Source organism: Chlorocebus sabaeus, chromosome 26 (genome assembly GCF_047675955.1).
Source record: "Chlorocebus sabaeus isolate Y175 chromosome 26, mChlSab1.0.hap1, whole genome shotgun sequence".
NCBI lineage: Eukaryota > Metazoa > Chordata > Mammalia > Primates > Cercopithecidae > Chlorocebus > Chlorocebus sabaeus.
The window spans coordinates 28,500,744-28,572,832 of NC_132929.1; the positions used below are offsets into that span (position 1 = coordinate 28,500,744).

The following is a 72,089-nucleotide window of genomic DNA, read 5'->3' on the forward strand; positions in this document are numbered from 1 at the left end:
TTGGCTTGGAAAGTGCTCAGGATGCGTGCCCTATGGACTCTGCTAGGTGTCCAGGTGCTGCTCTACTTCTGATGCTGTTGCTTTGCTGGGACTGCAGGGCCAGTGTGGAGAGACAGGCCTGCCTCCCATTCCATAGCTCACACCCCACATGTGGTGCCTGTTCTTCATGGGATGGATGGGATTGGGAAGAGGCTCACTCAGTGGCAAAGGGAAAACGACTCTTTCCTCGCCAAATAAACTAGAGACATGGTTCATTAAGTTTTCATGGTAACAGATATTGAGATTCTGATTCACAGAATAACCCTGCAAGGCTGCATGCAGAGAGTGAAAGGGGTAGATTCTGGGGATGGACAATCTTAAATGTGGATCCTGACTTGGCCATTTCCTAGTAAGCTGTATGACTGTGGATACATTATTTAATGTCTTGAAGCCTCCTTGTCATCATCAGTAAACTGAAGGCTAATACTGTCTCCTGGGGCTGATGTGAAGATGAGATGAAATGATGTATGGGAAATTGCTCAGCCCAGACCTTGGTGCATAGTCAGCACTCAGCGAACATTTCTTCCTTCTCCTTCCCACTTCACAGGTGAGGAAATGAAGGAAATGGCCAGATTGGGATTTGATCCAAGCTTTTCTTTTCTTTTCTTTTTTTTCACACTTCAAGTTCATGGTCTCACAGATTCTCCCTGTGTAAATGGGGATCCAATGATGTTAGTTACTCCTTATGAAATTTTCATCAAGACTTTAGTTTCAAATAAATGTCTTCTGATTTGTTACTGACTGAAATTGCACAAATAATGATTACAAACATGTAGACAAAAGGAAAAAGTGAAAAAACTCCATTTGATCACATGCTTCTTGTGGGAACCATTTCTCTACCCTACTGGGTTCACACCCTATCAAAAATAAATTTAAAAACCCTGGAACAAATTAAAGAACACTGAAAAATATTCCTTCTTCCATACTAATCCTTAAACCTATCACTTTAATCCAACACTTGATCATTTACAAATAGCAATATGCTAGTTCGATATCTAGTCTTATTGAATTCAAACCTGTTTTCTTGAGTCACAATCAAAGCATATGTGATCATTTAATTTTTTTACTAATAACATATCATAAGCGTTTTTTTTCATTGCTGTCTAGGCCTCATAATTTTAATTTTCATGGCTATAAAATGTCACATTCATTTTATATTATCAAACTTACCCATTTTGGCCTTAAATTTGTGTAGACAATGCAAGCCTAAGGAGAAGGTTGAGAACACTTGTGTGGTGTGAACACTCCAATTTGCCTTTAGTCATAACTTAAATGAGAGTATATAAATAATCCAGTGTCCCATGTAGGGGGCTGAAGAAACAAAGAATATGAAGTCTGTGCAAAACACAAACTAGAGCAGCAAGTTTAAGCTTTGGGAAGCCCCAGTTAATCTTTTCCTTTGCTCTTATTTTTTATTCAGTTTCTTTTTTTAGCTAACTCCAGGCAGGATAGCAATAAAGACTCCTTGCCTACTGTGGTTCATCAGAAGTATCTCGTGTCACAAGTTCTGTTTTCATCCTGATAGCCAGATATCAAAGGGGCTCAAATACATTGGGCTGTTCCTGATAGAGATCTGAACTTCTAGAGGCCTCTCTGAACTAAATCTATGACCCTCGTGTGCCAGGGCCATTGTTACTTGTGGAACACAATCTTTCTGATCCTATGTGAGGGAGCATGTTCCTTGCAGAAAGCAGGTAGGAGTCAAACCTTTTGTGTGCTCTTGCCCTCCATGAAAATCAAATCCTTGTGGCTACTTGAGCTCTAAACCTCAGGCTTCATGAAGACAAATCCCTTGATGAAAGTGAATTCTTATGCAGATCTTTGAAAAGTATCTTTAGAAAGTTGGAAAAAGTTTTCGAATTCCTACAAATATGATTTAATTTTCAAAACTTTATATTTCACTTGCACAGTCAAGTCCTTTGTCCAGTCCTTGGACTAACTAAGGTATGAATTTTTACCAACTTTCTCTTTGGCCTTATGCCTGACAGTAGGTACTGTGTGTTTGTTGAATGAGTGTATGTTTGTTGAACGAATAAATGAAACCCGAAGTCTGAACACAGGTTAAACTCATGGGTGTGCTAATAACTCTTCCATTTACTCTCCATGAATGATTGTCGATTTAAATAATTTTGAAAAATGTAAATGCTAAAAAGTTTTGAGAGTATATAGATTTAGGTCCCTGTCTTGCAACTAACTCCCATTGTAAACTTGGACAAGTCATTTCACTTCTAAGGGCCTCAACTTTTGCATCAGTAAAAGGAGGCCAGCAAAGTGTTAGTGGGCAGGATGATTATCTAGGTGTCCTTTCTCTGAGGCTAGCACCTTGTCTTTCTAGCTTGCTGCATCCCAGTATATCTTCACACGGCCAGAGAGCAGCATTCTCTTACACCTAGCCTTCTATGATTCTAGGACCAATTACTTTGCATCCAGACTCTGTGCAAAAACAGCAAGAACAAGTGTTCTCAGTGTAGGCATTTGGGTAGAGGTCAGTACTGCTGTAGGTTTTATGTGTTCAAACTGGGCTCAAAAGATCTGCTGGAATTATCTTCTCTTGGTGATCTCAGGGAGGGGGCCTTTTGGGAGTATACGTCAGTTCAAGCATTGGTTAAATATGCCAGCATGACTGATTTTGGACTTCATTATTTCATCCTTAGTTTGCGTTCTTGCTATTGTATGTTTAGCTGACTATTTAACACTTTTACTTGGATTTACAGATTTCCCCCCACAGAAAAACAAAACAAAACAAAACAATACAAAACAAAACAAAAAGTATGTGGTCTTCTTTGGTATTTATTGTCTTAGCGAATGCTACCACTATTCACCCAGAAGGCTAAGCCAAAACTCCAGGAGTCATCCTTGACCTTACCCTGAATTCATCACCAGGTCCTCCTCAGTGTAGCCTTTTATATATTTCTGATTTCCCTCTGCTTCTCTCAGGCTCCAAAGCTGCCTCACTAGTCTGAGACACCATGACTTTTTCCCTGAGCACTATAGTAGCTTCCCAACTGGTCCTCTCATCTCCACCCTTGTCCTCACTGGTCACTGATACATTTTTGCCATAGGAGATTCAGTGGATGTGTCTTCCAGATTGGAAATTAATCACGTCTCCCATCCTGCTTGATCCTTTGTGTGGTCAACCATGGCATTTTGGACAATGACCATAATTCTTAACATCTTCTAAAAGCCTTAAGTGGTGTGGCCCTTGCCTGTCAACCCTTTGAGCTCCATGCTTAATCCTCATGGATCTTCTCTGATGCGGCATCTTTTCTCCTTGAGGAGAGAGAGCACTCCCATCTTTGCCCATGTTTCAGCCCAAGTTGTCTCTCTTCAGTGAAGCCTTGCCTGATTCCCCTCAATCTAAATATGTCCCCACGACCTAAACTTTCTGGTACATGGGCTCTTCTGAAGAACAGAAGAAGAAGAAACTGAGGCTTAGAGGATTTAGTTAACGTGTCCAAAGTTAAACAGCTAATAAACAGTGAAACTGAGATCCAAGGTCCCAAGACCAATAATGATAAATTCAGGATTCAGAACTGTATTTGATTCTAAACTCTCTGCTGATGACTACTATGCCAGAGATGGGAAATAGGTTTTTACCTCACATAGTAATTTTGATGAGCAGTGCTGCCTATAGTGACATGATGAAAAGGATTTCTGAGGTTGCATCCTTGCTCAGTGGAAAAGCATACCATGTTTAATTAGTGATGCCTGTCACAGGTGAGGAATAGAAGAAGGAAGGTAGACCAGGCAGGTAATTGCCCCATGCAAATGCTATAATGCACAATGTTATAGTCCTCATTTGATTTAAGAAAAAAATCAAGAACAGAACCTCCTTATAGGTCAGAAGGGTGAGGAGCAGAACCCAGGACCCCTTAAGAAGGGATAGAGAGCATGATCATTGAGCTCTTGAAGGATGCCATGTCAAGCAGTTGTGAAAATCACTCCCCATCGTTTTGTTTGTTTGTTTGTTTGTTTGTTTTTTTGAGACGGAGTCTTGCTCTATCCCCCAGGCTGGAGTGCAATGGCTCAATCTAGGCTCACTGCAACTTCTGACTCCTGGGTTCAAGCAACTCTCCTGCATCAGCCTCCTGAGTAGCTGGGATTATAGGTGCCCACCACCACGCCCAGCTAATTTTTGCATTTTTTTTAGTAGAAACGGGGTTTCACCATGTTGGCCAGGGCGGTCTCAAACTCCTGACCTCAGGTGATCCACAAGCCTTGGCCTCCCAAAGTGCTGGGATTACAGGCATGAGCCACTGCACCTGGCCTCCCCATCTCTTTATAGGCCTCTTTACCTCCCTGCTATGAAGAAAGCTTTGATTGACATGTCACTGTGTGCTCTTGTGGCAAGAAGCCAGGACTGGCAGAAGCAGATGGTAGAGATAGGAGTTCACTCCAAACTTTCTCAAGTTCACACCCTCATGATGCCTTTCAACATAGCGTATTGGAAAACTCAACTTACTTTCTGCCAAAAGATTCCAGGAAGGTGTGAAGGTGGAGGGTGGTATGGGGTGAGGATTTTTCTCTCATATGTCAGGATCAGATGTCCGGCTTCTAGCCATTTTCTGAAGTACGCTTGGCTAACATCTCTTTGAAGATCTGGGGTTTGTCTTATACACTGCTGAAGCTGCCCTGTAGTACCCAATAGAGGGCTTCACCCATTAGTTCATGATGGTTGAATCCATTTTACTGTGGAAGGTCCCAACTTTCCCAAGGCAAAAGGCAATGCCTTATTCTTCATCTAATGAGTTCTTTTCTGTGTCCTTGTCTGGGCACATGGTCTGGAACTGGGTTATTGTGCTGAAGGTTTAAGCAGCTTTCTTGCTACAGCAGTGTAGAATTTACTTTCATCTTGGGCAGGAGACTGCACCAGGCTTATACAAGCATACCAGCTTACCTCAGCTCTCAGAAGGTGCATGCAATTGGATCTATGTCCCTTCCTGTGGTCCTTGTCTCCTGATTTTCACAAGAAAGGGATAGAGGCTGTAGCATTTCAGTATTCTGTGACTCTTTAAATCCCTTCTGCTTCCACAATGGCATGCTTACTTCTAGTCAATATCCAGGGCAGAGATTTTGATTCCACTCCAAATCTGTTTCTCCCTTAGTTTTCCTTTCTTAGTATTATCAGGTCAAAAATCTGTTTTTCCTTCAAATTTCCATCAACGTCGAGTCCATCAACAATCCTGTCAGTTCTACCTTCAAAACATTCTCCAATTGTGCTCCTGTCTCCCCTACCCCAACCACTACCATCTCAATGCTGACTTCCTTTATTTCCTAACTAGACTAACGTAGCTTCCTCACTTATTTCTCTACTTCTACCTTCAACTGTCTCTATTTCACTTTCATACAGCTTCCAGAATGATCTTTATTAAAAAATACTTAATTTTGCGTTTCTGCGCTACCCACAGAGGGGTCCATTCGGCGTTGTTCTGGATTCCTGTCGTAACTTAAAGGGAAACTTTCATAATGTCTGGAGCCCTTGATGCCCTGCAAATGAAGGAGGAGGATGTCCTTAAGTTCCTTGCAGCTGGAACTTACTTAGGTGGAACCAATCTTGACTTCCAGATGGAACAGTACATCTATAAAAGGAAAAGTGATGGCATCCACACCATAAATCTGAAGAGAACCTGGGAGAAGCTTCTGCTGGCAGCTCGTGCCATTGTTGCCATTGAAAACCCTGCTGATGTCAGTGTCATATCCTCTAGGAATACCGGCCAGAGGGCCATGATGAAGTTTGTTGCTGCCACAGGAGCCACTCCAATTGCTGGCTGCTTCATTCCTGGAACCTTCACTAACCAGATCCAGGCAGCCTTCTGGGAGCCATGGGTTCACCAGCCTGTCATGGAGGCATCTTAAGTTAACCTACCTATCATTGCTCTGTGTAACACAGATTCTCCTCCGTGCTATGTGGACATTGCTATCCCGTGCAACAAGGGAGCTCACTCAGTGGGTTTGATGTGGTGGATGCTGGCTTGGGAAGTTCTGCGCATGCGTGGCACCATTTCCTGTGAACACCTGTGGGAGGTCATGCCTGATCTCTACTTCTACAGAGATCCTAAAGAGATTGAAAAAGAAGAGCAGGCTGCTGCTGAAAAGGCTGTGACCAAGGAGGAATTTCAGGGTGAATGAACTGCTCTAGCTCCTGAGTTCACTGCTACTCAGCCTAAGGTTGCAGGCTGGTCTGAAGGAGTGCAGGCACCCTCTTGCCTATTCAGCAGTTCCCTACTAAAGACTGGTGCACTCAGTCTGCCACGGAAGACTGGTCTGCAGCTTCCACTGCTTAGGCCACTGAGTGGGTAGGAGCAACCTCTGAATGGTCTTAAGCTGTTTTTGCACGGGCTCTTAAGCAACATGGAAATAAGGTCGATGGAAAATAAATATCAGTTTCCAAACAAAAATACTTAATTTTTAGAGAAGTTTTAGGCTCACAGCAAAATTGAGTTAAAGATACTGAAATTTTCCCTTTTACACCCCTCTCACTTCCCATGCACAGCCTCTACCATTACAAACCTCTTTCACCAGAGCGGTACATTTGTTACAATTGCTTAACCTACACTGATGCATTATAATTACCCAAAGTCTGTAGTTTAAATTAGAGCTCACTCTTGGTGTTGAATGTTCTCTGGGTTTTGGCAAATGCATAATGTCATGTGTCCACCATTATAGTATCATACAGAATTGTTTCACTGCCCTACAAATCTTTTGTGCCCTGCCTACTCATCTCTCCCTCCCCACAATCCCTGGCAACCACTGATCTTATTACCGTTATCATAGTTTTGTCTTTTACAGAGTGTCATGTGGTTGGAATCATACAACATGTAGCCTTTTCAGGTGGGCTTCTTTCTTTTAGTAATATGCAATTAAGTTTCTTCCATGTCTTTTTTCTGGCTTGAGAGCTCATTTCTTTTTAGTGCTGAGTAATATTCCATCTATTGTCTAAATGTACCACAGTTTATTTATTCATTTACCTACTGAAAGACATCTTGGTTGCTTCTACATTTTGGCAATTATGAATAAAGCTGCTATAAACATATGTGTGCAGGTTTTTGTGTGAAGATAGTTTTTCAACTCCTTTGAGTAAATCCTAAGGAATATTATTGCTGGATCACATAAGAAGAATGTGTTTAGTTTTCTAAAAAACTGCAAAACTGTCTTCCAAAGTGGTCATACCATTTTGCATTCCCACTAGCAATGAATGAGAGTTTCTGATAGTTAAAAAATACAGAATGATCTTTTAAAAATGTAATACTAATGACTCAGAAATAAAGAGATCATAAAATACTATTATAAACAATAATACACCAACAAATTAGATAAGTAGGAGAAATAGATACGTTCCTAGAAACATACAACTGATCACAACTGAATCAAGAAGAAACAGAAAATCTAATCAGACCAGTGACAAATAAGGAGATTTACTCAGCAATGAGAAACTTTTTAACAAAGAAAAACCAGATAGCCTTACAGGTCAATTCTACCAAACATTTAAAGAAGAATTAATGCCAATTCTTTTTATTTTTATTTATTTATTTAAGACTGGGTTTCACTCAGTCACCCAGGTTGAACTGCAGTGGCATGATCATAGCTCACTGTAACCTCAAACTCCTGGGCTCAAATGATCCTTTTGCTTCAGCCTCTCTAGTAGCTGGGATTACAGGTGTGAGCCACCACATTCAGCCACTAATACCAATCATTTGAAAACTCTCCCAAATAATAAAAGAGAAGAAAACATTCCAAATTCTTTTTATGAGGCTAGCATCACCCTGCTAGCAGAGCTAGACAAAGATGCCACGAGAAAACTAGAGGCCAATACACCTGATGAACATGGATGCAAAAATCCTGAAAAATATTAGCATTTTCAACATAAGTAAATAATTAATGTGTATACCACATTAACAGAATGAAGAATAAAAATCACATGATCTTCTCAATAGATGCAAAAAAAAAAAAGCATCTGACAAAATTTAGCACCCTTTCATGATAAACACTATCAGCAAGTAGGACTGTATCTCAACATAAAAAGGACATGTATGACAAGCCAATAGCTAACATACTCAATGATAAAAAACTGAAAGCTTTTCCTATAAGATCAAGAACAAGACAAGAATGTCTGCTTTTGCCACTTATATAAGATATAGTATTAAAAGTTATAACCAGAGCAATTAGACAAGAAAAGGAAATAAAAGGCATCCAAATCAGAGAAGAAGATGTAAAATTATCTTTGTTTGCAGATGGCATGATCTTATATGTAGAAAACCCTGAAGAGGCCATAAAAAACTGGTAGAACTAATAAATTCAGTAAAATTTCAGGGTAAAAAAATCAACATACAAAAATTATAGTATTTCTATACACTAACAATGAATTACCCAAGAAGAAATTTAAAAAGCAATCTTGTTTACAAGCATAAAAATACTGAGAAATAAACACAACCGAGGAGATGAAAGAGTTGTACAAAGGAAACAACAAAATAAAAAGACAGCTTATGCAGTGGAAGGATATATTTGTAAAACATATATTTGCTAAAGGGTCAATATTCAAAATATATGAGAAACTCATACAACTCAATAGGTAAAACAGAAATAATCTGATTCAAAAATGGGCAAAGGAACTGAATAGACATTTCTCCAAATAAGATATACAAATGATCAACAGGTGTATGAAAAGGTGCTCAGCATCAGTAATCATCAGGGAAATGCAATAAAACCACATAAGATACCATTTCACACCTGTTATGCTGGCTATTATTAAAAAAATCCAAAGGATAACAAATGTCATTAAGGATGTAGTGGAAGGGGAACCCTTGTACACTGCCAGTATCAATGTAAGTTGGTGCAGCTACTGTGGAAAACAGTATCCAGATTTCTCAAAAAATTAAAAATAGAACTGCCACATGATCCTGCAATCCCACTTCTGGATATATATTCAAAGGAATTGAAATTAGGATCTTGGAAAGCTATCTGCACTCCCATGCTTATCACAGCATTATTCACAATAGCCAAAATTACAAAACTATCTAAGTGTCCATTGTTAAATAAATGGATAAAGAAAATGATATATGCATACAATGGAATATTATTGAGACTTCAAAAAGAAGGAAACCCCACCATTTGTGACCACATGCATAAACTTGGAGGATATTATGCTAAATGAAATAAACCAAACACGGAAGGGCAAATACTTTACGATCTCACTTATATGATGAATTAAAAATAGCCAAATTCATAGAGGCAGAGCTTGAAATGGTGATTGTCAGAGGCTAGGGGGAGGAGGAAATGAAGTATTAGTCAAAGGGTACAAAGTTTGGTTATACAAGATAAACATGTCCAAGAGATCTACTGTATAACATAGTGCCTAAAGTTAGTAAGTATTGTATAATACTTAAAAATTTGCTTCTACCTTCTGGTAGATCTTATGTTAAGTGTTCTCATCACAAAGAAATCCTAATAAATAAAGAGGGCAGAAAGCAACTTTTGGAGGTGATGGATAGATTTACAGAAGAGATTTTGGTGGTAGTTTCAGGGGTATATATTTCTCTCCAAACTGATCAGGCTATATACGTTAAGTATGTACAGATTTTGATACGAAAATCATATCTTAATCAAGTGGTTTTAAAAAAAGTAACATAGTCATCTCACTCTTGTATGTAAGATTCTGCAAATGGCTTCCTATCACACTTAGTGTGAAATACAATCTATCATAAGACCCTAAAAATAAAGACCTTTTCTATGTCTTTAAACTCTCTTACACCCTCTTTCACTATGCTCCAATGACCTCAGTCTTCTCTCAGTCACTGAAGCGCACTAAGTTCATTCTTGCCTCAGGACTTTTGCACTTGCTACTCCCTCTCGCTGACGTCTTACGTAAAATAACATGCCAAACCCACCATCTCTTTACTCTTTCTTATTGTTCCTCATGGCACTCACCTCTACTTGAAATTGCAACATATGTTAACCTGTTTACTTTCTTTCTTATTAGAAAGCAAACTCCATGAGGGTAGAGACTAACAATTTCCCCAGGGTCTAGTGTAGTGCTGGAATACAACATTTATTGAGTTCATAAGTGGATGGATTTGCAACCCACAGATAATTTTCCTCCTGGAGGTAATTTGCTCATCTAGGAAATGAGAAGTTGAACCGGATGACATCTCAGAACCTGTTTGGTTCTGAAAACTGGGAGCATATGAGAAACTCACAATTTGTTTTATTTTTTAATTTAACGTTTAAATTCAGGGCTACAAGTGCAGGTTTGTTAGGTAGGTAAACTTTTGTCATGGGGATTTGTCATACAGATTATTTTATCACCCTGGTATTAAGTCTAGTTCCTATTAGTTATTTTTCCTGATCAATTTGATAGTGCGCAAAAGGAGCTTAACTGCATTATGAGAACAGAAAGAATATTTTAGTAACCATTTCCCGTTTCTCCATGTATAATGGCTTTTTCTTTATTATTTTGATTAAAACACCTTTAAAGTCCAATTGTGTGTCCAGCACGGGGCTAAGAAAAACTCTGAGACTGAAAACAGAGTTTAAGTACTGATGCTAAAGTGATGCAGAATTAAGAAAATACAGTTGTGAACTGGAATTAGTCTGGAGAGTTTTACAAAGGAGTCAGGTCAACTTTGGGCCTTGAAGGCAGGGTAGGTTTTACATTTGACCTGAGAATAGGTAAATAGTCATTAATGGGTTCTTAAGAAGGGAGTGGTGTGCTAGAAATACAGCATCTGGGAAATTATCTGTAGATGTCCTACCAGAATTGAGATCCTTGACCAGACTTTGAACTACTTAGGGTGTAGAGATGTGCTCTTTAAACTTTGCGTTGAAGCATAGTTTCTAGCATATACTAGATCTTAAAAGATTATTCATTGGATTAGATTGGGGAGGATACTGAATCTGAAAGTGTTATGAGGTAGAAACCCAATGAGGATTGCTTGTTGCACTGGCTTCCACATATTGCCATGCCATGCTCTGATGTGGACAGCCCCAGGATCCTCACTGGCTGAGGAGGAAGCTGGAGGTGAGATGGGTCCACATTTCAAATCCTATGGTTGCAGCTTAGACTGGAATGCAGAGCACCCTGCATTCCACGAGGGCTTGATGTGATGGAACGTGGCCTTGAAGCCAACAGACATGCCCAGCACACAAACTCACTCACATGCCAACCCCCTATCCCGAGTTCATAATTACAACATAATTCAATCTGAAGTTTTCTCCCATAAGGAATTAGTATTCTATTTGGTAGCCACCCAGATTCTAAACAGTGAAAACTCACCATCAAGAGCTTGATTGAATGACCCACCTGGAATTGTTTATACTTCATTAATGCTTTTCATAAATCATGAGTTTGACAGGTTACTGGCATGGACTTTCCAAATCTCATAATTGTGTTTTGTTTTTCCCTTGCTTCATCAGTTTCCTTTCACAGGCTGACAGCTTAGAAAATGTTACTAAAACCACCAGCTACTGCAGTGACCGCTTCTGGTGTGAGCATCTACTGTATTCCCAGAACAGCTGTAGAGGTCTGAAGGCTTGGACTGTATTTAGTCTCGGCTTGGCCATGTATTAGCTGGGAGCCCTGGGCAGATCTCTGCCATCAGATCTGTAAAAAAAAGATAAAATATGTGATAGTAATTATTTCATAAGACTGTTAAGAATGACATGAGATAATGTAGGCAAAGAACCTGGTGCACTGTCATGCAGTAAGTGCTGAATAAAGCTAGTGATTGTAGTTCTTTTACTGGTAAACCTCAAGATGAGCATCCAGAGGCTGAAGTGATTGCAAATGACCAGCACCTAAATTATAGGAGGAGAGCTATTACCTTTATATCTGTCCATAATAGGTGAGTTTGAGAAAATAGGATCTTGCATCAATCTAGATCATTATTTGGATTCTTTACCTGAGTCGATCATGAAGCCAACCTAAGGTTATGGGCTCTAATGGAGGTGTGTAGAGCAGTGGTATTTTCTACTACTAGATTATAATCTCTATAAAAGCTTTGTTTTTGCATTCTCAGAACCTAGAATAGTGGCACTCAACACATCAACAGGCTTTTAATAACTCTGTCTAAAGGATGAATGGATAGAGAAACAAGGCAAAATAGAAGGTAATTCCATCATTTATCTAATGCTTTTCTATACACATATGATATAAATATATACTTTTCTATATTTTTATTTATATGCTTATCTATATAAGCATATATTTTCTGATTATAAAAGTAACACATACTTTTTGTAAAAAATTAAATGATACCAAAATACATAAAGAAAAGAAAGTCCCTGGAATTCCACCCTCAGAGTTAACTGTTGTTACTGAGTTTGGTATCTATTTTTCTTGATTTAAAAATTGTCTATGCTAATGTATAGGCACTTAACAAAAATGGGCTCATGCTCATTTTTAAATTTAGCTGTATCTTAAAGCCCTTTTTCGTATCAGTTCATGTAGATCTACATTTATTTGTCAGGATTGCACAGTTTCTATCATGTGATTTCATCATGCTTTATCTATCCATTCGCCTGTTGATGGAATTTAGATTTATTATAACTTTTTTTCACTACACTAATATAATATTTGAAAAAATGTTCATGTACATATGCTTGCCTTCTTTGGAAAATAGTTCTATTGAAAAAATCTCTAATAGTGGAATTGCTAAATGAAAAAAATATGCACATTTAAAATTTTGATGTTATGCTTTGCTTTTACAACTTCTTTGGAATTTGAAAACATTGTTTGTGCCAGCCCAGTGTGCCCCTACCCAGACAATAGGGTTAGCTCTTTACCTTAGTGCTCTTTCATTTAAACAAAAAAAAAAAGAGTACTGAAGGTGGGTTCATGAGATGTTTGTGGATTGTAACTGAAGATACTTCTTTTACCTGGCAGCTCAATCTCTGACAAAGTAGACAGCTTTGTGGGGTGGATACATATGGAGGCATGAGGAAGGAAGAGATGCCCACTTGGGCATCAAAATAAATAAATAAACAAGATGATGAATGAAAGAGCAAATATTTCCCATATGTGCTCGGCCAAGATGTGGTGACAGGTTTGGACAGCGTGTCAGTATCAGAGTTGGGAAATGGAAAACACACGCTCCATTTGTGGGGCAATATCATTATGAATGGAGCCATATCCCCCTCAGCATCGTTTTCCTATATGCCCCTAACCCCCAGCCCAAGACTGTAAAGTTTTATGTCTGGAAGGATAAACAGTTCTGCAAAATAATTACAAAACTGAACAATAGAGACTTCCTTACTGCAGCAGAGATGGAGGAAGGGCTGGAATCGGGATGGCTTTGTAGTGCTGGCAGGGATTTTCAGGGTGATTTAGTGTGGATTGATCTGCAGTTTATTCTGCAGCCATTGTTTGTAATGTGCTTTGCCAGCTCATGTACCCTGAGCCTTAATTGTTCTAAATTAAACTATAGGGACCAGACAGCACACATTTCAATCAGAACGACAAAATATTGCACCAGATCCCACAGGGATACATCAGCCCCTGCTAGGATGGGCTTGTACTCAAGGGAAGAGAGAAAAAAGTGCTCAGGAGAGCGTTGGATTAAATTGAATAGGTTCTGTTCTATTTGTGTACAAGGTAAAACCCAATTGTGCTACCTCAATCTGTGTGTATGTGTATTTGAATAATCAAAGACAATACAATTTTTTGCAATGTGGTATTTATCTAAATACTGAGGAAATATAACCCTGAGTTGAATTACTCTGTATTTTGTTCATTAGCATTGAGTTTTAAAAATGAATTGAAATGATACCTCAGTTGGGGAATGTTCTGATTAGGCTGGAAAAGCTGCAAGGAATTCTCATGGCTTGTTTAAATACACATAAGCCCAGTTTCTTCTGGTAAGTGGTTGCTCATTAAAAAAAATTATTCCCTGTCAAGATGTACTATTTTAACTCAATGTGGACCCTGGGAAATGACCCAAAGCCCGGACAAACAATATAGGCCACGGCATTTCTTATTGACTGTAAGAGAGTGACATAATTTTTCACTGTATCCTCTTCTCAAAATGTCAAAAGAATCATAACTTTTTACAAGTTACATTCTGTCTCAAACAATTCATTTTCTTACATTTAAAAATGTAAAAAATGATAATGTAGCACACACGCGAATATCCAAATGTTTATCTAGGGAGCTCTACATAGCCAGGAGCCAAATCAAGAAGTTAAGAGAAAAGAGATTGTGTAAGATCTGAGGAGAACACGAAAATGAATCCAAGCCACTTCTGGGTCACAGAAGTAGCTAACTGTACTCCCCCTATACCCTGCAAACCCAAAGATAACCACTATTAATTTTCCACTGCCTTCCTCTAGCATGTATGTGTTTTATGTAGGTGGGATTTATACTTTGCTTGCTGTCTTGTTCCTTACTTTTAAAACTTAACAGCATAATTTTCCAACTTAACACATCCATAAGCCCCTTTTCCAGAAGTAGCTCTGACATATTCTTTCTAATGGTTATGTAATATTCCACTTAGTGGATGCCCGATAATTGATATCGTCCTCTATTGATGAGTATTTGGGTTGTTTATAACTTTTACTACTAGAATTGTTTTATAATTTTAGAAACATGTTTATTTACAGGATAAATTCTAGTAGTGATATTAACCATCAAAAGATGATCACAACATTGTGTTTTTTTCCCTCAGCCAGTTATGCTTGTACTACTTGTTAAATATACTCTACTTTCTCCACTGGGGGTGAAAAAAAGGATGATCACAATTATTATGCTAGATATTTTCAAACAAGGGTACACCAATTTACATGCCTAGTAAGAATACATGAGAGTTCTTTTTTGCCCACAAAGTCACATAATTGGAAAAATGGATGCATTTAGAGTGAAATGGAGGCTTAAATACTCATATTTACTTTAATGTCTTTCTTAGTCATACCTAACCACCTGTAATCACTGGTCCTTCCTCTATCATCTATGACCGTCTGTCTTAGGTTTGCCTCAGGCTAATGTCTTCATTACTTTTAAGACTGTATTTTTATATTACCAATAATGGTATCCTCTAAGGTGTTGGACTTAGCTAGTTTCCCTTTGCAGTATGACCCAGAAGTGGCTTGGATACACTTTTGTGTGCTCTCCAGATTTTACACAATCTCTTTTCTCTTAAGTTCTTGATCTGGGTCCCCTCCTGGCTATGTATAGCTCCCTAGATGAAATCTGTGCCATCCCCTGGAATTCAAATTGCCATTCACATATCTTCCCACATATCTAAGGGCATTTTGTTTTGTTGATCAACTTCTAATTTTCTTCAGCAAGCCCTGATTAATAGCCTATTATGTGCTAGGCACAGGATCCCTGTCTGTGGAGGATCATGCACCATTTGGGGATACAAACCTGCAAATATTCCTGTGGATGCAGAGAAAGAGAGAGGTGTTTGCAAGGTCTTTTGGGATAAAAAAGGAAAAATACTTAACTGTGCTCAACCAGGCCAGGGGAAGTGTCTCAAAGGAGGTGACAACTGAACTAAGGCTTAAAGGGTTACAATGTGTTTATACTCAGTGATTTCACTTTGGTTATATCTTAAAAAAAAGTCTTGAATATGCACGCAATAAGACAAGTATGAGTATGTTAATTGCAGCATTTTTTGTAATCATAAAATTTCTCAATATCCACAATAGGAAAATGGATAAATGGGGTATAGTCAGATTACAGTGTCAAATTAGCCCTTAAAATAAATAAACCAGATGTATATGTATCAATATAGATAAATCCTGAAAACATCATGTTGAGTGAAAAAACCACACTGCAGAAGAATAAACACAGCATAAACATATGTCTTTGTATAAACAGAAAATAACACCATGGGTTTGGGAATATATGCATGCAGAATAAAAGAAAGAAGTTGCTGGTAGCAAGAATAAACCCCAGCATCAGGATAGTGATAATCTGGGGTGAGACAGGCAGAGGAGAATGGAATTAGGTAGGAGGAAAAAGCGGTTCTCAATAATTCCTGTAATGTTTTATTTCCCTAAAAATGATGAAATAAAATATGGCAAAATATTCACATTCATTAGATATGAGTGGTGGGTACATTGATATAATTCAAACACACAGAGAATAATACCATTTATTATTCTGTGTGCTTGAAGAATTCAATTAAGGAAAAATGAACAGGACTTCTTTAGGTGGATAAACCTGGATGCTATGTATTTGTTTGAGGGGGCAGTATTTGGCCTTGTGTATTAATTTGAGCAGCACCCTGGGAAGGTTTTCAAATGTGGAGAGAGGGAACATCTCTTTGGGTGACATTCAGTAGCTTTAAACTTTGTCTTAGGGACTCTGAGCTAGTAAAGGGTCTTCACTGCTAAAGTGGGAGGAGAGCATTTAACAGGTTAAATGTTACTGTATTTGTTTGCATATTCATGTTCAAAGACACCCTTTGAACAAATATTCTGGGCCTGAAAAAGAGTTTGAAAACACCTGATTTATGAAACTCCTTGCCTGGGGTGGTTGTTTTCATCTTTCATCTTTTTACTTTGCAGAAATAGACTCCACCAAGGCCAACAAGGGTAGGTTTGCACTGGAAGGAATGGTCGCCTCTCTACCCTTCTTTCTGATCTCTTTCCAGCTTTGACAACTTCTGTGCTCTCTGCATATTCTTTGGTCTCTGAGGTCTCATCTCAAAGTGTCATCAGTGCTTCTGATTTTCACAATTGTAGGATTCCTTTACTTTGCACTCTGGACTCAGCTTGCTTTCCTTTATAGGGGAAAACACCGAATCACCCTCCACTTCTTGCCATCCTTTCTCTAGAGCTGTCTGCCTCTGTCTGTTTTCTCTGATCTGCAGACTGATCACCTTGCCTCTGGCCTTTCCCTTTACAAACACACTCTTGCAAAATAGTTTTCCCTTGATACCTTTTTCAGCACATGACCACCATCCAAAAACTGAACAATTAAAATACACCCTTAAAATACAATTTCTTTTAAAACATTGCCTTTACTAGACCCACTTGTCTACATAATTTCTCCTTCTTTCCTTGATTCCTCATTTCATTCCTTCTCTCAACAACCTTGCTGCCTCCTTTATCTAATATCCAGTAATCTGGCCCATTCAATGGCAGGTTCTTGCATAGTGTTGACTGAGCCTTCTGTATCTATTGAGGCTGCTAAGCTATACTCCAATATTTGTTACATAATATCCCTACATACAGAAGATATCGAATTAGCAATTTAATTAAATTATCATTTTCAGTTGGCCGTTGTACCATCGTGTGCCTTTTGTCCATGTAAATGCAGTCTATTGAGATTGTAATCTTTTTAGTGCAGAAATAGTGGCAGACATATTTTACAGTACCATTTGCTTGTAGGGCTTTAATAGATCATCCCAAATTGTGGAAATAAGTGTTGTATGTGAAATTTGTAGACAAGCAAAGTTTTACTGCTCTCAGTGAATCCTAAGAATCAGCAAACTCAGAGACAAATTTCTCTCTTTTTAAAAAATATTTTTAAAATTTTTATTTTTTGTGGGTATATAATAGGTATATATATTTATGGGGTACATGAGATATTTTGATACAGGCATATAATGTGTAATAGTCACTTCAGGGTAAATGTGGTATCCATCACCTCAAGGAGTTATCTTTTGTGTTATAAAAAATCTGATTATACTCATTTAGTTACTTAAAAATGTACAGTTAAATTACTGTTGACTATAGTCACCCTGTTGTGCCATTAAATGCTATATCTTATTCATTTTTTCTAACTATTTTTTGTACTGATTAACCATCCCCACTTCTCCACCCACTACCTCCCCACCCCCAGCACTACCCTTCCCAGTCTCTGGTAACCATCATTCTACTCTCTATCTCCATGAGTTTAATTGTTTTAATTTTTAACTCCTGCAAATAAGCCAGAACATGAGAAATTTGTCTTTCTGTGCTTGGCTTATTTCACATATCATAATGACTTCCAGTTCCATTCATGTGTTGCGAATGACAGGATCTTATTCTTTTTTATGGCTGAATAGTACTTCATTGTGTATCCATACCATGTTTTAAAAATCTATTTGTCTGTTGATGGACACTTAGGTGACTTCCAAATCTCAGGTATTATGAATAGTGCTACAATAAACATGGGAGTGCAGATATCTCCTTGATGTACTGATTTCCTTTCCGTTGGGTATATACCTAGCAGTGGGATTGCTGAATCATATGGTAGCTCTATTTTTAGTTTTTTGAGGAACCTCTGAATTGTTCTCTACAGTGTTTGTTCTAATTTACATTCCCACCAACAGTGTGTGAAGGTTTCCTTTTCTCCATATCCTTGCCAGGATTTGTTATCACCTGTCTTTTGAATAAAAGCCATTTTAACAAGGGTGAGAAGATATCTCATTGTAGTTTTGGTTTACATTTCTCTGATGATCAGTAATGTAGAACATCTTTTCATGTACCTATTTACCATTTGTATATCTTCTTCTGAGAAATGTCTATTCAGATTTTTGCTTATTTAAAAATCAGATTATTATATTTTTTCCTATAGAGCTATTTGAACTCCTTATATATTCTAGGTTATTAATCCCTTGTTAGTTTGCAAATATTTTCTCCTGTGCCAAGGGTCATCTTTTCAGTTTTTTGATTGTTTCCTTTAGTGTGCAGAAGTTATTTAACTTGATGTGATCCCATTTGTTTATTTTTGCTTTGGTTGCCTGTACCTATGGGGAATACCCGCATTACTCAAGAAATCTTTGCCTAGTCCAATGTCCGGGAGAGCCTCCTCAATGTTTTCTTGTAGTAGTTTCATTGTTTCAGGATTTAGATTTAAGCCTTTAATCAATTTTGTTTTAATTTTTGCTTATGACAAGACAGGAGTCTAGTTTCATTCTTCCGCATATAGATATCTATTAATAGTTTTCCCAGGACCATTTGTTGAAGAGACCATCCTTTCCGCAATGCATGTTCTTCACATCTTTGTCAAAAATGAGTTCACTGTAATTATATAGATTTGTTTCTGGGTTCTCTATGCTGTTCAGTTGGTCTATGTGTCTGTTTTTATGCCAATACCATATTGTCTTGGTTACTATAGCTCTGTAATATAACTATACTAGTTTTGTTCTTTTTACTCAAGATTGCTTTGGCTAGTACGGCTCTTTTGTGATTCTATATAAATTTTAGATTTTTTTCTGTTTCTGTGAAGAATGTTATTGGTATTTTGATAGGGATTGCATTGAATCTGTAGATTGCTTTGGGTAGTATGAACATTTTAACAATATTCCTTCTTCCAATCCATAAACATGGAATATCTTTTCATTTTTTTGTGTCCTCTTCAATTTCTGTCATAAATGTTTTATAGCTTTTATATAGAGATTTTTTACTTCTTTGGTTAATTCCTAAGTAATTTTATATTATTTGTAGCTATTATATTAATAAATGTGGATTTTTAAAAATTCTTCTTGAGAGTTGTTCACTATTGGCATACAGAAATGCTACTGACTTTTGTATGTTGATTTTGTATCCTGCAACTTTATTGAATTTTTTTATCAGTTTGAATAGTTTTTTGATGGAGTCTTTAGGTTTTTCTTTGTTTCAATTTTCCAAATATAAGATCATATCATTTGCAGACAAGGATAATTTGACTTCTTCCTTTTCAGTTTGGATGCTCTTTATCTCTTTCTCTTGTCTAATTGCTCTAGCCAGGACTTTTCAATAGTGTGTTGAATAATAGTGGTGAAAGTGGACATCTTTGTCTTGTTTCAGATCTTGGAGGAAAGGCTCCCAGTTTTCTCCCATTTTGTATGACACTAGCTGTTGGCTGTCATGTATGTCTCTTATTATGTTGAGGTTTTTTAGGCTTTTTTTTTTTAAATCATGAAGCAGTGTTGAATTTTATTAAATGCTTTTTCAGCATCAATTGAAATGATCATATGGTTTTTGTCTTTCATTCTGTTGATGCGATGTATGACATTTGATCAATTTGTGTATGTTGAACCATCCTTGCATTCCTGGGATAAATCACACTTGGTCATGATGAATGATCTTTTTAGTGTGTTGTTGAATTCTGTTTGCTAGTATTTTGTTGAGGATTCTTGCATCAATGTTCATCAGGGATTTTTGGCATGTAGCTTTCTTGTTTGATGTGTCTTTGTCTGGTCTTGGTATCAGGGTAATACTGGCCTAATAGAATGAGTTTGGAAGTATTCCCTCCTTCTCTATTTTTCAAAATAGTTTCCGTATGATATTGGCTGTGGGTTTGTCACAAATAGCTCTTAATATTTTGAGATACGTCCCATCAATATCTAATTCATTGAGAGTTTTTAGCATGAAGGGCTGTTGAATTTTGTCAAAGGCGTTTTCTGCATCTATTGAGATAATCGTGTGGTTTTGTCTTTGGTTCTGTTTATATGCTGTATTATGTTAATTGATTTGCATATGTTGCACCAGCCTTGCATCCCAAGGAAGAAGCCCACTTGATCATGATGGATAAGCTTATTGATGTGCTGCTGGATTCAGTTTGCCAGTGTTTTATTAAGGATTTTTGCATTGATGTTCATTAGGGATATTGGCCTAAAATTCTCTTTTTTTTGTTGTGTCTCTGCCAGGCTTTGGTATCAGGATGATACTGGTCTCATAAAATGAGTTAGGGAGGATTGTCTCTTTTTCTACTGATTGGAATCGTTTCAGAAGGAATGGTACCAGCTCCTCCTTGTACCTCTGATAGAATTTGGCTGTGAATCCATCTGGTCCTGGACTTTTTTTGATTGGTAGGCTATTAATTAATGCCTCAATTTCAGAGCCTGTTATTGTTGGTCTATTCAGGGATTCAACCTCTTCCTGGTTTAGTCTTGGGGTGGAGGTGTATGTGTCCAGGAATTTATCCATGTATTCTAGATTTCTAGTTTATTTGTTTAGAGGTGTTTATAGTATTCTCTGATGGTAGTTTGTATTTCTGTGGGATTGGTGGTTATATCCCCTTTATCATTTTTTATTGTGTCTATTTGATTCTTCTCTCTGTTCTTCTTTATTAGTCTTGCTAGCAGTCTATCAATTTTGTTGATCTTTTCAGAATGCCAGCTCCTGGATTCACTGAATTTTTGAAGGTTTTTTTGTGTCTCTATCTCCTTCATTTCTGCTCTGATCTTAGTTATTTCTTGCCCTCTGCTAGCTTTTGAATGTGTTTGCTTTTTCTTCTCTAGTTCTTTTAATTGTGATGTTAGGGTGTCAATTTTAGATCTTTCCTGCTTTCTCTTGTGGGCATTTAGTGCTATAAATTTCCCTCTACACACTGCTTTAAATGTGTCCCAGATATTCTGGTATGTTATGTCTTTGTTCTCATTGGTTTCAAAGAACATCTTTATTTCTGCCTTCATTTTGTTATGTACCCAGTAGTCATTCAGGAGCAGGTTGTTCAGTTTCCATGTAATTGAGTGGTTTTGAGTGAGTTTGTCAATTCTGAGTTCTAGTTTTGTTGCACTGTGGTCTGAGAGACAGTTTGTTATAATTTCTGTTCTTTTACAGTTGCTGAGGAGTGCTTTACTTCCAACTATGTGGTCAATTTTGGAATAAGTGTGATGTGGTGCTGAGAAGAGTGTATATTCTGTTGTTTTGGGGTGGAGAGTTCTGTAGATGTCTATTAGGTCCACTTGGTGAAGAGTTGAGTTCAATTCCTGGATATCCTTGTTAACTTTCTGTCTCGTTGATCTGTCTAATGTTGACAGTGGGGTGTCAAAGTCTCCCATTATTATTGTGTGGGAGTCTAAGTCTCTTTGTAAGTCTCTAAGGACTTGCTTTATGAATCTGAGTGCTCCTGTATTGGGTGCATATATATTTAGGATAGTTAGCTCTTCTTGTTGAATTGATCTCTTTACCATTATGTAATGGCTTTCTTTGTCTCTTTTGATCTTTGTTGGTTTAAAGTCTCTTTTATCAGAGACTAGGATTGCAACCTCTACCTTTTTTTGTTTTCCATTTGCTTGGTAGATCCTCCTCCATCCCTTTATTTTGAGCCTATGTGTGTCTCTGCACGTGAAATGGGTCTCCTGAATATAGCACACTGATGGGTCTTGACTTTTTATCCAGTTTTCCAGTCTGTATCTTTTAATTGGAGCATTTAGCCCATTTCTTACAAGTAGAAATGTTCTCTGTAGGGAGAAAGACCACAGGAGGAATGCTGGGCTGACATCATCATCAGACAATTGATAATTAAAAGCAGTGAGAGGACATGAGCTGACTGAGGGAGCAAGTGTATATAAAGGAGAAGGAAAAAATGAGAACTTGGGGTTGGTGGAGTGGGGAGCACTGCTCTTAGGAAGGGGAAGAGGAATTGCTGGTGATGGAGGCAAAGCTATGATGACTACACAACAGATGATATCTCAGACACCTACTCATACTTCAAGCCCAAGACAATCCTTCTTTCTGCTGTGACTTTTCAGATCTTCCTTGGGCAGAATGTGTTGTTTTCTCCCCTTGGTTCCCCAGCCCTTTGTTCAAACTATGTATAGCACTTATTACATTATATTATAGTTAGTGGGGTGTGTGTGTGTGTGTGTGTGTGCGCGCATCTGTGTGTATTGGACTGTTATTTTGTAAATCACTTTTGGCTTTGGGCTGTGTCTTATTCAACACTTTTCACCACTCAATCACATTTTTTTGACGCACCATCTATACTTAAGTAATGTTTGTGAAATTGAATTAAAAATGACATCTGGCAAGGGTCAAGTGAAAAAGTTTTGGGTTTGACAAGAAGGAAGTGAATGTACTTTCAAGGGAGCAGTTTTAGGACAGTGATAGAGACTGTTCTGAAGTTCTGGTTTTGTTCCAGTTCAATTGTTTTAGAAACCGTAGAGATGTGGTCACTGCTTTGAATCGTATCAACTCAACCTTTCCACTAAAGCAAAAAATGTTCACATCTATATTGAAAGTGCAGCAATTAAAAATACTAATGGTGGCCGGGCGTGGTGGCTCACGCCTGTAATCCCAGCACTTTGGGAGGCCGAGACGGGCAGATCACGAGGTCAGGAGATTGAGACCATCCTGGCTAACCCGGTGAAACCCCGTCTCTACTAAAAATACAAAAAACTAGCCGGGCGAGGTGGCGGGCGCCTGTGGTCCCAGCTACTTGGGAGGCTGAGGCAGGAGAATGGCGTGAACCTGGGAGGCGGAGCTTGCAGTGAGCTGAGATCCGGCCACTGCACTCCAGCCTGGGCGACAGAGCAAGACTCCGTCTCAAAAGAAACAAAACAAAACAAAACAAAACAAAACAAAACAAAACAAAACAAAACCAAAAAAAACACTAATGGCTTGCAAATTTCTCTTTAATAAAATCCCAGAGAACACAAAATTTTTTGCTATGTTATGAGCAATTAGGAAAAATATTTGCAAATGAATACTAATGCGTAATTGTGGAAGAAGAGAATGTGCCCTGCTAGTTAGGGTTAAGTGAGATAGAGTACAAAGATTAAAATGGTTTCTAGAGGTAATTTAAACCTGAGAATTTTCTCTACTTTATAATGATTTGACCTAAGATAATACTGTAGTCAGAGGAAATTGAGAGCAACTTTTCAGAATCCCTTCAGTTTCTCACTACACACTAACAAAAATGCCACCAGCTAAAGCTAAATTCGTCTACTGTTCCTGGTTTCTGTCCCCCGCCACCTCCTCAGGGACTCACTCTAGTGGTTATTCTCCCTTTCTTGCGCCTGCAATCTCTCTAGCTTTGTTGGCTTTTGTCTCTCGAGTTCCAGCATGCTCATGTTTCTCCCACCTCTAAAACAAAAGCCCAACCATCTTGGTCTTCAGATCTCCTCCATATCTTTTCTTTCTTTGGTCTCCCATCCAGTCAAATTCCTAGAAGTGCCCTAGATGCAATGCCTTCACTATTTTAAAGCAAGAGAGCCAAGGAGCAGAAGACCTCATCTATTTAGGTGATTTACTTGAGTGAAGAAAAATTACTGGACTAAATAAACCTCTCAGGGATGTTTAAACTTTACAACCTAATATATTTATAAAATTCAATGAGCTATTTGGATAGAAAATGGCTTTTAGGAACAAATCCCAACTTAGGTAGCAACAAGTAGTCATACATATTAAAATATAAAATTTCTAAAAATCAAAACCTTCCTGTTTTCTAATTTTCTAGTTAGAATATTACTCCTAAATTAGGTATTCAGAAGAGACACACCTAATTTAACTGGAAATCATTATTCTCTAGACATAAAGAGGTTTAACAGAAGTGTTGCTGGTTTAAGACATTTGCAATTACATAATTAAATTAAAGAACTTGAAAACTGGAAACTCTTGCTCTTTCCGGACCTGGCGGAGCAGGAGGCGCCATCATGGGAGTTGACATCCGCCACAACAAGGACCGAAAGGTTCGGCGCAAGGAGCCCAAGAGCCAGGATATCTACCTGAGGCTGTTGGTCAAGTTGTATAGGTTTCTGGCCAGAAGAACCAATTCCACATTCAACCAGGTTGTGCTGAAGAGGTTGTTTATGAGTCGCACCAACCGGCCGCCTCTGTCCCTTTCCCGGATGATCCGGAAGATGAAGCTTCCTGGCCGGGAAAACAAAACGGCCGTGGTTGTGGGGACCATAACGGACGACGTGCGGGTTCAGGAGGTGCCCAAACTGAAGGTATGTGCACTGCGCGTAACCAGCCGGGCCCGCAGCCGCATCCTCAGGGCCGGGGGCAAGATCCTCACTTTCGACCAGCTGGCCCTGGACTCCCCCAAGGGCTGCGGCACTGTCCTGCTCTCCGGTCCTCGCAAGGGCCGAGAGGTGTACCGGCATTTCGGCAAGGCCCCAGGAACCCCACACAGCCACACCAAACCCTACGTCCGCTCCAAGGGCCGGAAGTTCGAGCGTGCCAGAGGCCGACGGGCCAGCCGAGGCTACAAAAACTAACCTTGGATCCTACCCTCTTATTAAAAAGATTTTGAACGCTAAAAAAAACAAACAAACAAACAAACAAAAAAAAACAAAAAAAAAACCTGGAAACTCTTATAAGTTAATTAGTGTTGATGGTAGAAGTGTTCACAAGGAAAGACATAGAATTTGCATTTGCCAAATTATAGGGTGAAGGTAAGAGGAAGAAGTGAAAGCTGTTTGCTTGGATCACTTTCCAACAAAAACATGTATATGCTTTTTGAGCTCTAAAGAACATCACTTTGTGTTTTTCAGGACCAGAAGTACTGCTGCCAGGACATGGTCCCAGGAGAGAGCTCCCATGCCAGAATAATAGAATTACAGGTGAACTACATGCTGAAACTAGTAGGGCTCTTAACTCATGGTTTCCACTGCATCATCTTCTTTGAGATTTGTTGGGATTTGCTTTCACTTTTCCATGTCTGTTTGGAATTTTACCAAAAATAACTTCTCTCCTTCTTGCCCAGGTGATTCAGAAAAATACAACTGGGCTCCTCTCAGAAAATACTGCTTTTGCTAAAATGTTTCCTGAACTGTAAGATCAGAGCCATTGTGTACAGCTGTGCAGGTTGTACACTGTACATGGCCAAGAAGGTTGAACAACTCCATGATTTAACTATGTAGATCATGTAATTAATACAATATGGTAGCTCTGCACATGGTATGCGGTGAAGATTCAAATGGCGGATAGGCTTCTTCGAGGTGGGCTGCTATATATAAGTGTAAAACAAAGTTCAGATCATGATAACTGCTAATAAGATTTTAATTGTCATGTAGAAGTGTTTCAAGAACCCATTATCAACTTAATGTGGGTGTTCCTTATTAGCTGAAGTGAGGAGGACAGGGAATTATGTTCTAAGTCCGACTTTAAATGAGCTTCCAGGTGTCATGGCCATCATCATTTCTTTAGCGATCATTTATTGTGTGCCAAATACTGTGTTAGGCACTCTGAGATTTCTCACTGCAGTGACACTGTACTAAACCTGTAGCAAGTTTGATTGCTTCAAGAATTGGAAAACTGTAGTAGAAGAGTGACCAGAACAATATAAGAATTAGAGTACACTAACTCATGCCTGTAATCCTAGCACTTTGGGAGGCCAAAGCAGTAGGATTGCATGAGGCCAGACATTTGAGACCAGCGTGGGTTAAGCTGAACTCAAATGCTCAAGAGTTTGACTCCATCTCTACCAAAAAAAAAAAAAAAAAAAGAAAAAAAAATTAGCTGAGTGTGATGGCACATGCCTGTAGTCTTAGCTACTTGGAAGGCTAAGGCAGAAAGATCACTTGAGCCCAGGCATTTGAGGCTGCAGAGAGCTATGATCACACCACTACACTCCAGAGTGGACGAGAGAGTGAAACCTTATCTCTAAAAACAAAAAAGAAAAAATAAGGAATTATATTAAGATATAAGAATTGAATTTAAAATAGCTTCATTTCTATCAATGGCAATTAGTTTCTTAAGGATTATGATTTCTATTTATCTTTTCCACACGTTCTGAAAAAAGCATTAAGCTGCAGTGTAATGCTTTCTATTATCAGTAGGTGCCAAGTTGCTGAGTGAAGTAAAGTGAGCTTCTGTTCCTCTGGATACAGAGGGATGGCTGTGTGACCTCTGGAAGTCCCTTTGGTTAAGCTCTATAGCTTAATGATTCTTTGGCTCAGGACCAAAGTCACGTAATGTTCAGACCATAAGCCTCCAATGTTAGCTTTAAATTTAGCACAGACTTATGGAGTCATTATCATCCTTTCTTTGAGTTCTTAAAGTGCAGACAATCTTTTTACCTGAATTATAAGCTAGGAGCTCATGAAGCCCAGTTTAGTATTAGAAAAAGTAAGGCCGTCAAATTATTGTGAGGTATTAAATGATTTGTGTGTTGGGCAGTTATCTTTAATTCAGAAGCTCAGTTTTCTAAATAGTTAAGCTAATTTTTGAAAGATTTCTTTTTTCTCCTTTGATAGTTCTTGAGTCTAGACTTTAAAGCTGGAGAAAACTGAGTTTGCTTTCTGACTCCACCACTCATCAACTTTGTGGTGATGGTAATAATAAGAATTATAATAATGGCTGACATTACTAGTGAGCTTTTGTGCCAGGACCTGGGATAAGTGTTTCATGTATTATTTAATTTATTGCGCATGATGACTATGAGGTGGGTCCTTTAATTATTCCCATTTTATAGACCAGAAAAAGTAGGCTTACAGCCCACACGTAATAATATGCTACACTGATCCCTGGTTAGAGTACTCTTGCTTCCCTACTTCTGGGTAAGATACAGCTTAAAGCCAAATAGCAGAGCAGACTTTTTGGATCCAGATTGCCTGGATGGAAATCTTGTCTTAGTTACTTACTAGCTGGGAAAGTTACTTAAATGTTTTGTGTTTCAGTTTCCTTATCTGTAAAATGTGGCTAATTAGCATAATAATTTTACCTCTTAAGATAACTAAGAGATTTAACTGAGAAAACAGTTGTGAATTGCCAATAATCTAGTATATGAGACGTGTCCAATAAATGTTAGCTACTGGTAAAATAGCACTCGGTAAGACTGAAGAAGATAGCTTCTGGAATTGGCTCCTAGTAGTTTCAAGTGGACTTGGACATTTATTATACTAAACAGTGAATAATTGGTATTGGATGGGTCCAAATTGATGTGGAGGGGCAAGAGTACACTGTACACCTGAAGTGGGATGTGAAAGAGGGCTAAATATCCTTCCTTTTCTATTATTAAAAAGGCAAAAACCAACAAATGCAGAGAAAAGGGACTCAGACACTGTTGGTGGGAATGTAAACTAGCACAGCGACTATGAAGAATAGTATTGAGGTGTTTCAGAAAGCTAGGAATATGAGTACCATATGACGCAGCACTGGGAAGTTATCCAAAGAAAAGGAAATACCAGCACTGGGAAGTTATCCAAAGGAAAGGAAATCAGTATATTAGAGAGATGTCTGGACCCCCATGTTTATTGCAGCGCTATTTACAATAGTCAATATATAGAATCAACCTAGGTGTTCAACAACAGATGAATGAATAAATGAAAATGTGGCATATATACACCATGGAATACTATTCAGTCATAAAAAGTATAAAATCCTGCCATCTGTGGCAACATGGATGGAGCTAGAGGACATTATGCTAAGTGAAATAAGCCAGGAACAGACAGTTAAGCACCACATTTTCACTCATATGTGAAAAATAAAAATATTGATCTCATGGAAGTAAAAAGTAGGACAGAGGCTACGAGAGGCTGGGAAGGGTAGGGAAGAGGGAGGTTTGGGAAAGATTTGCTAAAGGATACAAAATTACAGCTAGATAGGAAAAGTTCTAGTGTTCCATACCACAGAAGGATGACTATAGTTAACAATGGTATATTACATATCTTCAAATAGCTAGGAGTAGGATATTGCATATTCCCAACACAAAGAAATGACTGATGTCTGAGATGATGGATATGCTAATTACCTTGAACTGATCACCATACATTATCTGCATCAAAATATCACTATGTACCCCATGAATAGGTACAATTATTATCTGTCAATTAAAAAAATTTTGGCTTATTTTTTCATGTTACTCTCCCTCTTGTCCAGGATATCATTTGTCTATTTGCTTGAAGTCTCATTGGGTTGGGTCCATAGGCACCTTGCTCATGGAAGCTGGGGCTTATAGAGGGTGGTCAGGAGAAGGTGTGAGGATGTGAGCAATTGCTTTCCAGAAGAGTGTGCTATGGTCATGAGGGTGGAAGGATGAAGTGAGAATAACTCTGTGTCTTCATGAATGGATTCACATTTATGCATTGATAGGGAAGGGCCTCAATCACAGTATCTTCTATTCTTTATGAATTGACTTTGCCTTCCAAAGTTTAGAAAGTAGATCTGGCAGGAACCAGAATGCTTTTTTTTTGCAGGGCCAGGGAAGTTCGTGAGAGGGAGGGAGTGCATTTACCTTTCCAGGAAGACCCTGGGCTGCCACTCTTCTTTCCCAGGAAACTTTTTTGAGGCTTTCCTCTATTCCATGGATCAAGCATTGAAGATCCTCTGCATAGTCGTTTGGCTACTTTTTTTTGGAAAGGAAAGGGACTAGTGTGTGCCACTTTTTCTGTCTCCGAAGTTGGGAGAGAGGATAAAGACAACATAACCTGGGGGTAAAGAGATACTATTCAAAGATTTCAGAATACTTTCTAAGGATGGCCTGGAGCCTTCTTTTGTGCATTGGTGAGGACGTCTAGTGAACTGAGGTTCATTAGAGGTGGTTGCTCAAATGCAGAGTATAGAGCAGGGCTTCTCTACCTCAACATGACTGCCATTTTGGGCAGGCTGATTCTTTGTGGTGGGTGTGAGGGACTGTCCTGTGCATTGTGGGATGTTTAGCAGCATCTCTGGCCTCGACCCACTAGATACCAGTAGCATTTCCCATGGTTGTGACAACCAAAAATGCCTCTCTAGACACTGTCAAATACCCCTGGGGGTGGGCGTGAGGGGCAAAATTGCCCCTGTTGCTGAGAATTCCTGGCATGGAGGGAGCAGCAGTCCTTGATTACTTGCTCTGAGGTTTCAATGGCTTAGCATGAAATGGGCTGACTGCCCTGAGAACACATCAAATAAGTTCGTTCATTCAACAGTATTTATTGAGGTATTCTACTTTTGGTACATATATGTTGGTTTCAGTCTAAGCATGTGCATATGAAAATATATGTGTGTAATGTATGGTGCTCTCTGGAAGTACCTCATATTCTCAGGGGTAACATGGGACTACAACTAGAGCTGCCCTACCTGTCCCTTGGGGCTTTGGATTAAGTGTGGAAATGTGCCCGATGGAATTTTGCAAACAGAAGAACAAACTATGCACAGGTGTTATGCATTGAAGTCGTTGAAGTCAGGGATTGCATCATGAATGCATTCTCTTCAGTTCTGGGTACCATATGGGCAGGTGCCAAGTCTTACCACTTCAGCAAATGCTGATTATGGTGACTTTGCAAGAAAAGTGGGACGTGATCTTCTTGTAACTTATGACTCCCTACCTTTGCTCCCAGAGCACCTGCCTTCCCAGCCTTGGAGTAAGAATTGGGGTATATATAGCAATTCTCTCTGACAGTGGCTGTGAGCTTCAGTGGTCCAGGGTGGGTGGTGTGGCTGGGGACTGGGATTGCTGACTAGGATTGAGCCTGTGGGTATAAATGAAGGCTTTGGTTGTAGTAGGCACTATATGCTGCACAGGACCAGATCTGACCTCGGAAGCATCAGTCAAGGGGGCTGCTGCCTGAACTGCATCTAGGGGGAATGTAATTCCAGGGGAGGTGCGGGGTGGCAGCTAGATGTGGGGGGAGCTGGAAGGTAAGTACAAAATTGTGCTCAGGGCAAGCATGGAGCTACACAATTTAACCATCCATTCTCTCTTGGGTCTAGTAGCCATGGCGGCTGTGGCAATACTATTCCAAGTTCAGAAAAGCAGAGCTTGAGGAAGAGCCAGGCAGAGTGGAGGAACAAGAAGCTTCTGGCTGGTTTTAGTGAATAGGGACAGAAATCCAAAGCGCCTCTTGCTGGGTGCTGCCTGCCTGAGTGTGTGTGTCTAGGGGACTAGAGATGGGCCAGAAAGTCTGGAACAGGAATGGGAACTAGAGGAAATTTTCTGCTGTGACTATTTTTTTCTTATTTTATTTCTTCTTCTAAAAAAAAAACAAACAAAAAACCAGGATACATGTTCTGAATGTGCAGGTTTGTTACATAGGTATATATGTGCATGGTGATTTGCTTCCTGTATTGACCCATCCTCTAAGTTCCTTCCTCTCAATCCCCACCCCCAACAGGCTCTGGTGTGTGTAGTTCCCCTTTCTGTGTCCATGTGTTCTCAGTGTTCATCTCCCACTTATGAGTGAGAACATGTGGTATTTGGTTTTCTGTTCCTGTGTTACTTTGCTGAGAATGATGGCTTCCAGCTTCATCCATGTTCCTGCAAAGGATATGATCTCATTCCTTTTCATGGCTGCATAGTAGTCCATGGTGTATATGTACCACATTTTCTTTATCTGACCTATCACTGATGGACATTTTGGTTGGTTCCAAGTCTTTGCTATTGTAAATAGTGCTGTAACAAGCATACATATGCATGTGTCTTTATAGTGCTGTGACTTTTTGATAATAATACTTAAGGATGAGGCCTTTTATATTCATTCGTTCAATCAGTCATTCAACAAACATTTGAGTATCTACCCTATATGAAGCTCAGAGCTGGGAGCCACAGCAGATACAAAGAGGGAAAATATATAGATGGAGCAGCTGGAATTCTAGAGAGGAAGGAGCAGCATACTCACAAATCACGATCATAGGACACAGCAAGTATCAGGAGTGTCTGGAGGAGGGAGACAAAACATGTAAGGCATGGAAGCGGCTCACAATGGGATTAGTAATATTTTTTATTTTTGTCTACTTATTATTTAATTGTTTTTTAGAAATAAGGTCTTGTTCAATCACTTAGGCTGCAGTGCAGTAGCACAATCATAGCTCACTGCAGACTAGACCTCCCAGGCTCAAAAGATCCTCTTGCCTCAGCCTTCCTAGTAGCTAGGACTACAGGTGGATGCCACCACGCCTGGCTAATTTTTAATTTTTTTTATAGAGATGGGAGTCTCCCCATGTTGCCCAGGCTGATCTTGAACTCCTGGGCTCAAGCTACCCTCCTGCCTTGGCCTCCCAAAGTGCTGGAACTGTGGACGTGAGCCACCATGCCCAGCTAGGATTACTAATTGTTTAAAGTACTTATTGCCTGGGAAAAGCCCAGAAAGATGGATAGTTGGTGAAGGTAGTTGGGTTAACCTTAGTGAAGCTCAGATCTTATTCTTGTTTCATTTCTTAAGATAGATGGAGTTTCATGGTTTGTGGGTCTGATTGCTCATAGGTTTTGGTGGTTGGTTGTGGCCCTCCAGAAAGCACTGGCTTTCAACAGCCGTGGATGGCTTATTGTACTTCTTTTTCAAAAGCCACTTTCTTCCCGGTGGATGTTTTCATCACGGGCATCCCACTTGGGAAGCCCCTAAAGCGTAGAGGGTGTAGAGAGCCTGGGGTTTTTACAGAGACCAACCTGGGTCTATTTGAGGATTTTGTCCCAGCTTACTCCAGTGACACATACTTTCCACATGAACTGCTCAAGAATTGGATTAAACCCTTTCTCTTAGCCCCATTCCTAATAGTATTTGTCAAGACTTCTCCTGCAATCTGTCCACAAAATAACAAAAATATTGATAAAAATAATGGAAACGATGGCAATTACCCTGCCTCTAACCCCTCCCTGCCTTGGGTTGTCACCACAGCAGATAAAAGCTATTTTATGGGAGACCAACCTGCTGCCACAATTCCTAAAGTAAAGTTTATTTGCACAGAAAAGGAAAGGCAACTTTTTATTTGTCACCCTGCTGAGAAGAAATATGATTCCTGTCCTCTCACTTCATATTAGCTTTCCTTTTCCCCGCATGTTTTCATCCCATGGTGTCTGATCATTTTACAGAAAGGAGGATTTCTGCTTTCGACCTTACCTCTTGCTCTTGTAACATTCCAATTTTCAGATGGTCAGTCACCATTTGCCTTTTTTTGGGGGGTGGGGGTGGGAACATGTTTCGAAGCTTAAGCATACAAGGCTCCGGCCCATTTTTCAAAAAGCGTGTTGGGTAACTGGTTTCCGGTGATAGTGGCTCCTCGGGAAAGCTATTCTTTCATGCAGCAGCAGCGCCGGCATTGATCAGTGGGAGAGTTCAAGGCGGCAACTCATCAAGCGCGGCTTCAATACCAGATTCCAGACAAGGTCTGCAATAAATAAGAGCAGTAACAAAGAATCATATTTCCTTCTTGCACAGAAAATCAGTGATGACATAGTTCTAAATTTCGGGGTTTGGGGATGGTGTCTTCTCCCTGCACGGCAAGTTGAAAGCAGGATGGCTTTTCCCTCTGAGAAGTGACATCAACATGCATCTTAGCTGCTCTTTCCATAGAAACAGAGTCAAAATATAATTTTCAATATGTGGGTTTATTGGGGATTTTCAGCTTGTGCATTGATGATTGCTTGAGTTGTTCAAATACAACCTGTGTTGTTAAAAACGTGTGTTTTGAACATATTTTCTCACATTTGTTTTAATTGACTCATCTCCCTTTCCCCTCTAATTCTTTTTCCCTGGTAATAATGTCGAGATTTCCATGTGAACATACAAAAATAACAATATTTTGTTTTAAGTAGATAGGTGAAAATTTTTTCAAATGGCAGTGTGATAAAAAAAAAAAAATAGACACCCTGTGAGTCCCTCACGGATTATTGCTATTGATTTCTTTCCTTGAAACGTGGAAATGTTACCAGATGGGGTGTTAGGAGTAGGTGTGTGGGTGCAAATGCAGTTTATTGCTTGTTGACTAAAAATCAGTGAAAACCTTCACTATTTGTGTGCTTGCGTTGCATGCAAAGATGAGTTTTAATCCCAAACCAGTCCTTATACAAAGCTTCTTGCTATGCAATGTCACATTTTTGGGTCAAATTTATATGTGAAGGAAATAAGCTTTATGAAAGACTCAAAACACAATGATTTCAAGTGCTTGCTCTCTCTGGTTTACTGAAACACTATCGTTTTATGTTAATGCGATCAATGAAATTTACTTATCACAATCAGATTTCTATTGTGTTTACTCTCTTCCCCACACCCTCCGTGGGCTGCTCCTTTGAGCTTCCTCTGGTTCCCCTCTTAGGGCAGTGTTAATCAAATTGCTGCAGGTTTTCGGAAGCCAGGTGCCTGTGCAGCAGGCGGCCACTGGGCCTGACCCCTCAGGGACGCACCCATTAGGAAAAAGGAGGCTGACCTTCTGTCACTTTCCTTCTCCTCCCTTTTAATGATTCCTTCTCTATCCTTTTGAGAAGATCTTTCCAGCCCTTTGACCCCTGTTAGAAGAGGAAGGCTTAAACAGCTAAAAGTACTCTCAATATCGAGGCTTGGCAAGGAAAGCTCCAGAGGCCTTTTAGGAAATGCCAAAAGACGGGAGCCTCAGTTTTCAGTGCATTTAGAAGGCAGATCCCAACGCAACACCATTTCCTTCCTCATTTATTTTATAGAAACAGCCAGTTTGTGCGCGGGGTTTGGGGTGGGGGAGCCCCTCCTCCCGCCATCACTTGTCAGCGCCACCAGAATCGGCACGTTCCGGAGAGGCTGACTTTTAATGATAGTCCTTGGACTGTGTGAGAGCTATTGTGCTCTTTGAAAAACAGCAAGGAGAATGCGTGTCTGGGGTGGGTCGCTAGGCTGCTGCTTTGTGAGCGCCAGACCCGGCTTTAGTTTTCATGGAGAAACAACCAGCACTGGGTAGGTTGTGCCCCACCTTGAAATGGTGGGGTGCAGAGTGCGGGATCTCTGCAGGGAGGACCGTTGACAGTCTCCAGTGCCCACCTGTGCCCTCTGTATGATCTTGATTCATAACGACTCAGATGACAGCTAACACTACTATAGGGTCCTCACGTGGGAGACATTGCTCTGCTTAATATGAAATGATAAGATTCCATGTGTATACTTAATAATTTAACACACACTACAACTCTGAAGTAGGTACTAGGAAATTGAGGTGAAGGAAAAGAGGTGTAGTTTTACCATGATAAGAAACTTTGTATTAGAAGTTTAGCTATGCCACTTACTAGCTCTTTGACTTGAGTAAATTGCTTAATCTTTCTGAGCCTCAATGCTCTCATTTGTAAAAAGGGATTGTTAATTATGCCCCACGGGGTTTCCATGATAATTAAATGGGACACTGTAGCATCCTAGGACCACGGATCTCCACCTCCTTTCCATTCTCTCATCTCACCCCCGACCCTTCTCCAAGGACTCATCTTTCCGAGATACTTAGAATCAGGGACAGCAAAAACGGGGTGCTTTTTAGGCACTATGCACAGAGAAAGGGGGTAATTCTAAAGGGAGTGGCTGATATTCCTCTGTCCAGGAGAAGCTACAGATAATCTCTTATCTGTGTCACAGAACAGAATCCAAGCCTAGTTGCATCAGTCAATTATAGTTGAATTGGGAGTGGCTAAAAGGATTAGGAATTGGACTTCACATTAGAAGGTATTTGCTGCCATCTCCTCTGTAGGAAAAGGAAGAATAAAAGCAGGGTTTAAAGGTTCATGTTCTTGCTCAGAATAATCAAGTAGCCCCTTCCCCTCTTGATTTTATCTTGGAGATGCACATACATGTGTTCACACACAGGATGTGCTCACATGTTTTTTACATTTGTGATAGATTTAGAAGTAATAGTATTTAAAGGGCTTAAAAATATTTTTCCCTGGTTACCAAAGTAATGCTTGTTTACTGTATAGAGAAGTATTTGTTTGGACATATAGAAAACTATAAAGATATTAATGTCTTCACTCAGGACAAACAGATAACCACTAAATGCATATTGGTAACTCCAAGTTTTTTTCTGTATACACACACACACACACTTACTTTAGCATGTAGCCTACTTAAAAATTTTGTTTTTTTTAAAACTTTTTTTAATTTTTATTTTTTAATTTTTAATTTTTATTATTATACTTTAAGTTCTAGGGTACATGTGCATAACATGCAGGTTTGTTACATAGGTATACTTGTGCCATGTTGGCGTGCTGCACCCATCAACTTGTCAGCACCCATCAACTTGCCATTTACATCAGGTATAACTCCCAATGCAATCCCTCTACCCTCCCCCCTCCCCACGATAGGCCCAGGTGTATGATGTTCCCCTTCCCGAGTCCAAGTGATCATTGTATCAACCCAAATGTCCATCAGTGACAGACTGGATTAAGAAAATGTGGCACATATACACCATGGAATACTATGCAGCCATAAAAAAGGATGAGTTTGTGTCCTTTGTAGGGACATGGATACAGCTGGAAACCATCATTCTCAGCAAATTATTGCAAGCACAGAAAACCAAACACCGCATGTTCTCACTCATAGGTGGGAACTGAACAATGAGATCACTTTAACTTTTATTTTAAGTTCAGGGATACATGTACAGGGTTGTTACATAGGTAAACATGTGTCATGGGGGGTTTGCTGTACAGGTTATTTCATCACCCAGGTATTGAGCCTAGTACTCCTTAGTTATTTTTCCTGATCCTCTGCCTCCTCCCATCCTCCACCCTCTGACAGGCCCCAGTGTCTGTTGTTCCCCTCTATGTGTTAATGTGTTCTCATTTAGCTCCCACTTATAAGTGAGAACATACAGAATCTGGTTTTCTGTACTTTTGAACTTGGTATTATATTCTGAGCATTTCTTTTTATCATTAGTGTATTGGTTATCTATTGATGCTCAATAAACCGCCCCAAAACCTAATGGCATATAACAACGGAATCATGTTTTTATTGTCTGTCATGGTTCTGGAAGTTAACTAGGCTCCGCTAAGTAGTTCTTGCTCAGAACCTTTCATGCAGTTGCAGTCAGGTGGTAGCTTGGGCTAGTTGTCTGAAGGTTGCTTACTCGCAGGTCTGCTGTCTAGGCTGGAAAAGCTTAAACAGCAGAAGGTTGGAACAGCTAAGTTTTTAAACATTTCTTTCTGTGATGTTCTCTCTCCTGCATGGTGGCTTCAGGATGGCCATGTTCCTTACATGACAGCCCAGGTCCAAAAGTGCATATCTGTAAAGAAAGGCCAGGGTAATGCCAACTCACCTTTTATGTGGTGACCTTGTCTTGGAAGTCACATAGCATTTCCTTACCACATGCTGTTCACCAAGGCAGTCTCAAAAGCCCACGCAGTTTCAAGGAGAGACATATGTTTCCCTTTGAGATATGGACCTCTCAAGTACTGTGTTAGTTTCCTATCACTGATTTAACATATTACTACAAATTTAAAGCAACAGGGATTTATTATCTTACAGTTTTGAAGGTCAGAAATCTGAAATGGGTTTTACTGGGCCAAATCAAGGTGTTGGCAGGGCTGTCTTCTCTGGAGGCTTGAGAGAGGAATCCATTTCCTTGCTTTTCCGGCTTCTAGAGGCTGCTCTCAGTCCTTGGTTTGTGGCCCCATCCTCCATCTTTAAGGCCAGCAGCCTTGCATCTTCAAATGTCTCTCCAAATGTGAGCTATTACTTAACCTGCTACAAATGGGAAATGGCAAGGCTTTGGAAGGGCACATGGGCCAGAAATGTTGCTGCAGTCATTTTTGCAAAGTACAGTCTGTCATAATTAAATATATTCAATGATTGCACAGTATGACTGTTACCATTTGCTTAGCCTTCCTTTATTGTTAATTTTAGGTGTTTTCGATATAAATAACAGTGTTTCTATTTAGGGTCTTTCAAACATAAAGAACACTATAGTAAACAAACATTGCTATAAATAAATATTTATGCAAATCTCCGATTATTTCCTTAGAATAAATTAGTAGGGATATTATTATATAAAAATATGAATACTCATAGATTACTAAATCACCCTCTCAGAAAGGCAACGTTAGTTTTTCAGTAACATTATATAAAAATATTTATTTTGCTGTATCATCATTGATATTGAGTATAATTATTAAAAAACCTTATGGGTTGAATAGGCAGAAAACACCATCTTTTTTTTTTATAGCTTTATTGAGATTTTAATTGATATACAAAACTGGATATATTTAATGTATACAATTTTATGAATTTGAACATGTGCATATACCTGGGCTATCATCACCATAACCGAGGTAGTAAACATATCTGTTATCTCCAAAAGTTACTTTGTGTCCCAATACTTTTTCTAAATTTATTTATATTTTTTATTAAACTTTAAGTTCTAGGGTACATGTATACTACATGCAGGTTTGTTACATATGTATACACGTGCCATGTTGGTGTGCTGCACCCATTAACTTGTTATTTAAATTAGGTATATCTCCTAATACTATCCCTCCTCCCTCCCCCCATCCCACGACAGGCCCCAGGGTGTGATGTTTCCCCTTCCTGTGTCCAACTGTTCTTATTGTTCAGTTCTCACCTATGAGTGAGAACATGCAATGTTTGGTTTTCTGTTCTTGTGACAGTTTGCTGAGAATGATGGTTTCCAGCTGCATCCATGTCCCTATGTAGGACATGAACTCATCCTTTTTTATGGTTGCATAGTATTCCATGGTGTATACATGCCACATTTTCTTTATCCAGTCTGTCATTGATGGACATTTGGGTTGGTTCCAAGTCTTTGCTATTGTGAATAGTGCCGCAATAAACATACGTGTGCATGTGTCTTTATAGCAGCAGGATTTATAATCCTTTGGGTATATACCCAGTAATGGGATGGCTGGGTCAAATGGTATTTCTAGTTCTAGATTCTTGAGGAATCGCCACACTGTCTTCCACAATGGCTGAACTAGTTTACAGTCCCACCAACACTGTAAAGGTGTTCCTATTTCTCCAAATCCTCTCCAGCACCTGTTGTTTCCTGACTTTTTAATGATTACCATTCTAATTGGTGTGAGATGGTATCTCATTGTGGTTTTGATTTGCATTTCTTTGATGGCCAGTGATGATGAGCATTTTTTCATGTATCTGTTGGCTGCATAAATGTCTTCTTTTGAGAAGTGTCTGTTCATATCCTTTGCCCACTTTTTCATGGGGTTGTTTTTTTCTTGTAAATTTGTTTGAGTTCTATGTAGGTTCTGGATATTAGCCCTTTGTCAGATAAGTAGATTGTAAACATTTTCTCCCATTCTGTAGGTTGCCTGTTCACTCTGATGGTAGTTTCCTTTGCTGTGCAGATGCTCTTTTGTTTAATTAGATCCCATTTGTCAATTTTGGCTTTTGTTGCCATTGTTTTTGGTGTTTTAGACATGAAGTCCTTGCCCATGCCTACGTCCTGAATGGTATTGCCTAGATTTTCTTCTAGGGTTTTTATGGTTTTAGGTCTAACATTTAGGTCTCTAATCCATCTTGAATTAATTTTTATATAAAGTGTAAGGAAGGGATCCAGTTTCAGCTTTCTACTTATGGCTAACCAGTTTCCCAGCACCATTTATTAAATTGGGAATCCTTTCCCCATTTCTTGTTTTTGACAGGTTTGTCAAAGATCAAATGGTTGTAGATGTGTGGTATTATTTCTTTGGGCTCTGTTCTGTTCCATTGGTCTGTATCTCTGGTTTGGTATCAGTACCATACTGTTTTGGTTACTGTAGCCTTGTAGTATAGTTTAAAGTCAGGTAGCGTGATGCCTCCAGCTTTGTTCTTTTGGCTTAGGACTGTCTTGGCAAGGCAGGCTCCTTTTTCATTCCATATGAACTTTAAAGTAGTTTTTTCCAATTCTGTGAAGAAACTCATTGGTAGCTTGATGGGGATGGCATTGAATCTATAAATTACCTTGGGCAGTATGGCCATTTTCACGAGATTGATTCTTCCTATCCATGAGCATAGAATGTTCTTCCATTTGTTTGTGTCCTCTTTTATTTCATTGAGCAGTGGTTTGTAGTTCTCCTTGAAGAGGTCCTTCACATCCCTTTTAAGTTGGATTCCTAGGCATTTTATTCTCTTTGAAGCAATTGTGAATGGGAGTTCACTCATGATTTGGCTCTCTGTTTGTCTGTTATTGGTGTATAAGAATGATAGTGACTTTTGCACATTGATTTTGTATCCTGAGACTTTGCTGAAGTTGCTTATCAGCTTAAGGAGATTTTGGGCCGTGACGATGGGGTTTGCTAAATACACAATCATGTCATCTGCAAACAGGGACAATTTGACTTCCTCTTTTCCTAATTGAATACCTTTTATTTCTTTCTCTTGCTTGATTGCCCTGGCCAGAACTTCCAACACTATGTTGAATAGGAGTGGTGAGAGAGGGCATCCCTGTCTTGTGCCAGTTTTCAAAGGGAATGCTTCCAGTTTTTGCCCATTTGGTATGATATTGGCTGTGGGTTTGTCATAAATAGCTCTTATTATTTTGAGATACGTTCCATCAATACCGAATTTATTGAGAGTTTTTAGCATGAAGGGCTGTTGAATTTTGTCAAAGGCCTTTTCTGCATCTATTGAGATAATCATGTGGTTTTTGTCTTTGGTTCTGTTTATATGCTGGATTACGTTTATTGATTTGCATATGTTGAACCAGCCTTGCATCCCCGGGATGAAATCAACTTGATCATAGTGGATAAGCTTTTTGATGTGCTACTGGATTCGGTTTGCTGTAGTTTATTGAGGACTTTTGTATCAATGTTCATCAGGGATATTGGTCTAAAATTCTGTTTTTTTGTTGTGTCTCTGCCAGGCTTTGGTATCAGGATGATGTTGGCCTCATAAAATGAGTTAGGGAGGATTCCCTCTGTTTCCGTTGACTGGAACAATTTCAGAATTAATGGTACCAGCTCCTCCTTGTGCCTCTGGTAGAATTCGGCTGTGACTCTGTCTGGTCCTGGACTTTTTTTGGTTGGTAGGCTATTAATTATTGCCTCAATTTCAGAGCCTGTTATTGATCTATTGTGTATTTGTCACATAGTTCTCATGTCATGGTTTCATCTGTATCAGTTTCTTTAAGGACTTCTCTGCATTGGTTATTCTAGTTAGCCATTCATCAAAGCTTTTTTCAAGGTTTTTAGTTTCTTTGCGCAGGGTTCGTAATTCCTCTGTTAGCTTGGAGAAGTTTAATTGTCTGAAATCTTCTCTCAACTTGTCAAAGTCATTCTCCATCCAGCTTTGTTCCGTTGCTGGCGAGGAGCTGCGTTCCTTTGGAGTGGGAGAGACACTCTGACTTTTGGAATTTCCAGCTTTTCTTTGCTGCTTTTCCCCCATCTTTGTGGTTTTATCTACCTTTGGTCTTCGATGATGGTGACATACATATGGGGTTTTGGTGTGAATGTCCTTTCTGTTTGTTATTTTTCCTTCTAACAGTCAGGACCCTCAGCTGCAGGTCTGTTGGAGTTTGCTCGAGGTCCACTCCAGACCCTGTTTACCTGGGTATCAGCAGGGGAGGCTGCAGAAGAGTGAATGTTGCTGAACAGCAAATGTTGCTGTCTGATCGTTCCTCTGGAAGCTTCGTCTCAGAGGTGTACCTGGCTGTGTGAAGTGTGATGTGTCAGTCTACCCCTAGCGTGGGATGTCTCCCAGTTAGGCTACTCGGGGGTCAGGGACCTACTTGAGCACACAGTCTGTCCATTCTCAGATCTCAAACTCCATGCTGGGAAAACCACTACTCTCTTCAAAGCTGTCAGACAGGGACATTTATATCTGCAGAGGTTTCTGCTGCTTTTTGTTTGGCTATGCCCTGTCCCCAGAGGTGGAGTCTACAGAGGCAGGCAGGCCTCCTTCTGTGATGGGCTCCACCCAGTTCGAACTTCCTGGCTGCTTTGTTTACCTATAAGCCTCAGCAATGGCGGGCACCCCTCCCCCAGCCTTGATGCTGCCTTGCAGTTAGATCTCAGACTGCTGTGCTAGCAATGAGGGAGGCTCCGTGGGCGTGGGACCCTCTGAGCCAGGTGTGGGATATAATCTCCTGATGTGCCATTTGCTAAAACTTGGTAAAGCGCAGTATTAGGGTGGGAGTGACCCAATATTCCAGGTGTTGTGTGTTATGGCTTCCCTTGGCTAGGAAAGGGAATTCCCTTCCCCCTTGCATATCCTGGGTGAGGCGATGCCTCGCCCTGCTTAGGCTCTCACTCGTTGGGCTGCACCCACTGTCCAACACGCCCCAGTGAGATGAATCTGGTACCTCAGTTGGAAATGCAGAAATCACCCGTCTTCTCTGTGGCTCACTCTGGGAGCTGGAGGCTGGAGCTGTTCCTATTTGGCCATCTTCGCGTGGGTCTTGTCCCAATAATTTTTTGTGATATGAGCAAGAATTTAACACGAGACCTACCTCTTAGCAAATTTTTAAGTGCACAACACTATATTGTTAACTGCAGATACTATGTCATACAGTAGATATCTAGAATTTATTTATTTTGTATAACTGTAACTTTGTACCCATTGAATGACTTCCCATTTCACCTTCACCCTATTCCCTGGAAACTGTCACTCTATTTTTAGCTTCTAGAAGTTTGACTATTTTAGATACCTCATGTAAGTGGAATCATGCAGTATTTGTCCTTTTGTGATAGATTTATCTCACTTTGCATAATGTTTTCCAGGTCTCTCCATGTTGTTGCAAGTGGTAGGACTTCCTCTTTTTTTAAGGCTGAATAATATTTCATTATATATGTATACTACATTTTCTTTACCCATTTGTCTGTTGGTGGACATTAGGGTTGTTTTTATACCTTGGGTATTCTGAATAATGTTGCAGCAAACATGGGATTGCAGATATCTCTTTGATATGCTGATTTCATTTCCTTTGGATACATACCCAGAAGTGGGATTGCTGGATCATACGGTAGTTCTATAGTGGTTGCACCATTTTCCATTCCCACAACAATGTACAAGGATTCCAATTTTTCCACATTCTTGCCAACACTTGTTTTGTTCTTTTTGATAATAGCCATCTTAACATGTGTGCAGTGATATCTCATTGTGGTTTTGATTTCCATTTCCCTGATGATTAATGGTGTTGACACTTTTCCATGTATCTATTGAATATTTGTATGTCTTCTTTGGAGAAATATTTATTCAGGTCAATTTCCTACTTTTTAGTTAGGTTATTATTATTATTTTGCTATTGAATTGTAAGAGGAGTTCTTTATGTATTTTGAGAATTACACCTTATTAGATGTATGTATTTTCTCCCATTCCATGGGTTGTCTTTTCACTTGGTTTATTTGTTGATTAGTTTATTTTTACTGGGAAGAAGAGTTTTAGTTTGCTGTTGTGCTCATTTGTCTGTTTTTGCTTTCGTTATCTGTGTTTTTGGTATCATTTGCAAAAAATTCTCAACACCAATTTCATGAAGATTTTCCTGTATTTTTTCTTCTAGAAGTCTTACAGTTTCAGGTTTACATTTAAGTCTTTAACCTATTTTGAATTGATTTTTGTGTATAGTACAAGTTAGGGATCCAATTTCATCCTTTTGCCTCTGGGATACTGTTATTCCATCACCATGTGTTAAAGAGATCATTTTCCTCCATCATGTATTCTTTATTGAACATCAGTTGACAGTATATTCATGGATTTATTTCTGGACTCTCCATTCTGTTTCATTAGTTTGTATGTCTGTATTTATGCCAGTACCATGCTGTTTGAATTACTGTAGCTTTGTAATATGTCTTTAAGTCAGGAAATATGATGCCTCCAGCTTTGATTATGATGGTTACTCTGGACCTTTTGTTTTTTCACATGAATTTTAGGATTTTTTTTTTTCTGTTTCTGTGAGAAATGCCATTGGGATTCTCTTGGAAATATAATTGCATCTGTAGATCGCTTTTAACGTTTTTACAACATTAATTCTTCCAGTGTATGAACATGAGTTTTTTTTCCATTTCTTTGTCTCTTTTTAAATTTCTTTCATCAATGTGTTGTAGTTTTCAGTGTACAAGTCTTTCACATCCTTGGTTAAATTTATTTGTATGTATTTCATTCTTTTAAATGCTACTATAAATGAGATTGTTTTCTTAATTTTCTTTTGGGTCATTTGTTAGTATATAAAAATGCGATTGATTTTTTAAAATCTCAACTTTGTATCCTGCAGCATTACCAAATTCATTTATTAGTTCTAAGAGTTTTTCTGTGAAGCCTTTAGGGTTTGCTGTGTATAGGATCATGTCATCTACAGACAGAGACAATTTTACATCTTTTCTTCAATTTGGAAGCTTTTAATTTCTTTTACTTGCCTAATTACTCTGGTTAGGACTTTTAATACTATGTTGAGCAGAAGTAGTAAGAGATGATAGCCTAGCCTTATTCCTGATCTTAGAGGAAAAGCTTTTAGTTTATGGGCTTTTTATATATAGCTTTTATTATGTGAGATACATTCCTTCAATACTTAGTTTGTTGAGTGTTATTAATCATAAAAACGTGCTGAATTTTGTCAAATGCTCTTCCTGCATTTATTCAGATGATTGTGTGATTTTAAAAAATCATTCATTATGTTAATGTTGTATATTACATTGATTGATTTGTGTATGCAGAGCTATCCTTGCACCCCAGGGATAAATCTTGCTTGATTATGGTATATGATCTTTTCTGTGCACCGTTGAATTTGGTTTGCTAGTATTTTGTTGAGGACTCATCTTGCTTATGTGTGCACATTCTTGATTATTGCTGAAGTTAAACATTTTTTATTATTTATTCATTTTTTTATTGACTATTATTTTTTCTATTTTTTTTTCTACAGGTTGCTGATGTATTTCTTATTTATTTATAGGAACTCTTTATATATAAAATGCATTAAAGCTTTTCACCTTTTGGTATAAATAATAGTTATGAAGTTTTATATTTTGAAAGAAAACATCTTTTCCAATGCTGTTTCTTTCTTTCTTTTTTTGATTAAATATTTTTTCCTTCACATAGGTCAGGTAAGTATTCACCTATAATTTTTTCTTGGTGCTTTAAAATTTAACTTTAGACTTCTAGTTATGTAAGTTATATATTTTTATACATATGTACCTTATTTTTTTTTTTACCTAATAGTGTAAACAAATGGACGAGGAAAGAGAGGAGTATAAGCAGTTGATTGGATTTTAGTAGAAATAAATTGACATTCTATTTACTGTCCATCTGATTCAGTCAATTCCCAATTATCTATGGTAAATGAGAGCTAGGAAGAACAAGGGTAAAATATACATCTGTTGATAATCTCTCAACTATATTTCAGGACATGTCTGTGCTCAGAAACATTCTAATGGCATTACATTGAGGGCAGAGCACTTTGGTGTTTCTCCATGGTCACGTCACAGAGATCAGTGATCTTATTGTCTATTTGGATGACCTTGTTTCCATGACAGAGAAAGTCCTCTCATATGGCATAAAAATGAGCTGCTTTTCTCCAGAGGAGTTATGGCTGATGGTGTCTCAGGTGTATATCTTGGCTTGGAGGCCATAATTTCTAACCATTAGAGACTTATTCCTATGGGTAAAGCCCTGTCTCTGTGGGAAGTCCTTTAAGAATAACCCCAGGCACACCACACTGCACTATAAAGGGTCACTGGAATTGTAGCCTTAACGTATCAAAAATGAACAAAGATATAACCTCTTCCCGAGAGGATGAAACAGAACAGGTTCAGATCACTAAGGAACATGGGGGGAACAAAGGAACACGGAGTGATTATAGGGTGGTCCAGAAGAGACAGGTGGGCAGGTGCCTGTATTGGTAGGAGTATCCTGCAGGCTGGGTCAGTCCAAGGACAGTGCTACAGTGCAAAAAAGTAAACAAAGAGAAAAGATATTACACGCGGAGTTTCCACAATTTCCCTCCCTTTCATCGCCTCCATCATCATCAATTTTGCCAGTTTCTTCTTAGTCCTTTATTATGCAGAACAAACATAATGGGTGAATACACATTTTTGAAGGCACCCTAAGTGCCAGGCACTTTACTGGGGACACAGCAGTGAGCAAAACAGACGACATCCCCCCACCTTCATGTGTCTTGCACTCCACTGAGGGGAGATAAAAGGTAAACAAAGAAATAAAATGGATAGCATATCAGATGCAAATACATGCTACAATTATAGAGAAAGCAGGGAAGGAGGACAGGGAGTAGCAAGTGTGGGATGGGAACATGCCGTTTTCCCTGGGATGGGCTGAAAAGGCCTCACAGCAAAGGTGGCGTTTGCATAAAGGCCTGAAGGAGGAACAGTGGGCATCCAGGTGAAGAGCATTTTAGGGCAGTGCGAGCAACCAAGACCATGAGGCCAACAGCATCTGGCTCACTGAATAGGTCCTAGGGCACTGATAGAATAAAAGGATGGAGTGCAGGGGAAGATCAGAAAAATGGAATCCATGGAGGCTGGATTCCAGAGAATTGTGTGGAGAGTTTAGAGGCAGAGAGAAGAAAGAAATATTAGAGACAAGTGGGATAAGGAGAAATGGATTTTAAAAAGCTTTGCTGTGTCTTATGAGTAAAGTCTTGAGTGACTTCAGGAAATATTTAAATTACTTAAGGCAAGACTAGACTGCAAGGTAGCTGAGCACAATATGGGCTGTATGAAGTAATCGAATAATTTATTATTGAAACAGTTTTTGGACCAGCAGAGATTGTAGTCAGGAGAGCTGAGGATGTGTATATTTGTAAGGGTGAGAGTGTGGTGGTAAGAGATATGGTACAAAAACTGTAGTAGGGAGGGTACTACTAGTAGGGGTAGAAAATGCCAACTGGCTTAAGAAGTTATTCCAGTATGGGCTACATGTCAGAATGGTCTTGTGATGCCTGGTCTTGGCTGATGGACACTTACAGTTAAACATTTTTTTCATGATTTTCTTTTTCTGTTGTTCATTGAGTAGTCATGATCTTATTGATATTTTTCTATAGGGTACTTATATATTTCTTATAGATTTGCATGAACTATTTATATTTAAGATGTGATAAAGCTTTTATTTATCATTTGGCATAAATAATAACACCAAATATTATCAGGCAGCTTAAAGGTGCTGAGCTGGCTTGTGGTGGAGGAGGGATTGGGGGGTAGAGGAGGTCTTGGTGGGGGTTAGGTCTGGCAGTTTGGTATTAGATGGCAAGGTGTGCAGAAGGGAACATGCTCTCCAAAGGATCTGGAAGGACATTGGCACAGCCTGTAAAACTTGGTTTCACTGAACCAGTTTTCATCAAGCATTGACAGATGCCTGTCTGGGAAGACAAATCCCAATGCCTACCACAGTACCTAGTGCATTGTGGGCGATCAGTAAATATATTTTTTTCAATGGATGAAATAAACATGTGTTTGATAGACTAGCTTCTATCTGTTGTTTCCACCACTGGGCACCCCAAGCCCCAACCCCTGTACTAGTTTATAACCATGTCCCTTCAATCCCTTGCTGCCTATTGCTGCTATGACAATGTTTCGCTATATTTTCCTTTCCATTACATAGAGGGTAGCAGGATGGAAAGAATAGGAACTTTGGAAAAAATATAAGCTTGGGTTCATATCCTAGCTCTGCAGTTTGGGTGAGTGATCTGTTTTCCTAGTTGTAAAATAGAGATAATAATATCTCTGTGGTTAGTTAGATTATAGTTAAGCAAATATTCACTCTCCTCCCTACCTTTCCCACACTGGAGAAGTAAATTTTCCCAACCTGTTGATGTTGGGCTTGGCCCTATAACTTGCTTTGGCCTCATGGTGGGTGAGGTGTCCTTCCCTGCCTGCACTTGGATCTTGGGCCTAGTTGTGTGATTTGCTTTGACCAAGACTTAAAGAAAAGGCTTAAAGTGTCTTGCTGGAGTTGTGCTTGTCTTCTTGTGCTTCCAATTTTTCGATGAGAATAATATGTCTGGGTAGCTACTGTGTCTAAGGAGGATGGAGGGAGGTGGAGCAGACCTGAATCCAACCTGCAGCTGAGTCCAGCCTAAATCAGCCAAGCCATTGCTAACCTGCTGATTTATGAGTGAGAAACAAAAATGCTTATTGTTGGATGTCACTGAGTTTTAGGGTGGTTTATTATACAGAATTATTGAATATAACTGATGGGTACAATGCCCTGTTCCCTCAGGTTACTCAGTATTAGCTATCCTGCAAGAAGAATACCTAATCCTAAGTAAAGCATTCTGTCTGCTTCCAATTTATCTCAAGGAAAGACTAATTTTTGTTCTACAGCTACAGATAAACTTGTATGATTTGGACCCTTTCCCCCAAATGCTCCTACTATTGAAGATGAGAAAATAGCTACATCTGGTATTTCTGTGATTACCAAGAATATCAAGTTCCATGAAATTTGGCTTACCAAATCCTAAAAGCCTTATCAAAATATTTTCTTTAGAGCTTCTTCTCTCTCCGGATTAATTCCTTATTAGCAAATGATGACTCTACTGTCTGTCTTCTGGTGAGGAGCATGCTCCCAGGAACTAGATGGCTGCAGCTCTTTCTGATATAAACCATTCCAAAATTATTCAGAAAGGGCATTCCTGGAATATATAATTATAGAATATGGCGAAGATAACTTAAAAACAAAGTTTGGAAGCAGATATCTAAAATTGTTGTCATTTGCCTGCAATGATGCGGTGGGAACTGTGAAGGTTATAGTCTTCCTGTCTGGACAATCCCCTCAATGATTTTTTTCCCCCAGCTACTGCCATTTCCTCCTCCCAGCCTCTAGAGCCGGGAGCACAAGTTGTGCAATTACTACCTTTGTAATACTCATATACAGCCCCATTAACACTTTTTATGGATGTGCTATACCCAGCAGATTTCTCTTTTCATGTTTATATTCTCGTCAGCTGAGGCTTCCATAAAAAACATCAGAGACTGGGTGGCTTAAACAACAGACGTTTTTTTCTTACAGTTCTGGAGGCTGGAAGTCCAAGATCAAGGTGTCAACAGAGTTCGTTCTAGTGAAGTATCTCTTCCTGGCTTGCAGATGGGTGCCTTCTCGCTGTCCTCACAAAGCCCTTCCTCTGTAAGGGTGTGGAGAGAGATTGCTCTTTGGTGTCTCTCCTTATCAGGACACTAATTCTATTAGATCAGAGCCCCACCCCTATGCCCTCATTTTAACTTAATTACCCCCCTAAATGTCCCATCACGAAATATAGTCACATTTGGAGTTAGGGGTTTAACACAGAAAGTTTAGGGGACACAATTCAGTCTATAGCAATACCCAAGCACAGGAAATAGTTAAGAAAAAAAAGAGAGGACACAGAAGTCAGGGGATGTGGAGTCTTGTGTGGCTTCATGTGTAGAGACCACGTCTGGCTCAGTGTGAGGAACTGTACAAAGACACAGGAAAGGGAAAGGGGTGGTCACTGCAGCACCTGCCAGACTAGCTATGATTTAAAATCTGACTTGGAAGAAAACCATCAGGCATGTCAGTAAGGCTGCCTCTAACCTGTCAAAATTATATGTTTACAGCTCTCCAAAGAGGCTGTGAGTTAGACCAGGCAAATGCTGAATGATGGTTCAGCTGGTCACCATTATGGTAGCCATCTGCTTTGTTAGCCATGGCATTTGGCTAATAAAACATGGGAAACCAAGCAGGAAGGAGCCTTGAGGATGGAAGCAAGAATGGAAAATTCCCTTGATTTCCTAATGTTTTGCTTTGTGATTTTTATTTACTCTTGCCTCAAATATTAACGTGCATGTCTCAGTCTCAGAGAGGGCTTTTTTAGTCTCTCTGGTCAAGTCCTTTTAGCACTGGTCAAGTCCTCCTGTAGCACTGCATTCTTACAACTAGTTGTCACTTACATTGAGGGTAGTGAGATGATTGCTCATGACGTTAGCTGTTCAACATCTGACTCATCTTCATAAATGTAAGCCCGACAAGGGCAGGTCTATGTGTGTCTCATTCACCGTTGTATCCTTAGTGCTTGCATAATATTGTCCTAGAGGGGGTGTTCAGAAATATGTGTTGAATGAATGTACAAATGGAGGAATGAGGAGGAGTAGCCTATTTCCTTCCCCAACATGTGCTTGTGAGTTAATGGATAGAATAGGTTGTTAAACCCCACTCTCTGAAAATCCTTTCTCCATCTTCCTCCATACCAGCTTTCCGTTTCCAGAAACCTTCAATTGTTATGAGGTCTGGATGTTTGCCTGGTCTGCTCCTTCAAGGGAGGGCCAATCTTTCCCTGAATATTGATGCTTGCTCTTAGAAATCACTTGCCCTAAATATACTAAAGGCTTTGGTAGAATGGAAAGAGTATAGGCAGTTGAGCTGGAAGAGACCTCCATTGGAATTTTATTTTTGTCACTTGGTGTGTATGAACTTGGACTATTTAAGCAATCTGTTTTCTTAACTGAACATGAGTTTGCTGTGAGGATAAATGCAATAGCATAAGGAATAGTGCTTTGAGAGCAGTGAAATTCTTGTAGAAATGTTTGTTATTTTAAGTGGAAGTGGTAAAAGTACCTCCTTTGATTGACTAGAACAGGCTTGGGAAGCTCTCATATCAACACCATTATATACTCTTTTTTTTTTTTTTTTCTCATTAAACTTTTTAAATGGGTCTCAAAATTTTGTGACAAAGTTTTGGCTAAGTTGTTTCCATTAAAAAGTACTGATTTTAAAAACTAATAACTTAAAACTGTCACTCACAAAAAAGAAAGCCAAAGTGGTCCACAAAACATTCTCCTTTCTGAATGTTTTACGATGCATTGTTATCTTTAACCAGTCTTTTACTACTAAACTTAAGTGTCCAATTGAAACAAACAGTTCTGAGACCATTCTTCCACTACTGATTAAGACTGGGGTGGCAGGTACTTGGATTAATATTCATTTAGCCTTCTAAGCTTTCTAGGCAGACTTGGCGACCTTGCCAGCTCCAGCAGCCTTCTTGTCCACTGCTTTTATGACACCCACGACAACTGCCTGTCTCATATCACAAACAGCAAAGCGACACAGAGGTGGATGGTCTGAGAAGCTCTTAACACACACGGGCTTGGCAGAAACCATATCAACAATGGCATCACCAGACTTCAAGAATTTGGGGGCCGGGCGCGGTGGCTCACGCCTGTAATCCCAGCACTTTGGGAGGCCGAGACGGGCGGATCACGAGGTCAGGAGATCGAGACCATCCTGACTAACACGGTGAAACGCTGTCTCTACTAAACATACCAAAAAAAAAAAAAAAAAAAAAAAAAAAATTAGCTGGGCGAGGTGGCGGACGCCTGTAGTCTCAGCTACTCGGGAGGCTGAGGCAGGAGAATGGCGGGAACCCGGGAGGCGGAGCTTGCAGTGAGTGGAGATTGCACCACTGCACTCCAGCCTGGGCGACAGAGCGAGACTCCGTCTCAAAAAAAAAAAAAAAAAAAAAAGAATTTGGGGCTCATCTTCTAGCTTTTTACCAGAATGGCGATCAATCTTTTGCTTCAGCTCAGCAAACTTGCAAGCAATGTGAGCATGTGGCAATCCAGTACAGGGACATAACCAGGGCTGATTTGGCCTGGATGGTCCAGGATAATCATCTGAGCAGTGAAGCCAGCTGCTTCCATTGGTGGGTCTTTTTTGCTGTCACCAGCAACGTTGCCACCACAAAGATCCTTGACAGACACATTCTTGACATTGAAGCCCACATTATCCCCAAGAAGAGCTTCACTCAAAGCATCGTGATGCATTTCAACAGATTTCACTTCAGTTGTAATGTTGACTGGAGCAAAGGTGACCACCATACAGGGTTTGAGAACACCAGTCTCCACTTGGCCAATAGAAACAGTACCAATACCACCAATTTTGTAGACATCCTGGAGAAGCAGGGCTTGTCAGCTGGATGAGTTGGTGGCAGGATGCAGTCCAGAGCCTCAAGCAGCGTGGTTCCACTGGCATTGCCATCCTTACAGGTGGCTTTCCATCCCTTGAACCAAGGCGTGTTAGTACTTGGCTCCAACATGTTGTCACCATTCCAATCAGAAACTGGCACAAATGCTACTGTGTCGGGGTTTTAGCCAATTTTCTTAATGTAAGTGCTGACTTCCTTAATGATTTCCTCATATCTCTACTGGCTATAGGGTGGCTCGGTGGAATCCATTTTGTTAACACCAACAATTAGTTCTTTCACACCCAGTGCATAAGCCAGAAGGGCAGGCTCTCAGGTCTGCCCATTCTTGGAGATACCAACCTCAAACTCACCAACACCAGCAGCAACTATTAGGACAGTACAGTCAGCCTAAGATGTCCCTGTAATCATATTTTTGATGAAATCTCTGTGTCCTGGGGCATCAATGATAGTCCCATAGTACTTGCTAGTCTCAAATTTCCACAAGGAGATATGAATGGTGATACCACGTTCACGCTCAGCTTTCAGTTTATCCAAGACCCAGGCATACTTGAAGGAGCCCTTTCCCATCTCAGCAGCCTCCTCAAATTTTCAATGGTTCTTTTGTCGATGCCACTGCATTTATAGATCAGATGGCCAGTAGTGGTGGACTTGCCCGAACCTATGTGTCCAATGATGACAATGTTGATATAAGTCTTTGCCTTTCCCATTTCGGCTTTTAGGGGTAGTGTTCGTGACACCTGTGTTCTGGTGGCAAACCCGTTGCGAAAAAGCCCTATATGCTCTTTTACATGGTTTTATTGTATCAGCTAAAGGGCTGCTGATCTCCAAATCTGATGAAACTGCCTAATTTGGCTCGGTTTTCAATGACAATAGTGAAACATACTGAATAATGTGGAAAATACATCATTGAGGAATCATGCAGATGAATGGAAGTCATTAACTCAATTAAGACGTGCCTGCTCTGAGAATATGGTATCACAGCAGTCTATCTGGATGTATTAATGGCAAGATAAATATTTTCTGCATCTGAAATCTACTCATATCTGTTGTTTTTCTAAATATACGATTTTTTTTTGATGCTGATCAGAAGATCTGATTCTTCCTTCTATAGTAGTGGAATGCCTAATTTAGGAGTTTTGTGCAATGGAACATTCATGAGCTTTGAAGTTACAACTGTGAAGTTTGATCGCTGCTTTTGTGACCCATCAGCTGCCTACTCTCCTTGACTCTCAGGTGTCATTGAAGATTAGATGAGATACACCAATGCAGAGCTCAGCAAATGATAATTTCCTTCCTTCTCTCCCTCTCCTTTTCTTTCTTTCTTTTTTCTTTTCTTTTCCTTCCTTTCTTCCTTCCTTCCTTCCTTCCTTCCTTCCTTCCTTCCTTTTTTCCTTCCTTCCTTCCTTCTTTCTTTTCTTTTCTTCCTTCCTTCCTTCCTTCCTTCCTTCCTTCCTTCCTTCCTTCCTTCCTTCCTTTCTTCCTTTCTTTCTTTCTTTCTTTTTCTTTCTTTCTTTCTTTCTTTCTTTCTTTCTTTCTTTCTTTCTTTCTTTCTTTCTTTCTTTCTTTCTTTCTTTCTTTCTTTCTTTTTAGATGGATTCTTGGTCCTTTTCTTTCTTTGCGAAGAGCTACAGGTTGTAAAACATTTCCTGAAGTCTCTGAAGTCTATTTTAGGGGTGTATGTAGGACTAGAGTATGAATTTATTCTGACTCGACTCTATTTCTCTGTTACTCTGTATTGTTGAAGAACCAAAAAAATTGCTTTCTGAAGAATGCCTGTTTGAGTTCTGGGGTTAAACAGTGAAATATATATATTTCTACTTGTTCAGCAAGAAGGGGAGTCAGAAGGCTAATATGTGGAAATAAGTGCCCCATGAATGATTCTTATCATTTAGACCAATTAGTGTTCTATGATTATCATGAAACTGGCAGAATGCAGCACTCAAAAATCACTAGACAGATTAGAGAAGCACAGGCATGAACGGGACAGAAAGGGGTTAGTGAGAGTTCATGAATGAATAGCAAGTAGATACATTTAATGCATTTATGTGCCAAAATCCAACAGTAAAAATACATTCTGCAAAATTTCTTTCTAAAAGTGAGGCATTTAGTCAATGGGGGGAAATGGCCCTTATGGTTTTAATTAGCTTTGATTCATGCAAATTTTACTATCAGCCTTGAGCAGATCTAAGGAGGTGGACCTTTGAAGTTGCTGTTGAGTTCCTTCTGTTGACGGTGTTGAATTAGAATTCTGGAGGAGCCAATGAAAATAACATGCAAACATTATGGCCATTTGTTATCATTATAAAATGTGATAATGTCATTGCTGACTTACAAAGATGATGACCTGAAAGGCCGTGACATTATGACATTACATTTTATCAATAATGAAAAATTGCTGCCTTTGCATGGTGGTTGGTGAGCTCAGGCGACCATGGAAGGAGGCTGTAAGCCTTTTTGTTTATTCTAGATTGAAAACGGAAACAAATCAGCAGTTAGAGATTTATTAGGTCACCAAAGGAAAAAATGGCATCTTGTCTTACCCTATCTGTGGGGAAAGCAGGAGGACCTCACTGACCCACGGGGTTTAATATTCATTAGCAAGAGGCTTGCTTGCAAGTCACTTAAATGGTGGTGAAGTCTGCCTTAATAACAGGATTTAAGGCTTGAGGGAAAATGTGCTGCCCAAAGAAGCTGTGATGTGTGAGCATCAACAGACAGTGTGCCTTTTTGGGAAGGGACCTGACAGATGGGCTGTCATTCCATGAATAGGGCACAGCTGATGTTAAGGCGTCAATTAGCTTATTAGCTTGTTGTTCTTAGATTGGAACTAGGAAATAACTTTCATGACTGCTGAAACTATTCATGCACTATTCTTCAACATTTAGAGGACACGATGGAGGTGAAAGAGTCATCCAAGATCATTCTAAACCTCACGTAGCACAGCCATGCTTTTCTGACCATGAGCAGTCATAAATCCGGTACCTGTGGATGAGCTAAAAAAAACCTTGAGCCCGAATGCCATGCTGAAAGGCCCACAAAAGCTGTGGCTTCTAAAGCCTCCCTAATAACTCATGCAGAGATTGAGGCTTTTGTAAGTCTTAGAAAAGATAATTTTCACAAAATATGAGGAAGGGGCAAGGTGGCAACTCATCTATCCTGTTTTTCCCCCTTGCATTTGTTCTATCAGAGAGCTGTAAAGAGTGTGCAACATATATAAAATTCTGAGTCTAGGTCCTAATATAAAAACTTGAAAGGAATGTAAAATCTTTAGATTTGAGGTGTAAAATAGATTTTCTTCCCTTTTCTCTTTTATGCAGGTGTTTCATGGCAGACACATAAAATACCTATTTATTCGTCGCATTTTATTTCCCTTTCACCTTATGCTTCTGCTTAGGTTTAGGGGAGTTCATGTCAATTTCAGTTTCTCTGGGGGCAATAAATTGACCAACCTGGGTTTTGGCTCACCCAAGGGAACATTTCCATCTACCTCCTCTGGTGCAGTTCCTGAGGTGGATGCATGCGTGTGTGTGTGTGCACGTGTGCCTGTGGGCATTGCCCTCTGTCCAGCCTTGAGTACTGTTTTAGAGGTTGTGTTTCTAAGCAGCAGAATACTCTCCCTGTCCTGGTGCTTGTCTGACTGCCTACCTCCCTGAGGGAGATCTAGCTTAGCCTTCCAGCTGAGGCTTGCCTGGTTTGAGTCTGCAGTGCCAGTCACTCTGATCTTTCACTGGCGGGCAGCTCTTCTCAAGGCCTCTTGGCTGTGTTGACTCCCACCCATCCTACAAATCTCAGCTGAAGCCTCACCTTGAGCTACTACTATAAGAATCGCTGCTAGAAATAAACCTCAGGTAGCTCCCTGACCAATCCTCAAACACCTAGGGAAACCCAGAGCATTCTTTCCATGACCTAACAAGAAGCAGTGGTTCTCAAAGTGTGGTCTCTAGATCAGCAGCATCAGCGTTACTTGGGAACTTGCCAGAAAAGCAAAATCAGTAACTCTGATGTAGGGCCCAGCAATCTGTGTTTGAACAGTCGCTCCAGGTCATTCCAATGCAAGCTCTAGTTTGAGAGCCACTAGCTGCAGGGAATGTTTGAAGTTTTTCTTGCCCTCACGGCATTAATGGGACAACTCTTAAGTAGCAATCTATGCATTAAAAATAAATGTGTTTCATTTTCTTACTGTTCAATTATGAGTTTCATGTCCTTTCCTTCTAAAAAATCCTGGAAGCAGGGGTAAGGCCGCATTCAGTCTGGCTTGCTTTTTTTGTTTTACTTCAACCAGGTAGGGCCTTGTACAAAGAGAAATGGTTATTTGATATAACATAATTCGAAAAGCCACAAGAGTATTTCTCTTTTCTTGCAGAAAGGTGCTGCCTGACGTTCAATCTTTGACGATGAATCCCCCTGGTTTAAGATAGCATTAGATGAAAAATATCCCTGGGAGGGGTAACACGTTAACCTATCAGTGAAGTATACTTTTATTAAGAATGGGTTTGAGGCAAACCCCTGGTATTCCAGGATTTACTATTCTAAGCTTCGATGATTTGCAAGTAATCTAAAAAATTTATGACATTTAGAAAGCGTACCGTTTGCTGTGGAAACCAATCATATCCCTGGTGGGTGAGCCTAAGAGATGACCCAGAATCTTTATCTTAAGGCAGCTTAAAAAAATCTTTGTCATTTTGTTGTTAAAAAAAGGGAGAGAGAGGATAAAATGGCATAGGCCTAATGGGGTTGTTATGAAGATTAAATAAATTAATCCATGTACTCCATTTTACATAAGACCAGATAAGTACATCATATATGTGAAATATGATGATGACAATTGTCTCCTTGTTCCTTTAGAATTAACTCTTGTTATAGTTTACTACTGTCTTATTTGAGAAAATGGAATTTTCAAATTAGCTATTAGATGTATACATTTAAGGAGTCCAGGCTTTGAGGTGGCCCCAGATCTTCTCAAAACCCACTGTGGATTCTGGCTGGCTGCTAGTTTGAACAGGCAGGGGGAGGACAGGGCAGTCTGGGTACCTGGGGAGTGGGAGAGGGGTGGGGAGTTGCCAGAAGGGAGGGGCAGCCCTGAAATGGGCAGTGAAACAAAGGGAGTGTTTGTGCTGAAGAGAAATTTTGCCAGAGTGAGGTAGTATTCCCATTTTTTTTCCAGGAAGGGCTCAAGTGGCCATTTTCCATGCTATCAGCAAATAAAGTTTTGGTAGAAGGTGGTATCAGATGAGAGGTTTGTGTAAAACCAAGCACAAAGTCCAGAATTACAGGCTGACGTTTTTGGAGTGGGGGCCCAAACAAGAAATTTTTCTGCACGATATAGTTAAACACCCGGGTTGCACGGATCTCTTTTTAACAGCCACAGAATTCTTTTAGTGATGCTTAAGGATGACTTCCTTCCTGGTGGGAGTAGAATCCCAGGATGTCTGCCAAGATGTATTACTTAATGTTCTCTGTTTCTCAAAGGTTCAGTAAGCAAAAGGGGTTATTCTGAGCAAGCTGCTGGGACGATGACAGGAACAAACACCTCAATGTATAAATTTGAGACCTTTCACCTCTCAGCTGTCAAATTTCAATATTTCTGGTCACAATGTTAACTGCGCTCCAGTGTCCGTTTCAGAGAACTCTGATGGAAAAATCAAAGTTTGCTTTTATATTTACACACTGTTAGTAAGTTGTTAAAAGAAGAATAAAGCAAGGTGACTGCTAGCCATATTTTGTATTCATGGCTTTACAGCTTCAGCATAATAAACCAGAATCTGTGTTTTCTCTGTAACTTATAATGCATGCTCCAAATGACTTAGTGTTATTGCCAGCTCTATATTCCCTACCTTTTAAGAATGATAAACACAGCATGTTGAAGGTAAAGTTTAAAACCAGGGTTATGAAGGAGGTAGGGAAATAGGGGCTAAAACAGGACTTTTAAGATCTTTCCATTTAAAACCAAATGTGTGGGTGTACATGAAGGACACGGTATGAGTCCGCATAGTTTATCTCGCATTCCTTCTTACAAACATGTGTATAATAACCTAATGCATACTCCTGGGATAGAAAACAGGGACTTCGTATTCTGTTACGTGGGGGCATTATTACCTTTTGGCAGCAGTGGTGTGTTTTGTTTTGCCCTGTGCAATTCTGTAGACAGATCTTCCATCACGATGACCTTTCTGACAGCAGATGGGTGGGGGAAAAATGGTTTGAGGAAACCATTTTCCTTTCATGCAGCAAGCGATAATTACTTGAAGTGTGTGACAACGATGGAGTGGGCAGGCTTACCCAAGGACCCATACTGGAAACTTCCTTTGATTCTAGCTCTCCTTTTATTCTGTCAGTACACTTGTGCAGAATAGAATGTTTAAATTTTCTTTTTAGAAATCTGTGATGCTTGGGAACTCTTTGATTCCACAGATATTTTTACATATCTTTCAGGGATTCTCTCAACCAGACTGACTTGGGCCCAGGTGAGCTCTGTGTATATCCATTTTATGTGTTTCTCTGCCCTGCTGGGCGCTGCAGCCATAGCACCATGGAAAGGGCCACCGTGGGCCACTGCAGAGAGAGTGGACAGTGACAAAGGAAGCTGTGCTCCCTGTCAGTACATGCATCAGAGGATGTGAGGAACATGAGTAATGACCACGCACTGCCTGGGCCCAGGGAAATGAAGTTTCCACATCCACGCCTAGTGGAACATTTGCCTATTGGCATAGAAATGTTTCGTTTCTTTATGGAAGTCCATTTCAAATACTGGTAAATTAAACTTTTAGAGCAAAAATCAATGCAAAAATATGTCCCAATTTGTGACAGTGGAGATTACCCATGCACATCATATGTCTCATAGAGAGAACAGTGATGGGGACAAGGTCTGAGGAAGTATCCTGCTTTTGCGGTGCTCGTGTTCTCTTTTGAATGTAAACAGTAGTTTCTGATAAGGATATTGTATTAGTCCATTTTCACCCTTCTGATAAAGACATACCAAAGACTGGGTAATTTGCAAAGAAAAAGAGGTTTAATGGACTCACAGTTTCACACGGCTGGGGAGGCCTCAAAATCATGGTGGAAGGCAAAAGGAACATCTTACAAGGTGGCAGGCAAGAAAGAGAATGAGAACCAAGCAAAAGGGGTTTCCCCTTATAAAACCATCAGATCTCATGAGACTTATTTACTACCACCAGAACAGTATGGGGGAAACTGCCCCATCATTCAATTATCTCCCACTGGGCACCTCCCACAACACGTGGGAATTGTGGAAGCTATAAACCAAGATGAGATTTGGGTGGAGACACAGCTAAACCATATCAGATATCATGAGATTAAAGCATGTCCTCTCTTTTCTAACCCATGAAATACTTTTTAGTCAGCACTGCAGTCTGCTTGGTGTATAACTTCTACCACACAAATGACTTGCCATTCACAATAGTCCATGATACCTTCTTTGCTTATATTAATGTTTCTTGGGGACACATACTATTTCCTTGATGAGACTGAAAACTTCTCGATGGCACAGCCTGCTTATGGTGTTATAAACAGAGCTTCATGTTTCTGTGGATCTTCCAAAGCACTCCTGTCACCTTTTGCTTCGACTTCTGCCTCCGCTTGTCTCTGTGTCCCCACTCAGTGTTTTGCATCCTGAAGCTTCTGTCTTCTGTTAGGCCCATATTGCTCTACCTGGCAATAAAAGTGCCGTTGCCAAAAGCACTATCAATGGAAGATATTACATATCAGAGACTTGGACTGATGGTTTTGAGGACTCTAAGGAGAGGGGCATCGCTGCATGGACAAGTATAAGCATTAAGTAAATATGGCCAGCATTACTGACCTGGAATTCTCCAGCCTTCTTCATACCAGGAATTTTCTTTGGCCATTTTTTCTTTCAGTGCCTGCCTACTGCTAGACAATTTTCCATTTAGGCCACTCATGTCCTTGCTCCTCTTTTCCCAGGTCCAGGGCCCTCCATCCCCCTGTCTCTTGGGATGCTCCAGACTAATTGGAAAGGAAAAACTCAATTACTTTATTACGTAGAGCAAATTAGCCCTTATTGTCTCCCAATAAGCCTCAGTCAATAAATGTGGATGTAAATGTTTTCAATACTTGTGGAGGTAATATTTTGAGGCAGGAGAGCATTGTGATAGAGACCCTGCTCCACTAAGCTGAAAGCTCCACCTGCTTCTTCAATATCTAAACTATTCCAGCTGAATTTCTCACCTCACTATTTTACTTAGCCAAAGATTTAGGAGTTGCAGCAAAGTGATACTGGACTATCCTATGACTTTTTCCTCTTTATGCACAAAGTTCAGCAAAGAAGGGAGTAAGAAGGCATGCTTTCTGAGTTGAAAGGATAAGGAAGAGGTAGACCATTTGACAAGAAGGGATTATTCTGATTTCTAATATATGTGGACATGCACATGCATATACCATGGAACCTGTCTTATCCAACTTCCATGTAACCTACTTCTCCATTCCGTTTAAAAAACATACTGACTGGGCTCAAGGTGCATTGAACACCCACAGTCAGGAGGTTACTTTCTGGCGCCCAGGGCACGTGTACCAGGTGAATTGACGCTTACAAAACCAGTTGGGTTTGTTCCCAAACTGTTTACGACACTTGTACTTGCTATTGTAATTACATAATTTAATTAAATATTACATAAATTGAGGAAACATGAATTTAAAAATGAAAGAAAATTGGTTCTGCTAAAACTAATTTGAATTCTCTGAAAAGGCTGGGTAAAACCAAGTCTCTAGAATTTTTGCTATTATATGAGATATGGATGAGATGACTATAAATAAGTGGGAAAAGCTAAAAAAGTCTACAAATTAGATGCCTTGTCAGTACTTTTAAGTTTTCATTCTGCTTTAAAGAAATGGAAACTGAGATTTGTTGAGGCATTATGTGGGCCTTGTGTACATAAACAAGACTTTACAGAACCCCAATTAGAGGACCCACACTTAGGCCTTGGCTTTATTTACATCAAAAGATTAACAAATGAGTATATGGTTGCGTATGTTTCAAGACGAAATAGCAAAGTTTAAGGTATAACTCTGTTACTATTTTTATTTCATTTCTAACCAACTCTTTCAAATAGTTAATCAACTGTGGGGTTACTGTAATGCTGAGAGGGCTTCAACTCTACGTGCACATACAGACATGGGTAGAACCTTGGTGTGCACTTGGCATTAACCCTCAGACTACCTCACCAGAGTATCAGTGGGATTTCTAGACATGAACATCCAGAGAACTTGTCTTTGTTCTTCTGCTTATGTGTCTTGATGTCTCAGGCTGACCTTGGCCTTGCTCTGATCCAGATGCCTTTAGCCACATCCCTGGCCCATGTTAAACTGGTCACTCTTGTATTAGAGCTAGCACACCAACAATGGAGAACACTCAGTGACTATACTGGAAATTACTCCAAATTTAATCTTTAAGGGACAGACTTTAGGCTTATGCTACACAGGCTTATAAACTACATTCTTAGCCTCTAAGCTATGTGTGTGCTTAATTGCCACCTGTGAAATTCATACAAATGTAAGAAAGGTGACTTTCCTTTAATGTTAACAAAGAGTTGTTGGTAAATCTCTTCAAGGACTCGGGATGAGGGGCTTTACAGATTTTTTTTTTCATTCGATTTTTTTTTGGGGGGATATGAAGTGGTTGTTTATTGTGTTTTAAATTTTTTTTTAAATTTTCATTTTTCCATACGTTATTGGCATACAGGTGGTATTTGGTTACATGAGTGCGTTCTTTAGTGGTGATCTGTGAGATTTTGGTATGCACTGCACCATATTTGTAGTCTTTCATCCCTCGCCCTCTCCCACTCTTCCTCCTAATTTCCCAGTATTCATTATATCATTCTTGATTATAAAAGGAAAAGAAAGTGTTGAGGAGGAAACTCTGATGGGTGCTTGGGGTAAAGAGGAGACCTCTAGGAGCCTGCTGAAGGCAGGTCATCTGTTCCGCATGAGAAGAGAGGAATAGGCTGTTTGTTGCTCTAGGGAGATAATGGAGTAAGAGAACGGAAGGGAGTGGAGGCCATGAGAGACTGGCTGGTAGGCTGTAAGTTCTCTGATGTGACCCCTTCCTCTGACCCCACCCCAAAATCTCCAGTAAGAGGAACTCACTAAATGCTTGGCTTTGAGTGAATTGTGTGCGTATGCATACACTGGCTTTGTGAAAACTTATTTCTGGGCTGAGATTGGCAGTGAAATTGACACAAAGTAAGAACTGAGGAAGCGTGTGCTGCTGGTGCATGGAGGCAGAGTGATGCTTGGCAGAAAGGCTTGGGAACTCCAGAAGGCCACAGGGAGAGCTCAGGACACCAGGAGGCATGAAACTGAGGTTGGTTTAAGTGTAACTGGCTTTCTGAGGGACAGGGGCATTCTTAAGCACCTGGCATAGAGATGAGCGTATACTGACTACTACAGAGATATATATTTTTAAAGAATAAGTCTTTGGGTCAATGGAGAAAGTGATCTGGGTCAGAGTCCCTCTGTGATTCAAGTTAGGCCTATTATCAGTTAGATGGCAAATGAATGAAGTTTCAAGGTATGGTTCTAGGGACAGGTGCCAACCTGGTGGAGAAGCCAGTGGTGCCAGCTCAACCTCTCTACCCTCTAAAGGTGTTGTCATCTCCTTGAACTGTTAAGCCAAGGTCAACATGCCCCCAGGGCAGCCTGTCCTGGCTGTTCCAGGCACCTTGAAGCACTTCACCAAGTTTTAGAAGATAATTTTTCAAATATATATAAAATTGAGATTAGTGTTGGCTTTTCTACATTTAGCAGAACAGCTCAACTTTCTTGATGACTCTTCCCTATTGGCTGGTAAGAAGTGAAGCTAGCACTTCTATTGAAGAACTGACTTCAGTGAGCCAAAGCTGAGGCATTGTCACCTAGGAGAAGCCTTTTCTAAGACCATTGAGTGACAGACGCCCCAAAGTAGATTCATGGGTCATAGAGTACTGGAGCTGCAAAGATACTTAGGTGAGGTTTCCTCTTCTGTGCTCCCCGCAGTTTTTGTTCTCGTTTCTTTATTGCAATCATCACATCATATTATATGTAATTATCAGAGCCATTTGTCTCAATTTATTGGAAGTCCATTGAGAACAGTGACCAAATTGTATTCATCTTTTTAATCATCAGTACTTTGGACAGGGGCTTAGACTGTGAAACATGCTTATTAAAATGTAGTGGAATGAATGAAGGATAGATGAACATGGTCTTCTTATTTTCAGATGAGGACACTAGAACTTTCCCAAGGACGCAGAGCGAGTTGGTGGCAGAGTTAGAACCAGAAAACTTTTCCAATTTTAGCATTCTTTCTTATATTTTCTCCTTTCAAGAAATTTCCTTGGGATGGGGTCCATGCCTTACAAGTGCACTGAGTAGCACCTAGTATAATTTAGGATGTTTCTGAAGAGGTAGGACCACTTGTTGCCTAGGCAACTGGAGAAATGTAGGAAGGTGGCAATTGTCTGTTGGCAACAATGGCCTCAGCCAAGAATCTGAAAAGTGGCTCTTTTTGCTCATCCCTGAACAACAACCTTGAGGGAGAAGTGTGTTAAGAGATAAAATTCAGGCCGGGCGCGGTGGCTCAAGCCTGTAATCCCAGCACTTTGGGAGGCCGAGACGGGCGGATCACGAGGTCAGGAGATCAAGACCATCTTGGCTAACACGGTGAAACCCCGTCTCTACTAAAAAGTACAAAAAACTAGCCGGGCGAGGTGGCGGGCGCCTGTAGTCCCAGCTACTCCGGAGGCTGAGGCAGGAGAATGGCGTGAACCCAGGAGGCGGAGCTTGCGGTGAGCAGAGATCCGGCCACTGCACTCCAGCCTGGGTGACAGAGCCAGACTCCGCCTCAAAAAAAAAAAAAAAAAAAAAGAGATAAAATTCAGCCAGGCACAGTGGCTCATGCCTGTCATTTCAGAACTCTGGGAGACTGAGGTGGAAGGATTGCTTGAGGCCAGGAGTTTGAGACCAGCCCGGGCAACATAGCAAGACCCTGCCTCTAAAACTAAAAACAAAATAAAAAAATTACCCAGGCATGGTGGCACATGCCTGTGGTTCCAGCTACTCAGAATTGAGACAAGAGGATTGCTTGAGCCTGAAAGTTCAAGGTTACAGTGAGCAATGATTGTAACACTGCACTGAAGTATGGGTGAGAGAGTAAGACCCTGTCTCTAAAAAATAAACAATAAAAAAAAGTTAAATGCTTCTCTAAAGCTGTGAAAATTTCACTCCTTCTCTAAATCAGTGAAAATTCTGGAACAATTTTTTGACATAAAGAGAGAAATTCCACTGGGGTGAAAGGCAAGGGAAGCAAGAAGCTCTCTTGCCCATGTTTGTCCCACTGGCAGGCTCTGAGGTTGCTATCAAGGCTGGTTGTCTGAGCTCTTCTAGGTGGGCACCTTGTCCCTCTTACAAGCCATTTTCTCCACAGCAACCTGAGCCATCTATTCAAAACACAAGTCCAATGTTGTTACATTTCTGTTCAAAACACTGCGATGGCTTGCTCACAATAAAAGTCAGGGTTTGACAATGGTCCACAAAGCCCTACATGGTCTAGAGGGCAGCCCTGCCTTTACACTGACAATCTCCTCTTCCTGGTGTGCTGTTTCTCCAGATAGATGCATGGTTTTCTCCCTCACTTCCTTTAAGTCTCTACTCAAACATTTCCTTCTCAGAGTCTTCCTGGATCACCTTATTTAAATAGCAGCTGCTCAGTCTGACCACCTTGTTATTCTCTATCTTACTGTACTTTATTTTTATTTAATTCATTATCTATCTATCTATCTATCTATCTATCTATCTATCTATCTATTTATCAGTCATCTATCTATCCATCCATCCATCTACGTGCTTATCCATCTGTCTATCTATCTGGTAGCTTTTCCCATTAGAGTGAAGTTTTATAAGAACAGATATTTTTGCCTCTCTTGCCATATCACTAGCACCTGGAACAGTGCCTGATCCATAGCAGTACTTAATGAGTATTTGTTGAAATAATTAAATGATTTAGATTATGTGGGTTCAGGGAATGCAAAATAATTCAATACAGCAGGTATAAGTCTATTTTGAATTGCTGTAAAGGAATATCTGAGGCTGGGTAATTTATAAAGAAAGGAGGTTTATTTGGCTCACCTTTCTGCAGGCTGTACCAGAAGCATGATGCCAGTATCTGCTTCTGGTGAGGGCTTCAGGGAGCATCCAGTCACAGCATAAAGGGAAGGGGAGCTGGCATATCACATGTGAGAGAGAGGCCAAGAGAAAGATGCCTGGCTGTTTTAAACAACCAGCTTTTGTGTGAACTTACAGAGCAAGAACTCACTCATTGCCATGGGGAGGGCAACAAATCATTCATGGAGGATCTACCTCAATGATCCAAACACATCCCACCAGGCCCCACCTCTGACACTGGGGATCACATTTCAACATGAGATCTGGAGGGGACAAACATCCAAACTATATCAGAGCCTAAGTTTAACATTTATAGAAGGGTACATCTGTGACAGAGTGCAGCATTGGGAAGTGCAGCTGTTGGCATGCACTCTGCCTACCTCTTGGCCTGGGCTCCCCTCTGAATATGAATGAGTGGGCATTGAGTAGACTGATGCATAGTTATTGTTGGGTTAAGCCCTCTCTGCAGTCATTTTTAGAGGTGGATGTCACTGAAAGCAAAGTTGAATGTCAGCTTAGCCTTAGTCTTCATAGACCAGCAGCATCTGCAGAAGATGAATGATTTACCTTCTTTTTTATTATAAGTTTTTGTACATTTTTTGGTCATTTTGGTACAAAGTGTCAGCAAAAAATTGTCACTGCTGACAATTTTCCTATACAGTGCTACGGAGATGGGTGGTTGATGCAGAGGACTTGAAGCCTCAGGATAGCCTGGAAGGAGTGGAAACGAAAGCTGGATGGAAGCAGGTTTCTGAAGAGAAGGTTACTTCAACTCTCTGCCATTCATACCTGATGGAGCTGTAGATGGGAAGGAATTGCCCAAATTCTGTCCTCCTTTCTCATTCCCTGTTTGGTTGTAGTAGACGGTTGCTCAGTTCTTTGCTGGTGGCTTCCACAGCTGTCAGGCCACGTGGCTCATTAAGTGACTGTAAAAGCTGTTGAGGATCCTTTGGAAGAGAGGGTGGGAAGACTCTGGCAGCTACAGTGCACCCACACCTCACTAGCTTATCCAGACAGACCGAGCTAGAGTTTGGGGTCAGACACAATGAGTCTTCTCTGGCATCATTACAAAGGGATCACTGATGAGTAGGTGCAGGCATTCTCATTGTCCCTTTTGCTCCCATCCCTAAAACCTCTCAAGAGTCTAGTCTTGATATTTATACAAACCTAGTTTCTAGTGCTTTGTTGAGTTCATTATACTGTCACCCATCAGTTAAATTTGGGCTTCATATGAAAACAGGGGGATATTATTAAAGGGTAGCTGAACCAGTATACTTTACGTAAGTAGTCAAAAGTCCTATCGTTCAAATTTGTTTTAGCAAACCGTGAGTCTCCAGTACTTTATAATCCAACATTGGGATGATATATGCTGATTGTTGAGGTAATTAAATTAATCCATGAGTTTTTGTTTTATTTACTTATTATATGAGTATAGTACTGTGGTAGGAATGAGTATCCTCATTTGGCAAATAGGTTTTTTGAGCCTCTTGAAACTTGCTGTATCCACCTCTGTAATAAGGTTAACTGACACAAGGTTAACCTCTGTCCATTTGTATACCTGAGAGAATACATGCACCGCATTTGTGCCTTTGTTCTTACTGCTTCTTTTTGCAGAGAATGCACTTTGTCTCTCCTTTTCTCTGGCCTCCAACAGAGATATACAAACAGTAGTTAAAATTAAATGTTTTTCAAGAGCTAGGTCAAAAACCTCCTCCTCTTGAAAGCTTTTCCCAGGATTTCAAGTTGGTTATCTGAATGAAGATACTAGGACTGGCCCTTCCTCAAGGCCTGCCAGTAATTTAACTATGTGACAAGTTAAAATCTTCAACAGACTCTTGGGTGATGACCAAGGCAGGTGTTACCTGTTAGGGTTGTCTAAGGCCAAGCAAGTAGGGTTCAAAGTAGGCTGAGTGGTTGGGCATATAGAGAGACCCAGGGATTCCCATGAGAATGTAGCTTCTTGGAGGTGTTCTTAGTACTTCCACATGGAACCATAATCTTTGAGCTCTGATAACATTTCATGTCTCCATCATAAGACATTTCAGCTTCAGGTTAATCGCTTCCCTAGTGGATCAAGACCTCCTTGAGAAAAGGCATAGTTTCTAATGTTCTTCTTTATAGTGTTTTATACATAGTGCACATTCAATGTTTGTCAGAACGTGTGTAAATATGGTTGGGATCCAATGGTCTACTGAGGTCCCATGGTGTGTTTCCCTCTTAGATGACTGAACACATCTTATGACCTGGGCTGTGTTAAAAAGACCTGGAAGCGCTAGAGCCATTGTGGAGTTGATTTTGGGTACAGTGGTGAGGCAAGCTTGCAAGGGATGATATTATCTTCCTTTTTAGAAGTCCAGCTTCTGAGGTTGTACCTTTGAGTTTGAAACTGGATTCTGAATAGGAAATGGGGGCCCATCAAGAGTGAAAAAAATCGATGATCTAATCAAGACTTAGACTCAGGACCATGAAATCAAGATTGGTTCCAAATATAACCTCCAGGCACTTTTAATGAAGTAGTTCCAATATTTTGGACAGATTTAAAGAGACTTTCTATAATAGCTAGAAAAGAATGTTCCATTTCTTTGATGACCCTGGACACCAAATCACTGAAGTTCAGATCTTCCGGGGCCCTTGCTATTCTCAAATCAGAATTCATCACTTCTTCTGTTCTTTCATACCACTTTGCAGCTCTGTTACAGCCTGCTGCATCTTCCTCCACCTCAATATTCATTTTAGCTCCTATAATTGTCCCACTTGTGTAAAGTACTGGAGGAGGACTCAGTCCAACGTGGGAGGAAATGACTTAGCCAAGGTAAAGAAGCATCTGAGACCAGAACTCACAGGTCCTTAATTTTGATTCTAATTTTCTTCTTCTTTCTTTCTAATATGGATTTCCTTGATATGCTTATTGACTCTAGGTGCTGTTCCCAAGGGTCTTAGGGTTTTAAGTAACACACACATAATTCTTTGACTTGTGACTTTGGATAAACTTCTGGGGTCATGTGTTGAAAGAGGAGGAACAGAGGAGAAACAATGCCTCTTCCTTGATAATCCCAAATGCCTAAAAAATAAAGGTAAATGACTGAGAAGTCAAATCCTAACTTTGTACAATTCTTGTTTATTTAATTAAAAGTCAGCTATTGAATACCTTACAAATAGGAATGCACTTCATTAAAAGAACTTGCTGATTTCTCAGTGCAGCAAAAGTGGTGTAATATTACATTTGTTGTTTTTATTTGCATCCTGAATAAAATATTTCTTCATGGTTAAATAGGTTCTGCCCATAGATTTTCAGAGAGGCCTGCTTCTCTGAAACGGGCTGTTATTTTGTGTGTGGGCTTTGCCCTGTAGATGAACATCTCATATCCTGTGTTCAGCTTAAGAGCAGAATGCAGAATGTATATATTTGTTTTTTGAAGATCTCCCTGGGACAGAATTGCTTCCTGAGCATATGCATTTAGCTGAAAAGATAAATGTGTGGTCAGAGGCCATTGCCCACCTCTGGTTAAGAGTTTTTGTTAATGGTGCTCCAGGTAAGGGTCCTATGTGCTTCAGCAGCTCTTATCACTACTTAAAAACTAACAGTAGTAGTTGTCCATATGGAAAAGGCAGGCTTTGTTGATGAGTACGTTTGAATGAAGATGCATGTTTATCACCCTCTCTCTTTCCCCTTCCTCTTTTAATGGCTCATTGAAGTGTATTAGCCCAGCTCTTCAAGAGCATCAATAAAGTTATTCTGGACTCTTCTCTCACTGTGGGCTCCTCCAAACCTTTGTGTGCTTTTCTGTGGGCTTGTATAATTGGATCAGACACATTGCAAAGACCGCTTGTCTTTTTTTTTTTTCCTAAAATGCAAAGTATCTTCACACTCAGACACCTGCCTACATGCATGGGTCGATTAAGCAGCAAACTGGGAGTACGACTGACAGACCACAGGGAGCAAAGCCTACTACAACACCCCATTTGGATGCATCAGGTCAGAGCACTCTAGGTAGAATTTGTGGGCTCTTGAATGCACTAAAGATACTCACTCAGGACATCTTCTTTTCCTTCCCCAGTCTCTTTCCAGAGGTGAAATTATATTTAGAGGTAAGATTATAATAGGAAAGCCTTTGAAGAAAGGCCGTCAAAACAATCATTCAGAAGGTCAAACTAAAGTAAGTAGTTCTGAATTCTAATTATTATGATAATAAAACATTTATGAAGTGCCTACTTGCTCATATCAATATGCTGTGTTATACGTCTTCTAGAAAGACTGCCCAGATCCTTGGAATTTCACATAGCCCATTACCCTCCTTTCCCCTTCCAGGAAATATCTTTACTCCTTATTATTATAAAGTCGTGATACCATCTTCTTTTATTCTCTTAGGTATCGAAACTCTTTGTTGAGACTTGTTTGGTGGTTTGGTCTGGCTTGAATTATAAATTCCTGCAAAGAAAGTTTACCTTAGGACTCAACTCCGTATTTTAGCAAGAGAATAGAATTAGCTTCCTCGAACTGATGCTTTTTCGTGCTGCAGGGCATGTGCAAATTTGATGGCAGATGACTGAACTATCAGAAAACAAGGTTCTTTGGGCACATTTGTCGTAACCTCTTTCCCTTGATACCGTCCTGATTCTCCATATACCTATTGAATTGGAGGACTGTATTTAACAGCATGTTTCAGATATGTCATGGGGCCTAATGGGGTAAGTGTCATGAACAAAAGTTGACACTAGGCCTATACTCATTTGTACAAACAAGGCCTTAGGACCAAGCCTCTGTCTTTTTGGATATTGCATAGTACTAAAACTTATGACCAAAAACTAACATTTAATGTGCTCTCTATTAAACATTGTGAACCCGGTGTGTGATGTTCCCCTTCCCGAGTCCAAGTGATCTCATTGTTCAGTTCCCACCTATGAGTGAGAACATGCGGTGTTTGGTTTTCTGTTCTTGTGATAGTTTGCTAAGAATGATGGTTTCCAGCTGCATCCATGTCCCTACAAAGGACACAAACTCATCCTTATTTATGGCTGCATAGTATTCCATGGTGTATATGTGCCACATTTTCTTAATCCAGTCTGTCACTGATGGACATTTGGGTTGATTCCAAGTCTTTGCTATTGTGAATAGTGCCGCAATAAACATACGTGTGCATGTGTCTTTATAGCAGCATGATTTATAATCCTTTTAAAACTCCTGATGCCTGGGATCACTAGGGCTGGGACCATGGCACCAGTATCTGTCAAAGCTTCCCAAGTGAATCTAGTGTGCAAAGTTGAGAGCTATTTGCAGTTACTGAGTGATGATTCCAGAAGCTCTCTTTCAGAAACAATGTACCCCACAAACATGGGGAGTGTAGGACTTAGAGGAGGCCAAACAGGGCTGAAAATAATAACAATTATAGCTGTTTTAGGTCCTCCAATTATAACCTCCAAGAACTTTTAGTCAGGTAGTCCAAATCTCTTGGAAAGATTTTATCCAGTGATACCACTTAGCAATGCTATGCTCTGGATGAAGAATTCAAATAAAATTAGCTAGATTATTAGTCCAGTTCTATGTTTCCAAGTTTGAACGTATTATATGACATCTTGGGGCCTCAGTTTCTCTAGTAAAATGAGAATAATAATGCCTGGGCTGCCTAAGCAAATATTAGCCAAGTTTATTGGGTTTCTACAATGGGGAGGGGATATTTACACTCATCTGGTATCTACTTCCTAGTTTCTGCCCCAGGAAGAAGTAGCTAATAAGATCATTGATCCGAGTCTAGGGTTTTTATTGAGCCGTATTTTCTCTGGAGGAGGGAGTTACTGTGCTACAGAGGCAGAAATCTAAGCTTCATCTATTCTTTACTACTTCCTGCTCCCCTGCAGGAAGCACTTAGGTATAGGCTTTGCCTCTGTGAGCCTCTCTGCAGTCCTGACATCCCTAGTTGACAGGCAGTAACTTAAGCTGGGGGTGCACAGTTTATCCTGACTTTGAGTACTCTTTTCCATTTAGCTACTGTTTGTGTCATAGCTTTCCCTGGAGGGAACCAGGGAGGTGGGGTTAATAATAGGATTATCCAACTGGATAAAGAAAATGTGGTACGTATACACCATGGAATACTAGGCAGCCATGAAGAAGAGTAAGTTCCTGTCCTTTGCAGGGACATGGATGAAGCTGGAAGCCATCATTCTCAGCAATTAACACAGGAACAGAAAACCAAACACTGCATGTTCTCACTTATAATTGGGAGTTTAACAATGAGAACACATGGACACAGAGAGGGCAACATCACATACCGGGGACTGTTGGGGGATGGGGGTAAGAGAAGGGAGAGCATTAGGACAAATACCTATGCATGTGGGGCTTAAAGCCTAGATGGCAGATTGATTGCTAGGAGCAGCAAACCACCATGGCACATGTATGCCTACGTAACAAAAGCTGCGCATTCTGCACATGTATCCCAGAACTTAAAGTAAAATAAAATAAAATAAAAGGATTATCCTACACCAACTTGGAACCTATAACATCACTGTATTAGGAGGTGCTTTCTCTCTCTCCCTCTGTCTTGTGCGAGCACGCGCATGCGCTTTCTCTCTCTCTCGCGCTGTGTGTGTGTGTGTGTGTGTGTGTGTAGCAGGATAAATATGAAAGAAACATAGAGTTTAACAGAGATGAGAAGGCATGCACAAAAATATTCGTAGTAGAAGACAGGAAGTGATGACAAAACTAGGGGACCAATTAGAGCTTTTATACTCCAAACCTTCCACATTCATCGGGCTCAGACAGTATCCCTGTAGTCACAGATGCCTCAGAATTGCCCAGTTTTGTCTCAAACATGGTGCCCTGGAAGGCATCTATTCTGGAGGAGCTCACTGTTAGTGTAGCCTGAGCCTCTTTGTGGAAAGCGGGTTATATGGGAAGGCAGCTTGCACATGTAGGAGCATTGCAATGAACAGCCAAAAGAAACAGGGCCCCAGACTAAAGATGTCTACAAGGGCCAGATAAGGAATAGAACCGAGTGAAGAGGGTCAGGTGGGGACTGTGTTGTCTTGGGGTGTGCATGGCCCTGTGGATGGGCAGCCACTCCTCCAGCTGTTTGCTGCTGTGTTAGAACGTTGAGACCAGGGTAGTCAGATTGTCCACTTTCTCAAGAGAAGCCAGACTTTTATATTTCTTTGTGATATTCTTTATTTCTAAATGTTTCCAAGTGATTCCGATTTTATAGTACAGACTTTCATAACCACTGATCAGTTGAAGCCTTCCTGTTCTAATGGTTTTTGAAAAGTTCTACCACCTTTTGGCTGCCTCCCTTTGTTGGTGAGTGTGTAAATGACTTTTTTCACCTTTACACACACTACACAAATGTGTTAAAAGAAGGGATATTGTTACATTATGGTTTTAGGCAAAAAAATACTTACCCATGTATCCAACAGCAGTTTCAGTCAGAAATATGATAAAGAGAGAATTTGAATTGCATGCTATGTTTGGATAAACTCAAATGTTTTGCTTGTTTATGAATGTCAAGTACCAGAGATGAAGAGGTAGTAGTAGCTTCTCACGACTGTGTGCAAGTGCATGTGTGTGCTATCTCCACATTTTGAAGCACTGTCTTGTTTAGCTTTTATTTTGCCCTGAGGGTGTTCTTCTGTGTTATAACTTTATTTTCAAGTGTAGTTTGAGTGCAAAAATAACCATGTGTCCCCAAAAGGCTGAAAAATTGATGAAGAAAATGATGCAGAAAGAAGAAAAAAATGAGTACCATCAATTTTCATCACATTGCATTTTATGTGCAAACTATATTTGTAGACTT

The 72,089-nt window shown here is 40.0% G+C and overlaps 1 protein-coding gene and 2 pseudogenes across 1 annotated transcript; 2 read left to right on the forward strand and 1 right to left on the reverse strand.

Moving 5' to 3' along the window:
* Positions 1–5,429: 5,429 nt before the first annotated feature.
* LOC103245601 (small ribosomal subunit protein uS2B-like) lies at positions 5,430–6,362 on the forward strand (annotated as a pseudogene).
* A 17,926-nt stretch (positions 6,363–24,288) lies between these two features.
* LOC140710467 (large ribosomal subunit protein eL18) lies at positions 24,289–24,946 on the forward strand. Its single transcript, XM_073012179.1, has one exon. It carries the CDS (start codon positions 24,324–24,326, stop codon positions 24,888–24,890), a length of 567 nt encoding a protein of 188 aa, XP_072868280.1. The 5' UTR covers positions 24,289–24,323; the 3' UTR covers positions 24,891–24,946.
* Positions 24,947–50,128: 25,182 nt separating this feature from the next.
* LOC103245599 (elongation factor 1-alpha 1-like) lies at positions 50,129–51,845 on the reverse strand (annotated as a pseudogene).
* Between the last annotated feature and the right edge of the window lie 20,244 nt (positions 51,846–72,089).

Bases quoted from the DNA above. Each gene is read 5' to 3' on its own strand.
- LOC140710467 (XM_073012179.1), top strand. From the start codon at position 24,324: ATGGGAGTTGACATCCGCCACAACAAGGACCGAAAGGTTCGGCGCAAG.